This window comes from Amblyomma mixtum, chromosome 3 (genome assembly GCF_055824585.1).
Source record: "Amblyomma mixtum isolate Tamu chromosome 3, ASM5582458v1, whole genome shotgun sequence".
In the NCBI taxonomy this organism is placed as follows: Eukaryota; Metazoa; Arthropoda; class Arachnida; order Ixodida; family Ixodidae; genus Amblyomma; species Amblyomma mixtum.
The window spans coordinates 276,350,964-276,422,295 of NC_143014.1; the positions used below are offsets into that span (position 1 = coordinate 276,350,964).

Below are 71,332 nucleotides of genomic sequence, written 5' to 3' on the forward strand. Positions count from 1 at the left end.
CTTCTTTAGCGACCCTCCTTCATCTTCCAGTGGCAGCTGCCCGCCAGCTGCCGTTTTGCTTTGCTACAGCCTACATGCACAACTGGTTATGCTGCCTACGCCGATGCGGAACACGGGAACGTGTGCCGATGATCTGCGGTCTAAATTGTTGAGGCTCGAGCGGGATTTGAAGCAGCGCACAGACCACCATCGCTTTGTAAGACAAGTCGGCCCTTGCCGATTCTGTTTCCCCTTTATTTTAAACAGCGCAATGTTCACGCTAAAATGGGCAATCTTTGCTCATATTATATTGTATGAGAAGAAATATATTGTAAAAAGACACGTACTCAACAATTCTGGAAAAAAAGCATTTTTGACGGGAAACCTTTAATGAACGCAGATTTTTTATATAATGGAAGAGTTCATTATAACAATGAATATATCTGCAGATTACCCGATTTCCGTCTTATATTTTTTTTTCTATTAACGTTTTTGTTATCACCAAAAGCATTCGCCATTGGTTTGGTAAGGCAGTAGTGAAGTTCGCGGTGCTCTACGTTGTTTGCCGCGTCCGGGTTCGCGATAGAGGAATGCGCACTGCGTTCTTTCTTCTGCCCTCTGCACAACTGCAGAGAAGCGGGGGAGTCGCACTCGCTGGATAGGGGGGCTGGATAGGGCATGATTCCGTGAAAACGGGAAAGGTCAAACACCCTCCGGGAACGTATACATCAGGTCGCATGGTGGTAGTGGTCTATTTAAAGAAAAGAAAAAAAAAGGTGAAGCAAAAGAGTGTTGCCGGTCGCGGCAATTGCTATCTGATATCCTAAGCACCCGAGCTGCTGCCGGCGCAAATGAAAGGGAAAGGGAGAGGATAGCCAGGAGAAGTATGGATGGGAGCGATAGCAAGAAAGGACAGGGGAGAGCCTTGTAGACTATTTATAAAATACAAAAGTAATCAAGTTCGCGCCGCTCGCGTGCAAATGTCCAAGCATTGTCCGAAAATAAGTGCGCGCGAGCGGCCACTGCGCACAATCACTTACAAAAAAAAAATTAAGTAAACTGTATGTACATAGCCGTGTGCACGTAGCGTCCTGCGGCACACTGCACTTGCAGCCGGGGTGGGGCGCCACCCACGGAGCGTTCATGTCACGCGTGCGTCACCTGGCGAAGAGCAAGCGGGAAGTCAAGCCCGCCTGCTCAATGAACGCACAGAGGCCCACCATTGTTCTGTCACGGGTGCGCGCACTGCCGCGCGGCCACAGTAGCGCTTCGAGACTGTCCGGTATGATTCCCAGCGCCCTGTAGGCCGCGAGCATCTCGCGACGCGGCACTGCGGAAGCGGTACAGCGAAGGAGAATGTGCTCCAATGTCTCCACTGCGACACAGTCACCGCACGCGTCGCACGACGAAAGTCCGTGGCGCACCCGTCTTTCCCCGGGCCCCACGCAGCCGACGCGCACTCGGATGATCATCGCGCGCCTGTGGCGCGACAATGAGCGCGCGCCGACGACATAAATGCGCTCTCCTCACGCGATGCGAGGGTCCGGGTGTTGCTGGCGGGGGTGGTCGTTTATTACCGCACGCACGTCTTCCAGGGCGAGCGGTTCGTCGCTGAGAGGAAGCTGATGTGCGGCGGAGGCGAGCTCGTCGGCTTGCTCGTTGCCGCGGATGCCGCAGTGAACCGCAGGATGCCGCAGTGCAGTATCCGCTGTACGCGAATACTGCATCTACGCTCCGCGAGACGCTCAATGCGCTCGCGTAACGCGCACAGCAACGGGGTGCCACGGTCGGGAGTCTGCAGGCGGCTAAGGGCGGCACGGGAATCACAGCAGAGCCCACCTTGGCGGCGGCGGAGTAAGGGTGAGCACCAGATCAAAGCCCAGGCGAAGACCCAGTAGCTCCGCCGTGGTCGAAGAGCCCAGGTAAGCCACTCTTTGCTGGCGGTGCAGCTGCATGGCGAGTATGGTGGCCGCTGCGGCGATCGAGCGAGCAGCTTTCGCTCGATCGCCACGGAGCCGTCAGTGCATACAAGTATATGGTCACGCAGTTGCTCGTAGATGGCGGCTACGGATAGCTGCTGCACCGCACATAGCGGTGTGCTGCGTTTTCCCGCGATGCCGACGATCTCTCGCTGTACCTCCGTCGTGAGGGGCCAGGTGGAGCAGAGGCCGTAGGGGGGCGTGGCACGCGTCAGCTGGTCATATTCGTGCAGTGCCGCGCCCATTCTTGAGTGCGGGTATTGACGAAGGCGCTGCAGGATATGGTTGAAACAGCGCAAGGCCGAAGGCCAAAAAAGAGAGCAGAGGAAAGGAGGAAATGGACAACACAGCGCTGAGTTCCCCAGCGCTGCAGGAGTTCCCCGCCTTCTGGTGCGCGGTGAAGGCGGCCGATGTGGTGCAGAGAGCGCTGCATGGCCTGTAGCTGCAACGGCCACGCTCCCGCCTCGGCCAGTGTCACCTCGCATTGCGAGTTTCCGGGTAGGCCGAAGCAGGTTCGCAGCGCTTTGCGTTGCTGCGCCTCCAGTGCCTTCCATGATGGTTTGCGCACCGTGACGAGGGGCAGCGCCTGCAGTATCGCCCCTAAGGCTGCGGCGTTGTAGAGGCGAAGCACAGCGTGCTGAGAAATCTCCCGGCCAGGGCGGTGAGCTTGTGCACGGCGGCGGTAGTCTCCTTCATTTGCTGGCATCTCCTGGTCGCAGCGGGGCGAAAGGAGAGGCGCTGGTCGATTTCCAGGCCGAGGTACCGCACGGAGCTTTTCCGCGGATGCGGCGTCCCAGCCAACGTCAGCGGTGCCAGGCAAACGCACCAAGTCTGCAGGCCATGGCTGCAGACTTGTCCGCGCAAAGCGTCAGGCCGAGGCCCCTCAACCGGTCGCCGTTAGCGTCAGGCAGTCTCTCACGCGGGAAGCCTCGCCCGGAGGCCCCAAGCACCACAGAGCGATGTCGTCCGCGTATATGGAGATGTACACGCGGTGCCGCTTGCCTGTGGGCAGACATAACGGCGCCGTCGACATAGCCACATTGGACAGGAACGGGGACAACACCGACCCCTGCGGCACGCCTAGATCCACCGGGCGGGGCTGAGAGAGAGCCCCTCCCACGCGTACGCGAAGTGTGCGCGCGTTGAGGAACCCCGGTACATAACGCAACAGACGACCGGCCACGCCCGCCTCTTCCAGCCTCGCGAGAATTAGCGCACGGTGGACGTTGTCAACCGCACTCTACACGTCTAGCAGCAAGTGCTACCAGCCGCGCCGCCACGGAGTGCACGAGTGCGGAGACAACGTCCGCGATGAATCTGCCGCTCAGCGCATCCCGCGAAACCCTCTCTGACGCTCGTCAAACAAGACCGCCTCCGCGGCCCGCGCATGCAGACGTTGGTGCGCCATATACTCCATCAGCTTGCATGCCGTAGATGTTAGCGGCACTGGCCGGTATTCACTGAGCTCCGTGGGCGGGCGGCCTGGCTTCGGTATCGGGCAGACGACCGCTGTGCGCCACTCCTCAGGTAGCTCCCCGCGTTCCCACACCAGGTTGGGTTGCCGCAGGAGGACGACGTTGCTCCTCGACCAGGTTGCGCAGCATCTAGTTGGTAACCCCGTCTGTCCCGGGCGCTGATCGGCGGGTGCAGCGGCTCAGCGCGTCGTTCATTTCCGCCGCTGTGAAGAGTGCGTTGCACGGGCCGTCATCCGGGGCGGGGGAAGAGACCCTGGCGTCGAAACTGGGGCCCGATGTCGTCACTGCACTGCTCGCTGGACGCTGTGGCGCAAACCGGTCAGTGAACTGCTCAGCCAGCTGTTGGTTTGTTTGGCCGCTCGAGATGGCGAGAGCGGCCAGGGGCTGAGGGTTCACCTGAAGTGTAGTGATGCGCCGCAGGGTGGCGAAGAGCCGCCGCGAGCTGCGATCCTGAGAGGTATCAGTAATAATCTGAGAGGTATCAGTATCGAGGTATGTAAGTTATCAGTAATAATCTAAAAGGTGAGGCGTACCAAGGGAAGATCGTGATAATTGCATGCTGCTAATTTTAACAGAAAAAAAAGCACATTGAAACACTGTAGGGCCCGCTCGCAGGCCCACTCAAATTCCCCGCCGCTCACCGCGGGCACCCTCTACCACCCTTCCTCCCGAGTGGGGAGCAGGGGGAACAAGGCGCTTTACTACAGAGGCTAGAAGGTTTTGTGTCGTGAACCATGGAGGAAAAAAAACTAGGAGAGAGTGCGCTCAGCGTCTGCAAGCCATCCTCCTCTGACGCCGCTGCCGATGGCCCTTTTGCGCACTGACTCTTGGGAAATAGGCCCTCCACAGTTACCAGACTGCCAACCAGCGGTGCTTTTCAGTGAACGCCCGTGCTCCGATGTAGCGCGGAAGCGCAGCGCCTGTGTTGCAGCTTTGGCGGAATGCGTACCGAGCTCGAGGTTGTCTGAAGGCTCCGCGTCTCAACACTTCTGTTGATTACACTCTCGAGTTTTTGGGTGCACTGTAGAAAACTGCAGGTAAACTTTTCATCAAAGGGTGCGGCCGCGACCTCGTCACTGTTCAACTGTGGTTCATAAAGAGAATAGAGAGGAATTCCTTTCGTCGTTATAAACACATATGGAGCGTTTATTGCAGCGCATGCTATAAGCGGAGAACTCGACAGTAGGCGAAGAAAACGAGCCTCTAAAAAAGGGCGCAGTGGCTTCCAGAGCGCTCAGGGCGCACGGACGTGTTTAACGAGCGCTCCGGCGCGCTGCGCAAGATTCTATTTCTCGGGCAGGCGGACTTCGGCCCGCCCATGGGCCCGCCGTTCTCCGCTATTCTCGAGGCACAAGTCGCGCCGAATACGCTCGCGCACATACGCGGCTCCGGCGTGAAATGCGGCAGTGAAGTATTTCTCTCTCACGCTGTCGAGAGAGAGTGCCGGCGGCTTTACGTCTGCCCCTGCGCGGGGTCTCCCGGCCACTGCGCACAATCACTTACAAAAAGAAGTAAACTGTATGTACTACGTAGCCGCGCGCACGCAGCGTCCTGTCTCGGACTAATCGCGCGCGCGGCACACTGCACTAGCGGCCGGGGTGGGGCGCCCGGCCGCGTATACCGTCCGAGGTAGCACCCACGGAGCGTTCGCGTCACGCGTGCACTACCTGGCGAAGAGCAAGCGGGAAGTCAAGTCCGCCTGCTCATGAACGCACAGAGGCTCACCATTGTTCTGTCACGGGTGCGCGCATTGCCGCGCGGCCACAGGAGCGCTTCGAGACTGTCCGGGATGATTCCCAGCGCCCTGTAGGCCGCGAGCATCTCGCGACGCGGCACTGCAGAAGCGGCACAGCGAAGGAGCATGTGCTCCAATATCTCCACTGCGCCGCAGTCAGCGCACGCGTCGCAGTTTGCTCTCACCACGCAGCCGTCAGTGAACACAAGCAGATGGTCGCGCAGTTGCTCGTAGAGCGAGAGAACGAAACCGAAATCCGGCTAAGAGCTACCGCTGCCCTGTCACGTGAGGGCCTATTTCCCATGAATCTTTCCATTATATTTTTTATGACTAGGCTTCAAGATTGTGACGTCATGCTCCCTCCTAGTTTTTTTCTTCCTCCATGTCGTGAACGGCCGCCGTTTCAAGGGGCCCCTGTGAAACCGATTTGGATGCACAGCGTAGGTGGCGCTGCAGCTGCCAGGCGTGCGGCTTTTGGCGCGCTATGCAAGCCGCGCCGTTCGCCCAGCCAGTTGGCAAGTGCGCGCGGGCGATTTGGGCGTGATTTGTTTGTGCGACTCTCGATGCCTCGTAGTGTTGAGAAAAAGTGGCGTCTGTGCAGCACGTGTGATAATGCCGACAAAAAAAGGTCGCACGTGTTTCGTGCCGCTCTGCAAAGGTGGCTACAAGTCGTCGAAAGAAAAAGTATCGTTGTTCCGCGCCCCGTCCGACCCTCATCGGTTGCAAGAATGGGCTCGAAATATAAAGCGAGATGACAAGGCTCTCGACAAGTACTTGTTGACTGCAAACCTAAGCCAAGACAGGATGGAGAATGTATTTGGGATTGTGCGCCAGTGCTTGTTGCGATGATCATCCAACTGTGGGGCAGTTTTTGATAATTATCAACAACCTTTCTTTCTACAGCCTCGCAAAGCCTCCAAAAGGAGCAAACGTACCTGCAGAAGTCGTGACTGCCCTCTTGCAACCATCTGATGTTCCCAAAGAAAAAAATGAACGAATGACTGAACTTGTCGATAATTTACTGGATGGCGGAAACTTGGCTTCTGCTGCAGAGCTGCTCGAGGAGCACAGCAGCCTGAGCGATCATCAGGGCTGTGTAGACAAAAAAAGTGACAGCAGACTAATTTTTTATGTAGCTGGGTATGTTGTAAGAAATATCCTTAAAAGATTTCCTTGCCCCGAATGTGCAACTTGTTTCAGCACTTCGCCTTTGCAAGCCGAGTCAAACAACAATGCCTCACTTACTCGAAATTTTGACCATGGAGGCTTAGTTTATCCATCAAGGCCAATTGAACAGCTCATAGCCAAGCTTGAGGACGCATTTACGGTGTTTTTCAGCCGCAATGAGCTACAGGCAGATAGCTGTTGTTGTTGTTGTGACTGAGAGAAGTATGAAAAGGAAATTGCACTGCCCTGCTACTGGCTCGAGCCAAGCCACCACCGCTGCCACGTGCAGATAGAGGAGAGTTAAAAGATCAGAGGAAAGAGAAAAAGGAAAGAAAAGACGCGCGTCGCAGCAACAACTGCGTCCGCCGGAGCGGACGCTGCTCAAAAAACAGATAAGCGGCCGAAGCCGCTCTCGCCGAAGCGAGGACAGATACTATGGTCAGCTTTCTGCATTTTCTTCAGGGACGTGAGCTTCAAGGTGTGGGCTGGGCGGAGCATGGACGTCGAATTACGACAGAAGTGGTCAAGTTTTACGCCTTGACTAGGATGCATTTCCTTGTAAAGTCGGTAAACAAAGAGCGCGGCGCGCAGCGAGAAAAGAAAAAGTTGCTGAAAATGAGGCGCTGTCAGTAGCCTCGCACAGGGTACTTCGCACAAAAAAAGGCATTAGTACATTGTTGTCATGGAACCTTGTGTAATAAAGACGTTCCACCCTGCAATTTGTGCCGCTTCCTTTTCTCATTTCGGTATCATGTACAAAATGCGTTTTTACGCTTCTTTACGGCGCAGTAGGTGAGGCCCGACGTGACGCTTGCATTTGCTCCTGCCGCGGCACACTGTCGGTGTTACAGCTAGTCCGTGTCGAATCTAAATGAGAAGAGAACCTATGCCAGTGTTTGCACCGTCTTTAACACTTTAACGCATTGTCAAAGCAGGGATAGCAACCCACACACGATCAACCGACTGAACCAGCGAGCACTACCCATAGGGGCTTCGTGCGCCCGCCCGCACGCCAGCGGGCGGCAGCGCCATCTGCCTTGAGCATAGCAAGTTATTTCAGCTGCGCCGGCCCGGTCGCGACACTAGGAAAACCTTCTAGCCTCTGTAGCTTTACAGCGCGGGTAGCGCGGGAGCATGGAGGAAGGAAAAAGAGAGGAGAGGCCGTCACGTGACATTTTGTGAAGCCAAAAACCAGCTCGGCGCCATCTTGTCCAGGCTGACGTCATCGCATAAGTCCCGCCCTCCACTACTGCGCGCGCGTTTCAAAGCCAACGAAGGAGCGTGCTACCGCAGGGGCACAGATCCCCGCGCTGGTGGAGCTTGGCTGCTTACCGGCCGGTTTAGGGTAAAGCCCCTCGATAATTAAAGCCCCTCGATAATTTGAAAGTAGCGACACTCTCCTCCACTCCGGCGTTTTCCTCCTCGAATATCCTCGCCCGCCGGCTGCTCGCGCTGCACACGGCACGCTTTTTTGGCCATCGCTCGCTCGCCGTCCGGGCAGTTGGCTGACACATGCGCGCGCTCTTAAGTTAGCGCTTTTTCCACGCTCAGTTATTGAATAAAAATACGAGAAAGACATGCGACACGCGTGATTACCACGAGCCACATAAATTAGCGTCTCGTACGCGCAATGAAAGTGCCAATTACGAGCGCTTGCGGCACGAACAAAACCACTTGCTGCATATATCTCACATTCTTTTTGACTTTTCAATACCGTCTGTCTCAACACGGCATAGTATATGAAGCATAATATATACAATATATTTGAACATTCCTGAATATCTTCAGCATACCAATGTTTAGTTAAATGCAGATTTACTTCGAACTAATTATCGCGGAAGTACAGTTTATGAAGTTGTTCACGATTGGAGTTTCAGAAGTGTGATGGTTGCTGGGAACAAGCTGGAGCATTTGCTTCGATGGCCGTCCTAAAATTTTTCATTAAGGTTCAGTCTGAGTTTGGCACCGCGCAGTGCACATGCAACGGCTTAATCGTTTTTGTAGTTGAGAATTTTCGTGGTTGCTTGAAAATGAATATGAACTTTTTTCTATTAAGCATGAAGCGACTTCAGCTCCCGCTCTCGGCGACCTTGAGGTGATGTCGAGCCGAAGCCGCCAAAGATCCCCGCACCGATTTTCCGTCATCCAAGGAAAGTGTCCGCACCCCAAAATTTGGCCCTCTCAACCACCGAGATTTTACCTTGTCTGAATTTCATCAAAATTGGTGTCAAGCCTAATTTTAATATGACCAATTCAATGGTGAGCTCCAAAATTAGGTGGGCTATCCCCAAAATTTGTCTCTCTGGTACCTATAATTTTGACGTCGTCCATATTTGACCAACATTGGGGTACAACCTCATTTGACTATGGGAAACTCAGTGTTGGCTTCCAAATTTAGGTAGACCACCCACAAAGTTTGGCACACTTGGGCATTTTCCACCCACATTCTATTCCTTTTTAAATCCGCTTAAAGAGATGTTACGTTGGGATAGAAAAAACTGATAGCAACGACCGTGACAAAACCCAAGAGAAAGTTATAGGGTCTTAGCAATTTGGTCAGCCACAGTCAAGGCTATCCAAAAGCCAGTGCCTGACTAATATCAGTCTTGAGTATAGATACAGTCACAATATGACACACAGTCTTTCAGATGCAATGTTTATTACAGATGAGTCGTGTAGTTTTACGCCGAAAATATACATAAAAACCACGAATAAGCCAGCTGTAGACATCTGTCAACCGTTGGGTGCAGTCCAGAAAAGAAAACACAGAAAACAAAAACATACTTAGGGAAATGAAACAGCTCAGATGTAGGCATATAGTTTTTGAGTGGATGATGTATTCAACAAAAGGCTACGCGACCATGCTCAACTAAAGCAAATGATCACACACTGTAGCAATGAATATACAAAAATGGCATGCATTGGATATTTACAATACTTGAGTACATTCAGGCAACAATGGAAAGCACTGAAGTGATTAAAAAATGAATTATTTATGTGAATTCTATATAAGGTCTTTTCCGAGAATGTGGCATTGATAATCTCACCTGGTAGAAGCGTAACGGTTCAGCAAAACAACAAATAAGCTTAGATAGTTAGACAAGTTGCATTCATGAAAAAAATCTAGGTTAAATCTTCCTCGGGACATGCGCCGCATTACTGCGATGTGCACCATTACCCGAGGTTCGAAAAATTTACCGCACCGCGGATACCGCTGCACGCATACCAACACTTTTGCTTCCACACTTGCTAACACATGCACACACATTGTATGCATCAGCCACCGCTATTATAGCACGTTGAGCGGAACCATGAAGTGACAGCAATAACACGCATAACGACGCAACATGATCAGTGAATTAAGTGAGGTTGTTGGCTTTGTGATGCGCATGCATGCAGTTTCAGTATACACAGTCGCTTAGAAGAAATGCACACTTGTTCGCAGAGGTGGGCAGTCTTCGTCGTCGGGGTAAAGTTCTTGCGGCCGATGTTGTGCAGCCGCTTTTTTCTTCTAATGCTGTCTTTCTTGCCGCTCGGAATCGCGAAAAGAACAAAGGTTTTGTCACGCCGGCTTGCGCACTGAAATGCGCTGCAACTCGGCATAGCGCTGCTCTAAAAGAGCGCGAATAACGCGAAGTGCAAGCGCGCAATGCCAGGAAGCTCGGTCGTAGCAGCGGCGGGTGGCCAAAAAATGGCGCCGACGAAAAATGAAAACACAAAAACAGCGAACTTTCCGCGCGCTTTTCCCGGAGACCGCCCGCGGAGCCAATCAGCGTTGAGAAAAGCCCCGATGGGAGAGGTGAGAGAGGAGGATCGGCGAGGGTGCGCGGAGCGGCGTCATAGTTCACAGAAAGACGCTACTTTCAAATTATCGAGGGGCTTTACTGGTGCCCGGCTGCAAGACGCTTTTCCGGCTCTCGTTGTGGATAACGAGCTGCCGGACGCCACAAAAATTTCTTGTGAGTGCGCATAGAACATGTTGGTGCTGGAAAATGTTTGCTTCAACCAGCTGATTTACTCGTCTCCTTCAGACTGCCGGCATCGGCTCGAATGTGTCAACAGACCGCGGTCAGCTACCTGAGCGTTCATATTTATTCAATCAATTCACCACGTAACGATATTTGTAACCGCATAACTTGTTGTCGAAATGCAGATTAAAAGCCCGCCAATGCCTGAAAGCTTGCTTTTTAGAGCTCGATATTTTTGCCGAATGGAGGAATATGCGTTCACAGCTATCAAGAACGTTCGCTGCTCAGCACTGTGCACGCGACTTAAAGCCGAACGTCCGCGTGCGTGTGATCGCCGGCCTTTTATCCAGATATTTACTTTGTCCTCCGTTAACATTCCGGCTTCCAAAAGAGTATGGATGTTTTTCAAGGACCCCTTCAGAAGCTCAGCGACGTTCGACCGTGCTCTCTTGCTAAGTAGAACTGAAAACTGCTCCAAATTCAGCTCCCGCAGATGTAAGCAGTTCGGAATAAGCTGGAATATTCGAAGTCCTGTAATGATAAATTTCACTGCTGTCCCGTGCAACAGCGCACTTCTGTAGAGCTTTGCACTGGGCGACAGAATTGCAGGTCGAAGCGACTCCTTTGAGGACTTTTGCAAACCCTCAGTTGCTACTTCCACCGTACTAGCGTTAAGTACGCATGACAGTTTAGTAAGCACTGTGCCGACGCCAAGGAAGCATTTATTGCAAAGGTCTAAAAAAGCACCGATCACTCGATGTATTGGATCAGTGTTTGTCGAAGGTGAGAAAGGTTACAGGCATATATATGCGCTCGTTCTGCCATTCCCGCAGCTACTGCTAACGTTGAAATAAACTGGCGGGCGGCGAATGTGATATTGTTACGGGGAAATACTATTTACATTTATTTACAAGCAGTAGGTGAATAGTTCCTAGCGGCGAGCATCAGGAAGCACCAACGCCAGCAGGAAGCACCAACAACCTCTTCTTCTTCGTGCGACCTTTTCACGCGGGAGGCCACTTCGACTTCCACTTCCTCTTCGTCGTAGCATGACCCCCGGCGGCATGAGCGCCGTCCCGGCGTTAGGCCGGTGGAGGAGCGTTAGGAGGAGCAGCGTGGTAGGGCTTGAGGCGCATAACGTGAACAATGTCGGTGGGTGGTGTACATGAAGAGGATGCAGGTGTATGAGGAGCAACTTCATACGTGACATCGGTGACCTGACGCACAACACGATAAGGACCATGGTAGGGAGACAAAAGTTTTTCAGAGAGACCGACGCGACGGGAAGGGGATCACAGAAGAACGAGCGACCCCGGTTCGTAGGTGACATGACGATGGCGATTATCGTACAATGACTTCTGCGCTTGTTGGGACGCTTGGAGCCGAGTTCGGGCGATTAGGCGAGCGTCTTCAGCTTGAGCAATGGCGTCCCGGGCGAAGGCGGTGACGGGACGGTCAGCGGATGGCACGAGTGTGTCCAATGGCAGGACGGCGTGTCTGCCGTATAAGAGATAGAACGGAGAGTAACCAGTTGTGTCATGCCTGGAGGCGTTGTAAGCGAACGTCACATACGGCAAGGCGAGATCCCAGTCTTTGTGGTCGGGGGAGACGTAGTACATAGACAACATGTCTGTTAATGTTCGATTCAAACGCTCGGTTAGCCCGTTTGTCTGTGGGTGGTATGCTGTGGCAATCTTATGCTTGGTAGAACACGAACGCAGGATGTCGTCGACAACTCTGGACAGGAAATAGCGTCCGCGGTCTGTGAGCAATTGACGAGGGGCACCATGTTGTAGAATAAGACTGTGCAAAAGAAAGTCAGCGACATCGGTTGCGCAGCTCGTAGGCAGCGCACGGGTGATCGCATACCGAGTGGCATAGTCTGTGGCTACTGCGATCCACCTATTTCCGGAATCCGAGGTCGGGAATGGTCCGAGGAGATCGAGCCCTACACGGTGGAACGGCTCCACAGGCACGTCTATAAAATGCAGAAGACCAGGAGGTGGTGCCGAAGGCTTCTTTCTGCGCTGACAAAGGTCGCAATTGGTGACGTAATGCCGGACTGTACGGTATAATCCAGGCCAAAAGAAACGGCGCCGTATGCGGTCGTAAGTTCGTGCCACACCAAGGTGGCCAGCTGCAGGCAGGTCATGGAGTTCTGCAATTATAGAAGACCGCAGCTGCTGGGGAATGACTAGAAGGAGTGAGGGCCCGTCAGGACGGAAGTTGCGGCGATAGAGAATGTCATTTTTAGTAACGAAGAGCTGCAGGGAGCGCTTCAAGCTTCCAGAGCTGAGGCCCTCAATGATGGTTTGCAAATATGGGTCTTTGCGCTGCTCCTCGGCGATGTTGTGTAGATCAGAAATGCCAAACAGGGAAGGGATATCGTCAGTGTCACTGAGAGCAGGTGGCTCGACAGGGTACCGAGACAGGCAATCAGCGTCTTGATGGAGACGTCCAGACTTGTACACGACAGTGTACGAATATTCCTGAAGGCGTAGCGCCCAGCGGCCAAGACGCCCAGAAGGGTCTTTCAGCGAGGACAGTCAGCATAGGGCGTGGTGGTCCGTGACAACAGAAAAAAACACGCCCGAACAAGTATAGCCGGAATTTAGCTACAGCCCAAACCAGAGTGAGGCACTCACGTTCCGTAATGGAGTAATTTCGCTCGGCAGGTGAAAACAGACGGCTAGCATACGCAACCACGTGGTGTGGGCCCCGGGAGCGTTGAGCCAGCACGGCTCCGATCCCGTAGCCACAGGCGTCCGTGCGGAGTTCAGTAGGGGCCGCGGGATCAAATTGTGCCAGAATCGGGGATGATGTCAGGGAATATGTTCGGGAATATGTTCGGGAATCGGGGAATATGTTCATTTTTTCGTGGAAAAACACATTAACTTTCTGTTCTGCTTGGAAGCAGCATGAACTCGCAAGACAGCTCCTCCAAAAACGACGGTAATAGTTTCGCGGTTTCCTTTATGTAACAAGCGCATCTATTTTTCCGACACTACACCACAGGGATATTAGATCTAGATATTAATTCAACAATACACATGACATCCGTGTCACAGCTGGGTTGTTTAAGAGTCACTTGACGTTCGTACACAAGCTGTGCAACAGCGTTTCACACTGTGCGGCGATGCTGCTAACGCGGGCTCTGAAGGCCAGAAGTGGCGTACCTCCTAGTGGCGCCATCTGTCGTGGGCAGAGCAAACTGCTCTATGTTCGAACGCCGAGTCTCTCTTGAGACCTGCCGCGAGTCTCTCTTGAGACCTGACGATTGACGTTTATGTGGCTATTCTCCTTGCATCTGGTGGACGAGTTTTCCGCCTAGCTCAGCCTAGTGAGGCCATCTAGGACCATTTCTGTCAACAAACCGATGGTCGTCTTAAGCCTAAAAGCGGCTGAATCGCCAATCTAAATAAAAAATAAGGCAAATTTATCACTCATACTTCTCTTAGAGGCAAGATGAGACGAAGGAAAGAGCGATGCCCCATTTATGGCCAGCGAACGCACTGAAAAACGCAGTAACGACGACGAATTCAGACCGAATCGGGGGGCCCAGCTTCGAAGGGCGCCGCCTGAGATTGGAACTGCTGTCTTCCGAGGATAAAAATACAGCGCCTATGTCCAGCGGCACGGCGAAGCTTAAGAGCACTTCTAATTGTGTTCTTATCATGTCTAAAAAGGAAAAAGTTTGGTCAGTGTCACAAAGTCGTGCCTGCCTTGTACGTCTTTTGCTTTCGCAGTAGAGGTAGGCAAGGAGCCTGTTTTTCAGAAGCATATCGCAGTGCGGCGGCGACGATTTTGCCCCCCCCCCCCCCCCCCCCCACGTGGACGGTTGACTCCTCGCGACGCTGTAGAATCAAGGCCACTCCGCCCCTTCATAGTGCTGTCACCGGGTGGAGAGCGCTTGCACCCTGGGGGAACGGGAAGCGGTCGGTTGAGTGCCCCAGCACCCTTCCCGACCATCGGAAGTTAGCCTCTGTTGTGATCGGGGGCCCAGTCAGCGGAGACAGGCGAGCCAGGCTGGCGCCATCGGGCTACGCTGATGAAAGGCGCTGTTTTTCGTAGAAAACGTAAGGAACGCTGGCGTGGGGGTGGTTCTGGAGTCGGCGTCGGCCTGAACAAAGGCGTCTAATCCCCTTCGCCGGTGAGGCCGAGTGCGGCACTTCTACCTGACTGCGTATTCCCGGGGACCGACGAAAGAGACCCCAGTGGGGGCGACGGCGGAGGCGACGGCGGCGCCAACCCATTGCCCGCGGGCGCCCTGAGCAGCCGACAAAGCGGGGTTGGTCACGGCTGATTGTCCTTCCCTCGTGAAGAGTCCACCGGTTCGAGCCAACAGATCGCGTGTTTCCTGCGGCAGGATCGCCGCACAGAAGCCAACGACCTTTGGGCCTGCTCGGCGGCTCGACGGCTCGGCCCGCAGGAAACCACGCCGTCCGCGACTGCCAGGCGCCGGGAATCCTCCTTGCCAGCACGTGTTTCTGTGTTGTGTGCGCGGTCACGTGGGGAGGGCCAGAGATCCGATTCCCTAGCTAGGTTCCTGGTGAATATAAACTACATTTACGCCGCAAACTGTGGTTTGTCGAGAGCTTCTTGCCTGACCTTTGGTCTCTCTGTTTATGTTGTAAATGATGTAAATAAACCCTCAAATTTAATGCGACTCCTGAAGGCTTCCCTCCGCAGTCTTCCCACCTCATCCTCATGCGGTGAAGACCATGGTCCCGATCCACCGTTCACATGACCTCGCTCCTCGTTAGGACCGTAGCTTTCTCTCGGTTTCCTTCTTCAATTTCTTCGTGTTTCTTCTCCCCCCTTTTTTAACATCTGCGAATCGTTAGCGCACTGGGCTTTGAGGATTCATTTGTTTGTTTGTTGGTTGGTTTGCCACGAGAACGCGGCGGCGGGAAAACCGCGAGCCGGGGAGTTGGCTTGGAGATTTCGGTGCGTACGGACATGTGTGAGGTCAGCCAGGGAAGTGGTCGGCAAGCGAGCCTAGGCGGGTGTCTGACGCGTAGAGCGCGGCGACGACAACCCTTAAGACGCGTGGAAGACGCATGGCCCAAGTTCGCCCGCATCCGAAACCCTTCATCATGCGTGCTGCCGCAGCCCGACGCTCCCTGCGACCGGACCTTGCCACCCCTCAGCTAAGCCACCGTTCCCCCCCCCCCTCCTTTGTACTGTTTTTCTTAGTCCTGTCACTTTTTCTCGTCCTAACCTTTTGTACAGCATTGCTTTGACCTTGTAACGTTATTGTATAGTTCTCACCCTTATGTTTTCCTCTTCCTGTTAATAGTTGTTAGCGTCCTCGTTTTGTGTTTGCTATTCGTGTCGCGCTTTGTTGGGCTTTGTGTTGTAACTTGTTGCTGTTATCCTTTGCCCAAGTGAAGGGGTTTCTAAAGAAACTTGAATACGCCTCATGCCTCCGGTCAACGGCTAATCAGGCGTGGCCCCTATCGCCGGTCAGCAGTCGAACCTCATCTTTTGCACGCGGGGTGGGGAAGTTTGTCGCTCCTCGCTCTCCAAACTTACGGAGAGTGCAGTGGTGGGCAGGTTGGCCCGGTTAATTATAATTTCGGCGCCAACCAAACATCAAGCCTCCCACAATATCTTGACAGTCAGTGACCAAGTCAGAAACAAGTGAAAATGATGTTCGGGTTCTATACCAAGATTATCTGGGAAAAAGGGGGCCTTCAGCATCTCGTAATTTTTTCCATGGATATGATGAAGTGTACCTTGATCATAATTCAACGTGCCAGGGAATCAAGGCACAAGGCGTGTCGCTGTATGATACTTTTCTTCTAATTAATAGTCTTTTTCTGCTCTATCCGCTTTTCCGCTAAATGCCTCACGCTGTTATCCGCTTTCCGCATTCTCTTACACTCTCGCTTTTCTTCGCTGTTGCGCTGTGCGTACAGGACAGAATACAGCGAAACCGGGGGGTATGCCATTCATAGCTGTCGTCGTAAAAGAAAAGAGCACAGGCGAGAAGAGTAAAGGAGCGCTGTTGTACAAACGAGAACAGACCGATAGATTAACAATGCCGCTTCAAGCAAGTCTCAGCGAAGAAAACGTCCTGCAGTCGCGAGCAATATGTTGCCGCACTGCATTTCTGCATCGGTGGACACAGCGGAACGAAGATCTGCTGAATGTTATAGGCAGAAGCCTTATATAGCCCATAAGCAACAAACCAGGCAGCGTCGGCGTCTAGGAAAAGTGGTCCACAAAACCCCCAGTGACGTCACCAGGAAAGAAAAAAACATTTATTCCTAAGGAGAATTGAACCAATAACAATTAGATTTTGAGGATACCACGCAACCCATAGGCCTCAAAAGCGCGTTATTTCTCGGCGAACAAAGGCAAATATAGTGCATACATTGCCTTACCACTGTATGCTAACGGTTGGTGTGTCATTAGAAAGGAGGGAAAAATATAAATAAAAAAATAATGGCTTCTACTTCAAAGCAAATAAGTAGTCTCAAGTGTCCTCCATAATTTTCTTCCTTGTCGTTCGTGTTTTCCGCCATTGGACATGTCGGAGAATTATGCAGCGACGACAATGAGGCCATTATCAAGTTTAACTAAGCATAACTGTTCCGCATCAACACCGCGGCCGAAGATATCAATGAGCGGAGGTCTGACGCCATCCCTTCATGTTAAAGGCTAAGGGGCTAGGCGTGCACCGAGCCCGGTAGCCCTGCTCAAACTCCTTTACTTCGGAAGGTTTCGGTTTTAGATTTTACGGAGTTTAAAGTGCTGAAGTCCCTCAGGCTATGGGGACGGTTAGTGGAGGGCTCCGGATAATTCGATCACCTCAGGTTATTTAGCGTGAGCTGACTTTACCGTGCGCACGTGTCTCTAGAATTTTGCCTGCATTGAAATGCGGCCACCGCTGCCGGGATCGAGCCCGAGTCTGTCTGGTCAGCAGCCGAGCACCGTAACTGAGCCACCGCGCCGGCTACTGCTGAAGGCTCATCTGTGTTCATCTACGAGCATGCACAAGATCTAAGTCAACTGGATAACGTCTTTGTGGTGAATATCTCTCTCTTGTCAACCCAACGCGGTAAAGGAATGGTTCGTAGTGAATAGATGGTGTAACAGTGGCTCTTTAATTTGTTGGGCATGCGGGTGCGAATCAGTGTAGCTGATTTTAAAAAAAATTTGCTGACGCGTCACCGGCGTGTATTCTATAAAGAGTAAACAAATAAAAGCAAAAAACTAAACTTTATTACCGATTGATTGGTGAAATGTCAAGGCACAGTTATTTTTAAACATCCACCACATCTTTAACAGGGTAATGTTTCTTTATCATCAGACATATTTTTTTTTACCATTCACTGGTGCTTTCACTGCCCCTTCTATATCTTCCATAGAGTTAATATAACCAACTCTAGAGGGAAAGCTGCCCATTGAGCCCATGCATTCCAGTGGGCAACGCATGAACGCAGCCATCACACAACGGTTCGCGTGTGTTGCCAGCTGTTTTGTCACTTTCTAAATCTGGGCAAAGAACGGAGTTGGAACCTTGCAACGTAGTCCGTGGGAAGATGGCGGTATACAGAGTAGCTCTAGACTGCTCTAAACTACTGTAAACAACGGCAAAATCGCCGCGTTTGAATCGTTTTCAATGGTATGCAGTGTCGCATACCGACTGTAATTTCATATAGGTGGCTTGTGACTTCTGAATTGTTATTTGAAGGCTAGTACCGCGATTGTGACGCGCTGGAGTGTATTTCGTCTGTCGAGCGCACGGGATTTTGCATGTCCTCTGTTGTCGAGTGCAAATACACGTCGGAAATTTGCTTTGGCCCCAAAAGGGCGAACAGAATTCGCAAAGGAAACCAATGCCCAAGGTAAATGGAGCAACTGCTCTGCCGGGTTTGTTTTGAATGGTCAGTTATATTAAATATCGAAGATTTGTTAGAGTACCGCGCGCCTCTCGCGTTTTTTTTTGTCTCCTTCGCCGAGGAAGACGGTGTCGTGTCTTTTCTGGCGCGAGACGAGCTCATAATGGGATTTTTCTTACGCAGCAACGCTCAGAGCTTCATCACGAACAAGTGAAACAAGGTGGAGGCAGAAATGCATGAAACGCCATGTACCGCCCGAGAAACCTTCGTTTCATGTCCAGCATTGTGCGCATTAAATTGTGGGTGCTTGGTTGGTTGTTGTGGTGGGTTTTTGTTATTATTTTTGTGTTGGTTTTTTTAGGTTTATGACTGCTTTTGCTTCTAATGTGTGACACTTTTGCTGAGATATTTTTTATTCCTCTGTTTGGTTTCAAAACCCAGTTATGAGAAGCTAGTGCCGCAAGTACTTTATACGCACGGGATAAGAAGGGTCCTGCTATTACATATATGCAGTCTTGTTTACATGCCGATTTCCTGCCACTGGTTGTGTTCGGAGCAAAATGCGCTGTCAGATGCTTGAGCTTGAGGATCATAAGTGTGCCTCTTTTCCGTAAAATAAACAGTTGGTAGACTGCGCATGTCCTTCTTGTGCCGTTGGCGTTGCGCGGCCGTTCATTTCAACAGTGTTACCTTAATTACCGCATGCATTAGTGATGAAAATCGTAATAAAACCCATTTAAGCAAGAACACCTGCATCCTTTATAAGTATCGCCAATGTGTTCTCTGTCAAGCAGATTGAGGCAATGGCGTTAAGAAAGTCGAATGCTGTGAAAAAGTAAACGGCTCCAAGGTTCATTTGCTTGGTGTCATCCGCCTTTAAAGAGAGTTCCAAGAGCGGGAGATTTTCACTCACACGCTTTACGTTACACAGTTGTCGTGAAATGTGCATATGTATTTCTTCCCACGTTTACTCACAAATGATACAAAGTGCCCGATCCTTTTGGAGCTTTTGCCATGCATCAACGCACGAAGGTGGCGGCATCGCGGTGAACGAGAGCGCGAGTGACTCCTTGTCGTATGCAGCTCCTTGAATAAAGTGCCTTGAAATCAGGTTCAAAAGCAGAAGTTTAAAACCGAAGCTCCGAGAGCGTTTATTCTGTTCACTCGTGAACATGTTCGCAGTCGTCCGATATTAAAAGAAATGACCACAATCAGTATGCTAAAGATTACAAAATGTGTTTAAAACATTGAAAATACGCGTAAGAGTGACATATAATTATTTTCTCTGCCGCAGTTTTCCGAATTCAAACTCAAACTTCACCCATCCTTGACTTTGCGAGAAAAAACTGTGCTGGCCACAATAGTGTGTTGTAAGATGGCGTTCAAGATGGCGACTTACATGCGTGGACCGCTTTGCGAGCTCAGCTTTACCCCCTGATATTTTCTTTGCTCCAGCAAGAGTAACGAAAGACGAGGAAGAGCTCGTGACAGCATTCTCAGAACGGTAGACATCTTGATAGAGTTATTTTTAAACATCCACCACATCTTTAAAGGCCTACTTGACCGAAAGTTTGCTTCAGCTAATTTTGCGCTTGATATAGTCTGCATGTTATGAACAATATTTATATTTAATATTAGGGCTGTGAAGCGTCTAGAATTTTAGTTACAAGCGTTCGAAAACCTCTGTAGCAGACGACGCAGTCCTCTAGCGGTGTGCTGGACAACTAACAAACCTGACCGGAAATGACGCACATTTGAGACACCGGCATCGCCGGCTCGCCAGCGTTCTGAAGTGAGTGAGCGCCCCTTGCTTCTGGCGCGTTTTTGGCTGTTTTCACCGCGAAGCTCGATGGCCCCGAGAAAAATAAACTGCTGGCATCATGTCGACGAAGTGCGTGGCCGCGGAATGGAATACGAAGAATCCGAAAAATCGCATGTATACTTCTCGGCCACTGCCCTTCACCCCCGATCTCGAATACTGGTGTCAATTGCCTGGAGCTCAGGTTTTAACGTGAATTCCCCCTCTCTTCTTCAAAAAAGATAATGATGGGTGGCTGACGCTTCTGCCTCTCGCTAACCCCTTTTGTGGGTTGGGCTTTGTCAATAGACCTCTCCCGGTCCACATTATGCATCAGAGCACGCACGTGTTTCTGACACGATCTGCAAAGCATGCCACGAACCGAGCGGGTTATAATAAGGAGAAAAAAGGCTTCGAGGCGTCTCTAATCCTGAGAATAAAAAGACGGGCATCCGCTCATCACAAGCTAGCTTAGCCGGTTCGGAAGCTAAAGTGCACGGCTTTGCTCATCCAGTAACGCCCTTTTGACGTCACGTTGTTTACACAAGGCAGAAGTCTAAGGAGAAATCTGCTTCTTCTGAAAAGGAATAAACATATGCACGCGTTTATTGCAGGTACAGCTCTGCCCAATGCGCAATAATGCCGTCGTGCGCACAGTGTATCTGTCGCGCCTCGAAGATTATCAGGCCGGGCTGAGAATCCTGGAACGCCACACGAGCGTTATAGAAAACGTCGAATTTCTTACTGCCTCGCGCCGTTCATACTTAAGGTCGATTACAGGAAGCTTCAGCATTACCATCCGAGGCGCGTCTCCAAGACCTCAGAGATCTGAACGCATGCTATTTGAATGATAATGTTTTCAAACGAAGACAACCCGTAATTTTGATTATATGTTCTGCATTATTACTTAGTCGATACAGATACACTGCATGCCTACCGGCAATCTGCGTGGTAGGCGTGTACGGTCGACTGGGGTCCGGCAACCACGCCTTTCTGTCCAGCTGTGTGGTTTAAAAAGCTTAGAAAAACCTTTCCGTCTATGTAGTACACAGGCTTCAAGTGATTCTAGGTAAATACAGTAATGAACGCAGCGTAGAAGTCTTTGTTCATATGAACCGGCATGTATTTTGAAACACGCAGTGGCTTGCCCGACCGAGGCGCGCAAAGATAACTAGCCCACCATCGGCACCACATTGATGCCGCGGTCCTCGAAGAGAAAAATATATATTTATTTTGCAACACAAATTTTGCTTCTGGAATATTCTTTACGCTTAACAAAGCGCTTAATTCTCTTGAGCTCCCTTTTTAGACATCCAGCTGTTTTTATTGATTTACCTCGCGTTCACAGCACCTGTTCCAAATTCCTATGCACAGGAAGGAATACCTTTCGACGGGGAAGAAAAATGAGAAGGAAAAGGAAAACGAGAAGGCAGGTCATTTTTTTTTTGTATCAAGACAACAACCATATTGCACGCACAGCAGAGCGCACATGTGCTGTTGGCACGCGCGTGTCCGCTCAAAAAACCCGACTTTATAATACAAGCACGTCTTCTACTTGGCCTCCATTTGAATATGCTTGCTTTCTCGGCTATGTCCGAGCTTTGCACAAGCTGTAATCGAATATTTCCAGGCAAACAACGCTCACTAGCATTGCGGCGCGATCGTCTTCGCCGAGGTTCAGCGAGGAGTTTTCTAGTCTACTGCAGCAAATAAAACACGTTTAAAACATTTTCTAGGGCGTTTCATCCGTTTCGAGATGTGTGTTTTCTCATATAACCAGTATTTATTGCTCAAAGTGCTGCACGCGATACCGGTACCAGCGCTTGCACGAGCCGCAACGAGCAGGCGCTCCGAACTTGTCCGGACTCAAGTCTCTAACATGCGTCACTTCCGGCAAGTGGCAATGGCGCCCGTTTTTCCAGTTCCGGTACAGTGTACTAGAAATATTCTAGTTCATTATGGTTCCGGTATTGAAAACTGTGATTTTTGCGTGCCGTTGGCACCGTAACTGCTTGAAACTGGAGCGTAATGTTTTGTGGGTAGCATAATACGGGGGTGTACTATGAAAAAAGAGCCTTTTTACGGTTTGAAAAATTTTAACAGGGTAATTTTTTTTATTCCATAAGACAGTTTTTTTACCATTCACTGGTGCTTTCACTGCCGCTTCTATATTTTCTTTGCTCCAGCGAGGGTAATGAAAGACGAGGAAGAGCGCGTGACAGCATTCTCAGAACGGCAGACACCTTGATGTGATGTGCCAGGAACTACTCCCATACACTGACGTCCTACGCTACTACCGGGAAAGGTTTTAAACTGCTTCGCTGGACGCGCAACAGGTAAGCATTGCGTGTCTGAAACATCCCGATGGCAGCGAGAATTAAGGCGCAATTATGTAGCCGGCCGTTGGCATCTGGAGTTGCAGTGGCTTCATATTTCTAGTAACTAATTGCGCCTAGCTCAGCGCCTGAAAGGGTTTGTTGCTTACTTCCACATCGTGACGCAGAAGCTGCCACTCGAATCCCGTAAGACCGCAAGGGCCCGAATGCGCTTTCGGGTAGGCTTGAATTTATAATGAATTTTGCGTTCTAGACACCCACGCAGCTTCTAATGCAGTAATCTGAGGCCCCTAAATAACTTTCGCGATGTGCACTTCATTTGCAGCGCACGAGTGTCTGCGCATTGCGTCTGCATCAAATTTTGAAGCCGTGGCCATAATCGGACTCGCGAGTTTGTGCTCTGGAGCAAAACGTCCCAACCACGCATCCGCTGAGGAGGGTAAAGCCTCAACAGTCTAAACTGTGCACCATTCCTTGAATGTTACTCGAGTGCATTTGAGATTTTTGTAGCGAGCTGGTTAAAGCTCGCATAGCAATTCCTGCAGGATTGTCGCATGGACTGGACACATTACGAACTTCAAGTTCGAAAGCATATCGACACTGTTCACGCATAGGTGAATACCCTGTGATGTCGCTGATTTCGCGAAGATTCACACCGCTAGCCACGCGTTACATTAACGATGCGTCATGGCGAGTACGAATTCTGCGGTCGGCACATAGGTTGTCAATAGCAGATGAGAAACGAGAGCTTAGTGGCGCGAATAAGTTTTTTTGTTGTACGAAATAAGCAACTTGCGCAGAATTATTTCTTGCTAACGTAGGGAATCTGAACAATTAAGGCTTTGTTCTCATCTAGCAAGGCCAGCGTTTATGCTTGACACTTCACATATTTTGAATTTATTGATGAATTTAACCAAGATACCTTTCGTGAATTTTTCAACAGGCGAACTGAATGCGTAAGGCACATCTTGCCAGCGCTGGACGATGCAGTAAATCCATAGCGAATGCTGTATGGTCCAGTGAATGCATAACAAGTGGTTCCAAGTTCCATAAAAAAAGATCGAAGTATCATTTCTTATGACAACGTTCAATGCAGCTGCACTGCATGGCGCTCTCGTCGCTCATTGAGGCCTGCCTGCACGTGAGTGTCTCGACGCCGATGCTTGGCAGAGCCCCGACGCCCGTGCTGGCCCATTTTCGCGGTTTGCACTTCCCGTACGACGGCAACCAGTTGCGAGTTTTGGATGCCGCGACCCTGGGGGCCCGAGCGGACGCGGTGGTCGGGGCCCCCAACTACCGGCTCAACCTGTTCGGCTTCTTCACTGGAAACAGGAGCGACGCACCTGGTGAGCGTCAGCAACCCATAGCTGTATGGTTGAGAACCTTGAGTGCGGATATATGACGCGGTATTTAAATGAGCGCCGTCATTTTATTGTTATTATTTTTGTTTTTTACCAAAGCTGTAGTTTCTTGCATTCGTAAACATCTAAACACGCAAAAAAAAATTCACAGCTGTCAAATGGTGTTCTTTGTCTTCAAATGAATGGAAAAAAGCCTAACTTGATTCGATATACTCGGAAAGGGCGAGTATTCAGAGAAACCTACAATGCGCGCGCATAGAAGAATGCTAGAAACAAAAAAAAAACAAGTACATTAACATAAGAAAAGAAACATATCTCTCTAGATTATTACAGACTTCCCTGGTTCGTCTTCGACGACCAATTTTAAGCACTGGATGCTGAGCAACATCAATTCGAAGCACATCAACTTGAAATCATGGCGCTGAAAGTGAGGTAATGAGAACACGGCCTTGCAGCGACATGGGTGGAAACAAAGCTTGGACAAAGCGCTACTACGGGCCGTCCCGTGCTTATTGAAGAAGCATGTTTTGTCTCAGCGTCTCTATAACACCTACAGTGGTTGGCATTGCTTATCACACTTGCTTTACGATCGTTCGGTGAGTGCCGTGGTGTATTTTGTGGTATGCTTTGAAATTATAAAGGCAGCTTATTTTGTTCAGTGTTTCACCGCATCACGGCGTAAGTAAATTACGGTAGGGGGTGAGCACACTCGGTTGAATTAAGACAGGAGAAGAGAATGGGAATAGGTCAGATAAAACAATAGCAACATTTTTTCTGCTTCCTTGGATCATAACATGGTAGATTACGAATTCTACGCACTGAATACATGAGCCGTTTTCGGAACTTCTATGACGTCCACGCAGGGATAGCAAGCCATTTGTAATGCGCAAAACTTACGCGGAAAACGGTCACAGAAACTCGGGCACCGTTTGATGATACCTCGACATAAATAGCAACTCTGTGTATATTACAATGGTTTCTTCAAGTAGTTGAACAAGCCCAGAAACTTAGCGGTGTATAGATGTAAAAATCCTGCGACTGCGTGAAACGACACCCACCAACTCTCTCTGTGCCAGTGCTTGCTAGGTTAGAGCCATGATAGTTGAAAATAAAATACAGAGCAGCGGGTATACGACCGGTAAGCTGGCTTTCATGTGGTCAAACACAGGAAGAGTATGATTTTTTTTTTCTGCTACTCTAAGTACGTTCTTGTTCAATTCAATGCTATCACGTTTCAATATTTCCCGATTTACCTTCAATTGCTGACGGACCAACAGAAGTGCGGCTACGAGCGTCACAAATCAGATATGGTACCTATATTCCTTTTTACTAAAGGGGAAATAATGTGAGACACTCGCGCCTTCGCGACTCAAGACGATTGTCGTCGTGGAAGAAGATGTCTTGTGCTGAATATGATTAGTTGTTTCCTCGTTGGCACAAAGAAAAAAATAATGCAAGACATTTAGAAAGACCAACGCAAGCGCTCCTTTGAGCCTGGTGTCCTGTGTAAAATCAAGATGATCATAATATAGCCAAAAGAACTTCCCTGTCTGTAGTCTCTCGTATCAAGCAAACTGGTTGCCCTCTACTACCGATGTTGCTCTGCAGCAGAGGGACAGGGCATTCAGTTCGTAGATATGTTTGCCCCGATGCTGTGATGGCGGCAGCTAGCCTTTACTTGACTGCCAAGAAATTGAGGCCAGTCGTGTCCCAGCGGGCGGCCGCGAATGTGTAGTCGCATTTACTGGAGTTCAGTACACGTGCGGGGGCTAGGTGGTTTTGCAATCACATGGTGGGCTGTTTAGCCGAAGACACCAGAGGCTGCAGTTCTTTGAAGATGGCTTTATATGCAATCTATTACTGTCAGAATGCACATCTAAATAGCTAATCGGCGGAGACAAAAAAAATACAAGAGGGGATATTTAAGTTCCGATAGCCTTAATGGATTTATGCCTATTCGTGCGGAATGGGTCATTCTCTACTTCCCATTCATGAATCGCTGGGGAGTCCTCATACCACTCATGGCGCAATGGTGCAGCGATGCGTCACTGCCCACGCAGGTGGCTGCTTCCAACGCAGCTTGCTCTCCCCGATCATCCTCTCTCGACCAATCAATCATTTAACTGCCGCCTGCCACGGTGGGCAGTTTTTTCGCAATCGGGTGGGCTCATCGAGTTTCTTACTATTACCTAGAGGGAAAGCTGGCGACCCCTCTATGGGAGTTTGCATGGAGACCCCTCGAGGCCACTTCAGCCACCATGGGCGCTCAAAGCATCATGGGGCGGTGAGCTACCGACTGCAGAACTACACCTTTTGGCCAAAAAAATATAGAAAAATAAAGCTGTTAGATAAGTACGAATGTCCTAACATTCAATATCTTGTCTAATGATTGCAACAAACGAGCAGAAAAGCATTTAAGTGCAAAGTTTGCCCAAAATAAGAGAGGACTAGCTTTCCTATTGGCCAAGTGATGAACACTAAAAAAACTAATATTGCGTAATTAACAGGCGCACTTTTAAAAGTAAATATGTTTAAAAAAATATGTTGTTGCTCAGATACTTTAAGAGGTTTTTTACTGGCATTTCGGAAGAGTAAGACCTGTTATTGGCGTCGTGTGTCGGCGCGTTTTCGATACCATGGCTTTTGCACACTGCGTTCGCGCGAAAGTCGTCTGCGCACACACGGACAGTGTTTTTGAAATGAAACATCTTAGTAATGACACTCCGTGTTCCTGAAAAACTACGACTGTTCCGCAACAAGTAGCTCACCGCCCCATGATGCTTTGAGCGTCCATGGAGGCTGAAGTGCAGCGCCGCCAGCTTTCCCTCTAGGTAATAGTAAGAAACTCTATGGGTGGGCTGGTTGCCACCTGCCAATTAACGTAGACACGTTGTGACGACGTCATAGGGCCACCTGTGGGGATTTCTCTGAGAATTTTTCGCTCATGGCGCCGCCGCCAACGACGACAACAGGTGTTCCGCTGGCTTTATGGGGCCCTTAACGCTAGCGCGTTAGAACTTACAATAGAAACATTTCAGGCAGTATATAGCGTAGGTTTTTGTTATGGATTCTAAACGGCGGAATTTACGTGCGTCTGTTTAACGAATATGGTTGCCGCTTTCGACAGTTTCTGATATGAGCACGCTTTACAAAGCGTTCGTCAATTAGGGCTCCCAGGGGCAATATTGTTGACACTGTAATGATCGGTCACGCAGTTGAAATATTTTGTGCACGTTATATAACGAGTTGCCCTCCGCCGTATGACAGGGATTCCGTGAGGTTCATGTTCGTGCGGGACGGAATGCAGGTTTGCTGGACCAGCGGCGAGCCCTTGACTGCCTGCGGCTGAGGGTGTCCTCCTTCGGAGGTGATCGACATTCCACAGTGCCCCTACAGTACGGCTTCTGGCGCCGCCTCGCTTGGCCTTCAGGTGGCCAGTCTGAAGCCACACAGGGTGTAGGACTATTCCCGAACGCTGCTGCTTCCGACCGGCTCCACCGCTGCAGCTTTTCAAGCCGGTCGGCGCACTCCTCGTGTAACTCGCTGCAGGCCCTATGTGGCGGTGAGTGAAGAACGCAATCTGTTGTCCGGCTTTCGGTGTCTTATAGACTTAGATTAAGACACGGGTACACAGAGGCGCAGACAACATTGACAAGGGTGACAAGGGTACACCTTCCTTGGGCTCGACGGGGTCTCGTTCGTTCGGGAGGCGTGTATAAAACGGAGGAACCGAGCTACACGTCAAATCAGCCGCGCGCAACTGGTCAGACAACACAGAGTCGTTATATTATAAACGTGGATTCGGCTACTCGCCCTGAGAATTTCCTCTGGTTGTTTGCATAATTCCTGGCCACGGTTATCCTGCAAAGTGCAGAGCGAATGATGCCTTGCTTCCGAACGAAGATATTAGTGACGAAAAGGTGCCTTAGGTACGCTGCCAGCCATCTGCAATGCCCGTTATCCTGAAGGCGCCCAGTATTACTTTATTCACAATTCAGTTTTGGAAGTCTAAGGAGGATGCCACGGACCAAAGTACAGAAGTTAGCATGCTAGCAACAGCACTTCTTGTACTCTCCGAGAAACTCCTGCGACCACTTATAAAAGTGAAGAAAAGTCTAATATTTTTTTTATTCCTTTTGTACATCAAGCTAGTCTAAAAAATGGTGCTTTCTTATGAACTGGCAAAAGTAGTCGGAGATAATCCGAAGCGACTTAAGAGATCGAGTGGTAAAAGCAAGGGACACAAACAACTACAGGAATGGGTCGACTGCCTTATGCTTAAGCCCATTTGAGTGTCATGGCATTCATACTTCTATAGGAAGCTAAAATTAGCAGCCCTCAGTTATTCCTCATTTGATTAACATTTTACTTCTACCTGTTTAGAATGTAACTATACCTTGTTTTCTTTTAACCCTTGATTTTCTTCGGGCTTGTACGGCGCAGGAGTATGCACACCAATGCTTGCCGTGACCAAAACCAGGAAGCAACCTAATACGAGCCAACTTGACTTCCAGCAGCAGGTGAAGACCTCCACGAGTTGCTTGTGCGCCCCCACCCCCGTCCCCCTTCTGCAGCCGTCAGCACCTATCTCCTACGCGTCAGGGCCGTGCCCTTACAAGGTGGTCCCCGCCGTGCGAAGGGGCCCTCTTCTCACTGCCCACAACAGGCTGCGACAACAAGCGGGTAAGGATAAGGTCCTTAAAGGTGCACTGAAGAGGATTCCGAACTTGTCTTTTTGCCGCGGGAACTCGATCTACCCGTTCCCAGCATTCTTAGAAACAGTAACTTATTGCCCTGTGTGGCCGATTTCCCCAAATAAATCGAATTAACGTCCGGCTCCCGCGTTTTTTTTCAATTTCTGCCTCGTACGGTGGGCGGAGTCGAGCAACGCGTGGAGCGCCTTTCAGCCAGTCCCGTGGCGGCTTGCCGCTCTGCCATCGGCGGAGTAATACGTAGTAGTCCGTAGTAGCAAATGGTCCGCGCGTATTTTTATTTCTTCAGGCTTATTTTGCGGCTATATTATCTGTGAATGAAACTATTTATTCATGGAAACCTAAAAAACAAAAGAAAGCGATAGCAAAGCCTCCACGGGACTGGGTGAAAGGCGCTCCACGCGTTGGTCGACTCCGCCCACCGTACGAGGCAGAATTAAAAAAAAAAAGTCGGGAGCCAGACGTTAATTCGATTTAATTGGAGAAATCGGCCACACAGGGCAATAAGTCACTGTTTATAAGAATGCTAGGAACGGGTAGATCGAGTTCCCGCGGCAAAAAGACAAGTTCAGAATCCTCTTCAGTGCACCGCTTCCTTGGGGGCGCCGGCTTAAAATGTAGACCTTACTGAGTGTTTGTCTGCAACGGTAACGCATCGACGTTACTGAATAAAATGAAAATAGCCGTGGCGTAAAAACAGGAAAAATATATGTGAAGCAATCGCGGGAAACTCGAAAGCGGCAGAGCATAGCATGGTGAGAAAGTATTGTATAGAAGTACTTGAAGTCCCTCATCTTGAGCCTGAAAGCAAACTGCGTTTGAGCCACTCAAAACAAAGAATGAGGGAAGAGAGGTATAGAAATTCGTGTCAGGAAAAAGGAAATGAACTGAAGAACGAGCGGGAATGAACAAGTCAGTGCCGTTAACTATTTGTTACCATTTGATGTTTCCATTCCTCGTTTTTTTTTGTCCTCGTTCTCATTAAATTTTTAACTTAGGAATGCTGGATGTTTTGGTGTTCTATTGGCATAAATGTTTTTGCTATGCCTTCTGGCAAGTTTTTCGCTTCGTACCGATGGCGAAGAGTTTAAATAAAAAAACAAACTTCAATACGTGTAGGTGCCTTTCAGTACTTGTTTGGATATCACGTAACGGTAGAAACGTAAGATTATATATGTCTCCTTATTTTGCTCTCGGTTTGTTTTTCTGGCTAGCTTTTTGCAATCGAGTTTCCGTATGGTTGCGGTACATATCCAGATAGGCTCAGCATACAGTCAACAAAAAGACATTTTCAATTTTTTCGTCAAAAATTTGAACGTCACGGATGAAAAGATCAGTTTCATATTTCTTAGTATATTAAGATGCAATAATACCTTCTTCTTCCTCCAGGAGTTGTAGGGAGCGTAACTGTTTGCTTTCAGTTCGTTTTCCATTTTCGTCCTTTCATGGGCACTTCTAATTGCCTTCATTTTGCGTCACTTATAAATTATTATTAACTTGCTGTCTGTTTCAAGCTACATATTCTGCGGTTACATGTCAGTGTCATTGTCTGGACATTTTTATAAGCTGGGGTGCAGTTATAGGTCAACATAATGCCATGAAAGCTGCTAAAATGGTAATTATTCGCGACCACAACTATGGGATGAAACTCTACCAGCTTCCACTGCATTTTAGAGTTGTACAGTCCACGCGCTTACGTGTTTTGAAGAGATATAGGTTGCAGAGGACGTTTCTATGTTTCTATCGTCTCAGGAGACACGAAAGAACGACCAACCAAGTTGTTGAGGACATTGTTCGCGTGAGCCTGAAAATTCGAGACGGTTCGTTATCAATTTTTCCGAAGATTTGACCCTGGTATGAGGCTGTATAGTGTCTCCATCGACTATGAGACGTCAGGCACAATGTGCCGAGCTAAACTACTGGAGCCCACCTAAAAACCCGCACATCTGTCAAAATAATTGGATTTCAAGGATGGTGTAGATCAAGGAACACCTTGTGTGTATAGGTGACGGTTGGAAAAGTGCGACTTCATTAGAAGAATTGAAGTTCTTTTCGTGCGGGAACGATGGGATTCGTTGTATACGTCACCCAAAACGCAATTTATGTGAACCTCGTCATCAGCTTCCCATGCTAGACCACAGAGGAGGGAACTTAACGACACGGGGCTGATTCTCCGCTCCCGTATTTTCTCCTTGACTGAATTCAAGGTACCCAGCCGCCGCGCTGGCTCAGTGGTTATGGTTCTCGTCTGCTGACCCAAAAGACGCGGGTTCGATCCCGGCCCCGGTGGTCGAATTTCGATAGAGGCGAAATTCTAGAGGCCCATGTGCTGTTGCGATGTCAGTGCGCGTTAACGAACCACGGGCGGTCGAAATTTCCGGAGCCCTTCTCTCATAGTCTTAGTCTTTTCGGGACGTTAAACCCCATTGACCAAACCAAACCAAACCGAATTGAAGGTTCCATGAGCGAAGAGTTCATCAGGGCATTCTTGACGGGGTTATGCTTTCACAGGCACGCAAAAATAGAGGATTTGGATATATATTTCAGCAGAATTACCACCCGAAGCAATCATTGGCGCTTGTGCAAAATTAGATGAACAGGAGGACGGTGGATATTATGTAGCGGCCAAGCCAGTCCCCCGACCGAGGTTATTTCAATCGAACAACCTTGGGTAAGCATCGCGTGTTGTTCGAGAGACAGGAAAGGCAGCAGCACCGAACAGGTAGTCGACCTGCGGCTGCAGAAATGGGGAAACATGGACTATACGTTCACTATCATATTACAGGACTCCATGCTTCGCCGGTGTCAAGCAGTGATCGATGGAAAATGCTTGCGTGTGAAACAATGACACATTACGTTATTCTGAAAAAGCATTCTTGAAATTGTTGCCTGGTTTTGTAATGAAAACATATATTATAGCAGCTACCTTCAGGCAGCGGAGAAAGCAGTTCTTGAAGAAATTTGCAGTGGGAATAAATTTTGGATTAATTTGATGATAAATATTGGTTGCTATTGGGTAAAAAAGTATGACTATGTCGTTCCAATAAGGTCGTGCGCGAGGTTTACTAAAGTAAAAAGCTAAATTAGAAAAACTGAAGTATCATTTCTTGACGAAGCTACCGTTGCGCGTGTATCCGCGTCTAATTCTTGCGTTCGATTTCCCAGCAGTTACACTGCACGCATCTCAAATGTATGACACAGCTGAGCTGCAACCTCTGCTGCTATACTGACACATTCCGTCTTCATTTTTGGGGCGAGTGCATAGGAAGTATTGCTGTAGCTCGTGATCGGGTCGCTGGCCTAGGTCAGGTCGTGCACCACCGTATTCGGTCGCAGTGCCACGGTTCACATGAGAAGGTACCCTCTCCCACCCCGCCCCCTTCACTTCAGGCGAGAGGAGATAAGGTCTTTGTGGGTCTCTCTTCCTTCAATGGTTTCTGTGGCTGCAAGTCTGAGCTTGACATCGTGCGGTCACGGTGGGGAAACAACAACAAAAGATCCTAGCACAACAGAGCAACCTCAAGATAAATAAGGCACCGTAGCAACGACTTTGTAGGGGTGCCACTGACTCCGAGTACTCAGCGACGCTCCGAGTATCGCTTTCACAGATTGGCCGTGGTTTTCGTAGAGTAAAGAATGCTTCCAAGCACGACCAGGGCAGCGAGGCCTGCCGTGCTGTCGTTTACACCGGTGCTTCGTTTCGCGGCTAAGCAACTGATGAGTTTATGTTTTGCGTGCTTCATATAGTGCTCAAACCTCTCTTCTTGGTGGGAGGGTCTCATTACGCCGTTGTTCAATACGCTAACTCTCCTTAAAGTAGTAGCGGGAGCGAGGGATTCCCACACTTTTATGGTAGTCTCTAGTTTCGGGTTTATGTTCTGATTTCAAACCCTGTTTTTACCTTACAAAGCGGATGCATAATTGTTCCGACCGCTTTCTTTCCATTCTTAGCTCAAGAATGGCATCCTTGCAGACCCCCCCCCCCCCGATCAAAGGGACATAGTTTGAAACCGTTCTTTTTTAAAGTGAGATTTTGTTGCACATTAAAGGGCACAAGGTTATTTAAATGAATAGGCAGCCATCTGGTATACGGGCTGGCTAATCGTCCACATCGTTTTTTGGCATGTAACAGACAAAGCTGCAACCAGCACAACCAATTCACTGTTGCTCTGGATATGCAGCAAACGTCGTAGCGATGGTTTACAGCGCAGAGAGCCCACTTATTTTACTAATTTAATAGAAATGCTCCTGGTGCCTGTTTCTGCATGGAGTGCGCTAATCCAATCCCCCCCCCCCCCTCATTTGCATAGAGCTAGGTGGCCTGGTAACCGTGCGAAAGGCAAGTGGATATTGCTTCATAAGACACAGTTTGGGGAACCTAACAGTGGCTGTGGGAAGAACGCGCACAAAATCACGTAAGTCTGCTAGTTTGTGTCAGTAAACGTCCGTCCCTTGCCGTGCAGGGCTCTCTTCCCAGGTTGGACGACGGCTCTTGCGTGGCCGCCGTACAGCGACCAGAGAAGACCCACAGCTGAAGCCAGGGGCTATATCAAGCGGCTGCTGGCTGGTGTTTCCCGCGGTGTCTTCTCCCGGAAGCTGCCAGCACGCCATCCCAACAGCCGCTGCCTTATATGAAGCACAGTGTAACGCGCGCTGGGAGAAAAGCTTTCCCGCAGATACTTTCGCTGCTGCGCTGCGTTTCGCCGCGAGTTGGGGGCGAAATTGTTTAGGTTTCGCCTCGGACCCCTTTTGTGGGCTGACGTATGGTGCAGCCATACGCGTTCAGCTTCATAACTAGTAGTAGGTTTTCTACTAATTGTAGTTTGTTTCACTTAAAATTTATTGCGTATTCAAAGCTTGTGTTCTGTGTGACCTTTACCTACATCGGAGTCGCAGACACTAATTAATTACTCGCAGGGGAGTTCGTTTACAGGTGCACTTACAACAGAGAGAAGTTGGCCTGTGTCGAAAGGGTGCCGCGTTCAAATCACAAAGTGGCCACTCTGAACTGGCACGTCCAGAGCAGTGTGTTATACTGCGGATGAGGTTCTGGCAGTACTCTTGGGAATAATAGCTGACAGGTAAGCCGTGCCGGTTACCGACCTATGGATGTCGATTTGCAAAACACTGGTATGTATTCCATGTACGGAAATGGTTCGTTCTAGTAGTCATCACGAATGGTTTGCCCTTGAAAGATGCACGATTCCGTTCACTCACAGGTAGGTCTCCCAGCTTCCGGTTAAGCAGCGCTACCTTCAAATTTCAAATATTTATTCCAACATTACACCATACAGATATAATGTCGAGTACGGCAGGCAAAAATCCTCCTGGAGGCCTGACCGGTCCTGCATCCTGGTGTACACTGGGCAGAGCGGCGGTGGCAGTGAGCTCATCAGAACACAAGAAGTGAATAAAGAAAGCCCAAAACAAAACATAGAAACATTCACAAATATATATGAAGGAGAGACAGAGGTATTAAAGAAATAATAAAGACAAAAATATATTACATTTTATGCAGTATAGGAACGCATGAAGGCTTTAAAGTTTGACGGGTTCATGCTTAGAATGTCGATACCCATTTCAATTAGGGAATTTAACAACCTTTGTAAATTATTCTCAAGCATCTGTTTGCTATAATTAGTTCTGTATCTCGAAACATTCCATATTTCTGTGCGGCGTGTAGTGTAGGCAGGTACATTCTGATGCAGGTTCGCGATTTTCACTAACGTAAAATTATGTTTCCTGCTGCTAATTGGAGGCTAATGGAAGATATCTTATGTGGAATGGCTAAGAAACCAGGTATGAGGCAAGATTTCGCTTGATTGGTTTGTGGAACTTTTTAGCGCTGCGTTTTTGTACCTGTCAGACAGCAGATCGCATTCCTTTGCTCGAGTCTATTTTTTCCTCTTCGTTTCATTTTATACCGAATATTACCAGAGCTTCAATTCATTCAAAAATTATTTACTTGCTACGGCCAATATGCCAACTTCCGCAAGTGAACGTTCTGACATGCCACACTTGATCGAACAACGACGATGGAGCTTTCGCCAGAAGAGCTGTGAAGGCTATCCTGGCGGCATAATTTCGTTCTCTCGAATGCCGACAGCCGAAAACCTCCCACTAAGCCACTCGGAGTACTTCCAGCTTCTTAAATAGCAATTTTGGGTCTGAGAGGTATCAGTAATAATCTCAAAGGTGAGGCGTACCAAAGGAAGATCGTGAATAATTTGTATGTTAATTTTAACACAAAAAAAGCAAAGTTCGGTGAAACACTGAGATTGAAACTGCCGTCTTCCGAGGATAAAAATACAGCTCATATAGACCTTTTCAAAATCCCCCCTCTGCGCGGCGCCATGTTAGCATGTTGGCGCCGCCTAGCGTCAAAAAGAAGAATCAGCGCCATTCTGAGCTGTGACAACAAATATTTTGCTGCTTGCGTGCCTTGCTTCGCTTGTGCAACCAAAGTTCCTGTGACCGCTCAGCATCCGTGATTTTTGCCGTTTGTTTTTGTTGCTGTGTTGTCCACTTTCTCTGCCCTGCGCGGGGCACAAATAGCGACTAGGTGGTCACTAATAACGCGATCGTGATGAGCACCGAGAACGAAGCCCGCGGTGCCTGCGCCTCGTCGACTGCGTCGAGTTCGTCGCGACATGTGCTGATCAGTGGTGAGTGTTTTTACTGTGTACTCATTCCTTTGTGGGCTGCAGTGTTTGTGGGAGGTGGTAGGAACGCGGCTGCGGTCGCTTATCTGTTTTTTCAGCCAGCGTCCGCTTCGGCGGACGCGGTTGTTGTGAGTGACGCGCGTCTTTTCTTTTCTTTCCTTTCCTCTTCCTTCTTATCTTTGAACTCTCCTCTATCTGCGCGTGGCAGCGGTGGTGGCTCGGCCCGAGCCAGTCGGCACACCCGTGCACTTTCCTTTTCATCCTTCTCTCAGTCAGTCGCAACAACAACAACAGCAGTGTTTGTGTACGTGGGTGTGCAGAGGCGCACCCACGTACGGGGGTGCGCCCCTCTGTCAAACCAGTCATAGGCTTTTTGGGTGTACCCCTAACATCCCTGATGTTGAAATAAAGGTATTTGTATCAAGTTGCGAAGCTGCGCGTGTTCCGGAGCACATTTATCCATGGTGCGCATTGAATAACTGCAGGTAGTCGAAACTATTCCTGAGTCGTCTTCTGCTTGATAGGCCAGGTGCAGGTTCATCATGTATTAATAATGCGCATAACGTCGAAACATTGATAGCTATTGTTGTTAGTGTAGCCACTCTCCGGTTTGAGGAAGTGAACGTGCTGACAGACTTAATTCTGCGGGCGCAACTGTTAGCCAAGTAATCAGTGAATAGTTGCGCTTTTGGATGATGTGTCGGAAAAGTAACATAGTATTAGTTACCAAGGGGGAACTTGGTAACGATCTTTGGGAGACGAAGCGTTTAGGATGCGACAGACTACGCCATAGTGGAAGGTTTCGGATAATTTCGATCATCTGGGGCTCTTTAACATGCACTGACATCACACAGTACACGAGAACCTTGCGTTTGGCCCTCACGGAAACGTGGTCGCCGCGGCCGGGATCGAACCCGCGCCCTCGTGATTAGCAGTCAAGTGTCCTAACCAGTGAGCCCCCGCGCAGGGTAACGCCGATTCAAGACACTGAGAAGAATGGCACCCGCTTTCGCATCACCCTGTGAACGCCACGGCGGCAAGGAAGCGCACGCTCTTGCTTGCACTTATTCTTGCTAGTGCTGGCACGCATATTCTTGAGTAAAAAACGCAATCGTCTCTGTCACGCCCGTGCGTTCATGTCAGCGAAATGAGAGCTTGTTTACACGTACTCGCGGTTTTTGCGTACCGTACGGCTGGAGAAGCGAAAGTGGGTGCGTGGTGATATTGCTTTGTGACTGAAAAGCGTTCCTTAAATAATGGCTTTGAATGGAAGTTTCTTCGCCGCAAAGATTGCTAGTAGCTAGTAATGGCTGCAACGAGAATGTTTTGTGTACTGGTACATTGCTTCATTTAACTGCATTGTCAGATAAAGGGTAAGCTACTGCACTGGACATTTAACCACTAATAATGTCTAGAAAGCAATGTAGGCTGGCTGGATGCATTTTTTTTTATTCATGAAGTGTGCCATAAGGCATAGTGAGAAATTTGCAGTGGTTATGTAGAAAAGAATGTCTGCCCACAACATGTGCATAACTAAGAGATGATGGTCTTGTCATGTTTGATATAGATTATGATTACAATGCTTTGTTGAAATTGTCTCTTTGAGACAGCTGATTTGCATTGCTTAGTAAAAAGCAGTTTTCTGAATTCAACATCTAAAAACTATATTATGGAAGAGTAATGCAGCAATAATTATGTGCTCTTTTTGTTTGCAGAAACCATGACGTACACCCACCCAGATGACATCGAAGACTGGTCAGAAGACATGCGCGACTGGCCAGAGATAAGGGGGCCGGACATTGTATATTACCTAGTGCAGACAAAAGCATGTGACCTGCTTGAAGTAAAAGCATATAAATCATTAGAGTCATATAATTACTTGCAGTCAGGGTGGGTGGGGAAAGTGCTTACACACAGAGTAACTGATGACATTGTAATTCTAAAATCCGAAGTCACGCCCTCACAGGCTGTAAGTAGCAGGCCACATCAAGTGTGGCTGTCTGCAAAGAGCACAGGCGAAGTTCTGCGTGCTGGTTGCTCCTGCATGGCTGGACAGGCAAGAGTGTGCAGCCATGTGGGAGCGGTACTGTGGAAAGTGGACTGTGCTGTTTCCCGTGGCTTCACTGGAAGGGCCTGCACTGACGCTGCCGCAAAGTGGAATAGGGGCACAAAACGGAACGTTGAGCCAAGCAGACTTGACCACATCAACTTCAAGTTGAAACAAAGAACTGTCGACCCTGAAGTTCAGGCAAAGGCTGTGCTTTTTAAACCGCCACTCTCGGAAGAGGAATTGAAGAGAATGCATGAGGAGTCAGGATATCCCGAGCTCTTCAATAGTCCAGGTATCATCCATTTTAGTATTGTGCTCAGCTGTTTTCAACTTCTGTCTTTACTTGGCTGCATGCTGAGTAAATTGCAGACGCTGAATATTCCCATGCATGATTTTGTGCAAAGCCAAATGCACGTTTGGTTCCAGATTCCTCTCACGTGCTTTGTAGTACAATTTTACCTGTTACTTGAAAATGGTTCTAGGTCTTGGCAGGCTGAAAAACCTGACTTCCTATCGCTAGCACGTCAGCCTTATTGCATATTTAGAGCCCATAAAAAGTTTAACCTCTTTTTGTAGATAGAGGTTACAGAGGCGTTTTCGTTTCAATGTGGTGTGCTCTTTCATTCCACTTCCAGGCACACAGCTCTATGCAACATTCAATGCGGCACCACGGCAGCCCAGCAGACTTCGGCAAGAGGCTGCACCACATGGCAGCCATGAAGCCGTAACTGATTTGCCAGCCAGCTGCCTTCGATGCTGTGCTTTTTATAACAAGTTTATCAACTTATCGGCAAAGGCTGCAGCAGCTCTGGAGAAGGAAACAAGGAGCCAAAATTCGCCACTTTGGCTAATGGCACGGTGCCTTAGAGTGACAGCATCGAGTGTAAGAAAAGTGCCTAAGAAAAGCAGCACACCAGGCCATAAAGCAGTGAATGCTATAATAAGTCCCACGTTTTCTGGCAATGCAGCTACAAAATATGGCCAGAAATATGAAGCAGTGGCTCGTGCTCAATTTGAAAAAAAAACAGGGCATAGTGTGACACGGTGCGGCACAATATTATGCCCAGATATGCCCTGGCTCTCTGCGTCTCCCGATGGCCTTCTTGAGACAGCTCCCGCTGTGCTAGAGATAAAGTGTCCGCATGTGACGAACTGTCTGGACCTTGTGCGTTCTGGAAGGCACGATGTTAAGGAGGTTGGTGGAAGATACGTGCTGTCTGAAAATGGGCCGAACGGATATTATGCCCAAGTTCAGCTGCAGATGCTGTGCACAGGCCGTGAACTGTGTTATTTTTACATGTGGAGTGTGGAAGCCGAAATTGTTCTTGAAGTGCCTTTTGCACCTATGTTCGTGCAATCAAACTTGCCACGACTCCGACAGTTCTACTTTCGTGACCTGCTGCCAGAATTGGAAAGGCGCCATGTCTCTGGACGGCTCATTATTTCCACGGAGTACACAAGGTTCTGTGCACTGAGTTTCTGAGTTTGAAAAGGGAGTGCTCCTGGAATAAAAATTCTTGGCCCGCGAATTATCTAGTACTTCATTTAAACTGTGAGATACTGTGTATCTGAAGTGTGCTTGCACAATAGGCAACCTTGTAATTCATTAATTTATTGCAGGTCCAAGGCGTGTGTTCAACAAGTTGTGGCCTATTTGTTGCCCTGTGTGATCTATACAGCATCAGATCTGCTCAGTGCAAAACCATTGTTATAATCCATATCTCCATAACCAATGCACTGTTACGTGTAATGATGTCTACAGTTTCCACCTTTTTCATGTGTACATTGCTTAATGGCTACTGTGTTTACCATTTGGGAAATATTTGCAAATAAGTGCATATTGCATTGCTTGCACAAATGGCACATTATTACAAAGTGAAAAAACTCATTTTAATGAGTGCAGCACCATAAGAAGGCCTTTTAATTGCAAATGCATCCATTTAGTTCCACAGTTATTGTGCATTCATAAACTGGAAAACTGTATGCGTGGAACACCTCAAGTGCAAATACCTTGAAGTCCAGTCAGCAGGGAGAAGTGTTGACATTGGCTGCAAGCAGTACCAATCTAGAAAATCTAGAAAATACTGATGCGAAGTAAGGCCGCATGCGTGTGTGCAGTGTCCCCACATTTGCTTTGCCAGTTCTTTGCTTCATGTGCACATTGGGGATTAGAATGACCTCTTCTTTAAGGTATTGGTGATAAATTTTGAGCATGTGTAAGGACCAATTTTTTTAATGACAGCCACGTCATTGCTTTGAAGTGAGGTCCTTGCCAAGTTTCAGCTCTGAAGGCTGCTGCAACATGACTCCAGCCATATAGTACGACTACTTTATTTCTTCTGCTTTTCACAGTAGGGAGGCTGACCAAGCGTACTCTTGTACTTGGCACAAATTTACTCAGATGTGGGCTCTCTTCTGGTAGCGATTAAAGGGCCTTTGAGATTGCAAAGCCCTGAACAAACAAAAATCATTTTGCTTATCGTCTTCTTGGACTTGATGGGCAGGGCCTGCTTAAATATTCGGTAGGTTTTAATCCTGTTTATGGCGCGTTCCACATGAATGCGCACGGAAGCTATCCGTCTTGTCCTGGTGACTTCCTCTTCACTGAGCTGAGATTTCCCTGCAAAATCACATATCCATGAGGCAATCCAGCCATCCATTATCGCATGTTTATGCAATACCCTTACCTTTTGTGAAGGCAGGCACGTTTAGCTTCACTCCTTGGATTATCATGCCTGTTGTCAGGGTGAAGCCTCTGTCAGCCATGACTTCATCTCCTGGGCCGAGATGGTCCTCCAGCTTGCAGTCTTTCGTGATATATTTGTCCGATGCACGTCCTCCATAAGCTGGTGACACATACATTATGTAGCCATCTGGTGCTATGGCAATAAGAAACTTCACAGTGTTGTGCGCCTTGTAGCTACTATAGGTTTGAGCCCTTGGCATCAGTTTCTTTGGTCGCTGCAGGTTTATCTCGGAGCAGTCAACAATACATGTGGTGGTGTCGTATCCATTATCAATGAATGACTTGGGCATACTGTTTCGGATGATTGATCGTGGTAGCCAAGTTACGACTTTTTTCATAATGGTGCACAGCACCAACAGCACATGACTGAAAATGTTGCAGACACTCCCTACAGATATTTGAAATATTCTAGCCAAGTGCCCATAGAGAAGGCCAAGGCGCAGTCGCATGAGACTGAGGAGCAGCTGATCTTCATAGGGGAGCACAGTGAAGACCTTCCTCGACTCTACTTTCACTGCTGTGACTAAGTTTTGAAAGTCTGTTTTAGCCAGCCCCGTATAAAAGACACAGTCGTCTTCTCCTAATGTTGCTGCAGATAGCTGCTGCTTATTTGACCATGTGCCAAGTCCAGGCCGGCAATAACTATGCTCATTGTGCATGTCCTCCCACTGAGTTGAAGTAGTTCTCACTTCAGCAGATTTTTCCTGCATAGAAAGAAAGTTGCAAGAGTTACTAGCGCACCAAATAACAAAACAATGCACCAATACAGTGGTTAGAGTCTCATGATTATCCAAAACTACACCTGCGCATTTGCCAGAAATAGTCCTGAAATACTTTTCATCTCCATATCACAAGGCCAGCTAGGCATAAGTTAAAGCACAAAAGTCATCAACATGCCACATCTGGAGGAGCCCTTTTACTCCTTCCTGACTGGTAATAAACTCGTTGGCCATGAACAGATTTCTTCTTATTGCAAAGAAAAAGCAGCAGTAAGTTGCCAGGTCTGTATGTCGGTGTGGATGGTAAACCTATGCAGAGCTGCATTCCCTGACTGCAGCTTGTGAGCTGCATATAATTTTGAAGTGGTGGCACACCTGTCAACTTTTGAGTGTTTTCTGAGCCCCAAGTAACACCTTAGAGGCTGAATCATAAGAGTACACATTTTAAATGCATTCCAATAATAAAATGGCTTCTTTATTTCAAGAAACTACCGCCTTGAATTTTTCATCTGCGCAGCAGCTATTTGTGGCTGCTTGGAATTCTATCAGCATGAACTTTTGTTTGCTTTCGAGGTGGACCCAACCCAGAGCAACCATAAAAACTCAACAACAGCACACTCCTTAAGTTTCCCTAGACGTGCCAAAGGTTCTCTTCACAAAATTGGTGGCAAAATTGTTCCTGCTGAGGTGTAAACAATTGTTGCACATATTGGGGACTGGCACTTCACGTCATCAGAACATGATAGAGGATTGTGGAAAATGTACTCGCTGAAAAGCCTACGATATGATCTCCAGCAATACTTTTAACCATACGAGTTGCAAAAATCATTGCCTCCATATCACGTCACATTTACCGCACTAAAAGGTCATCTCCGTGAACAAAGGTCATCCTGATTTTATTTATTAAACCAGTTACATTGCTTGGCCCAAATATCACTTGGCCACCACCCTTTCATAGGTTTACATTTTGGATTATTTTGTTCTCTTGCATATGAATTTTAATTATGAAATGAAGCTCTTAATTTCTCAATTTTGTGAGTGCACTACACCTGTCATGGTCAGTTGCCAGTGCCTTACATGAGACTTCACTGCTGTGTGTTGTGTTAGTGCGGATACGCTTCGACATGCTCAACTCTCTAGCACCAGCACAACGTACTGGTGCTGGCAACCTGTATTTTGTCAGTGATACATATTTTTGCATGTTAGAGCTTGTGCATTATAGATGCAACCATTTCCCATTAGCTTTGATGACAACTTTGTACCATGGAGGGCACATATGCATGTTGCCACTTACCATGGCAGGTGCTGCTTCATCTGGGATCCCCTCTTCAGCCATTTCTGGTGCTGCCTGAATAATGGAAAAACATTGTGCATTCAGTATTGCTGGCAGTCTGATACTTGTCTTAGAATGCATGCTTGTCATAATGCGTGCTGCTATCACTTTTATCTTCAAGTCACTGGCTAGTTCTACACAGGCTGAGGCATCAATCATCAGCATCTCAAAGAGGCACTGTTATTGCATTTCGGAGAGAGCGCGTTCTGGGTGCAACCATCTGCCCTTAGCCACAACATTAACACTCAAAAAATAGCACACAGCTGTAGGCAGGCGGGCACTTACCACGGCAGGTGTCACTTCATCTTCCATCATCTCCTCAGCCATTTCAGCAGCTGCCTGCATTATGGAAAAATATTGTGCATTCAGTGTCAGCAGTAGTGTGATGTGCAGTAGCACCCAGTATGCTTTGTGATATGCAAGATGACTTTGGAACTTTTCCCCCAAACATTTGAAGACCGGTATGCGAAGAGAACGTATCTGCCTAACCGCACATCTTAACATTTTAAGCCGCGGCCTTACAAGCGTTGTCTACTAAACACATACAAAAGCACACAGAGAATGTTTACTACATTGAAGTTGGTGCGAAAGCATGCATTTTTTTCTTTGTAGGGGGTTACAAAGAGTGGGCAGTGTCGCGGGACAGAGAGCTCACGCAAGACGAACAGACAATGAACAATTTTGCTCGGGATTTGTACCCATCGGATTAATGCTTACGCACTAAAAGTTTCTGTTACCTCCATACCACAGAGTGCTTCGACATAAACTGGAGCACAAGTGCTTAGTATCTCACGGTACGTGCATTCTGAGTGCAGCCAACAGAACGACAGATTGCAGATGATAGGAGTACACTTGCCATGGTAGGTATTACTTGGTCTGGAATTGCCTTCTCGGCCATGTTGGACACTACCTGCATCTAAGAAAATGCATGACAACTGTTGATTATAGTGCTAAGTACATTCACTTGTTAGAACTTAAGTGTAGAACTTAGTGCTAACATAGGCACCTGGGAAAGCACTTACCACGGCAGGTGCCACTTCATCTGATTTCGGCTCCTCGATCATGTCATCAGCTGCCTGTATCAATTGATAATAAAAGCAAAGTTACCACTGTGTGGTTTTAATTTATTCGCAAAATGAAGAATGTGTTGCAGCACGCATATTTGTCACCGCTAGCTTCCATAATGCAAGTCAAATCCATTTTCTGCTATAGAATTCAACCCTAGGCCAAACGCAAGCCATTTTTTTTAGTGTTTCACTTCACATTGACTACGTTTCATCTAATATGCACTAAGACAGGTTACAGATGGGTGTTTGCAGTTTAATGCATCACAGTGTTGGGGCCCACTGCCTGATTTAGCGCCAGCAGAAAGGAGTTACAGCACTTGAGATTTTTATTACTATTTTATCGGTATGAGCATCGCACAGTGATGACCAGTGGCCTTTTGGTCAGAATTATGCTCATAATGCTGCTATCTAGCACCAGCTCAACCATTTATGCAATTCTGTGGTGAAACTGACTTTTACGCCTAACCTAGATGTCGAGCACAGTCAGTCAGGCAACCCACATTTTACTCTAGATGCGCTGAAAGCTGGAACTTGTCCAGCGAAGGTACTGTTTGGTGGATGAGCAGGGCCGAATAAAATACCAATATATTAAGGTGTGCAAGTTACATGCATACATACAAGGCAGCAAAAATAAAAATTAAAGGGTATGCACCTAATGCTGTGTGTACACTTATCCAGAAACACCTCTGCCTATGAGGCAGTCAGATATTGGTATGTGTGGCGATGATGCAAAAACTCGGCCATCATGCAGTTATGAAGTGAAACTACCCCTTGCACCAAACTACACAATGGTGTTGTACTTGAAAGTTTACATTCTGAGCAGTCTGTATTTATTAGCAATTCAGATATGCCTACATGAATATGAACTTCTCTCACAGCTTGTCGTATCATATAACGAAGATAAAGTATTTAATGACATTAGTGTGACCATGCCCTGCCTTAGTGGATACACTGACGCAAGCTGTACTATTGGGGATAAAAGTTTGTGGGACGTGAGCTCTTGGGATGAATGAATATATTGAATGAAGGTGTTGAAGGCCTAAATTATCTTTCCTGTGGTAACAATATCGGGCGACTGGGTAGCGAGGTGGAGCTGCAATAAACGTGTTTCCAAAAACTAGCATCCCGCAATATTTAGTCCCCGACAATACAGATGGTTCCTACTTGATATGCCTGAGCAACTTTCAACAAAAGAGAAAATGTTTAGAAGAGCTTTCATTCGCATTACTTTAGACCTAACAATGATCCGAAATGTCTCACAAGGGCATGATTTAATGACCTAGGAGGGCGCAGCTCCGAGCAATCGATGCCATGACATGCACCCAAATATGCTCCAGAATGTGAAAGTTGTGGACATTAAGTGGTATGCAAGATTTTCACTTACCAAGCAAGCCACATGCTCATCAAGTGGTGTTTCAGTATCCTTGTCATCAGGCATGGACTGCACAAAAATAACAATTTGACCATTTAATGCTCTCCTTGTGACAATATTTACTGTATACGTCAAATCAGCCAAATTCACCATAAATGCAGGGGCATCATTAATTTCACCCTAGATGAATAACTATGTGTCACTGCAGCTGAAGGAAGGAACTTGTCTGAAAGAAGCGCCCTTTGGTAAGTTAACTACGCTTAAACATAATACCAGCACTCTCTAGTATGCAAATTATGCACCCATGTACAGGAGAGGAAGAGAAAACTTTTCAGGGCATTCACTTAATGCTGCATGTGCACTTATCAAGAAACTCTTATGCCCACGAGGTAGAGGCCTTTCAGTGGTACTTGTTTGGGATGTAACAGTGCAAAAAAAAAAACGGCAGATTAATTACCTTAGCGACTGGGAATAGAGGCTTGTCTGCATTGTAATTTTTCTTATTAGCAAAACAACTATATAAAATTGCCAAACACGTTTCGGTGAGCGCCAAAATATTTTATATGACTCGACAGACACTTAAGTGGACCGGGGATTGAATCCGATCTCGTTTCTCTTCACCTCAAAAATACATGCAGACACTAGCGGATGTCTAAATGCGTACCAGAGCACGCGATTGAAGCGCTTTGGAAAAAGTATGAAGACTACTATGATCTACCTGCTTAGCGCGCGCTCTGTGCTGTATCACAAATGCTTGCAAAAAAAAGGGAGGGGGGGGTTGAACACGAGAGAATTGTTTTCCGAAGCACATGAAAAAGTAAGTAAAGTAACGTGCATCGGTTTCGGCGATTCGCGATTTTGCTTAACCGCGCAAGCTTCAAAACCTAAACGAGCATGCCATCGTCTCTTGATTATTTCATTGTGCCTGCGGACTTTGTCTGCGAATTGCACCGTAAGAATCAGAAGATAATAAACTTACTAGATCTGCGCACGCTTGCGCGCCAACGTCAGTTATCTGTCCAGCATCGCTGCACAACCCCGTCTTGGCGCCAGCGGATCTTCGCATCTGCAAAGAGGCACGAGCTGTCACACTTTCGAAATGTACGTGAAATACGGACGCGAAACATCACAGCGTACCTTCTTCGGTTGCGGTGTGTACGTCTGTCTGACTAGGCGGCGGCGCCCAACAACCACCTGAAAAAATATGCTGTTAAATCGTCGTAGCAAGAAGCGTGTGCGCTCATCTCGGTCGTGAGTGAAAGACGACGGAAACTTACTTTCCTCTCGTAGCCCATATCCAGCATGGGGACAGCATTTTCGTCCGTCTTCTTTCCTCCGACGAAGTGTCGCGAGCACACACGGGAGGCTTCTGTCGCGTTAAAGTTCTTCCTGTTGACGGCAGCGATCCACTGCTGCCGCAGTTCAGGCGACGCGGGGAAACGATGCAAAGTAAACATATCGCATCGACACTCCTCTCGCGGAACGCTGTGCTCTGGGCACACGATGATGCCTAGAATGTTTCTTTTGCGCTGATTGTTAGTGCAGCCGTAGACAGCACAGTTCCGGCCAGATGATTTTCGATTACAGTACGACATAGTAGAAGCACGCCGCTTCGAAAACCACAGAGCCGTGGAACTGCTGGGCTAGTCGACGATGTCACAGCTCGGAGAGGGGTGGCAACTATGGTAGGATACTCTCAACACCAGGGACGCCAGCGCAGGGGCGCTGGTTCAAGGATAGGCCGTGAAAAGGTCTATATCCAGTGGCGCGGTGAAGCTTAGGAGCACTTCTAATTGTGTTCATATCGTTTCTAAAAAGGGAAAAGTTTGGTCAGTTACCAAGTCAGAAACAGAGGGAAATTATGTTCGGGGTCTATACGAAGATTACCTTGGGAAAGGGGCCTTCAGCATCTCGTGGATATGATATGATAATTTTTTCCATGGATATGATAACGTGTACCTTGATTATTATTTAACGTGCCAGGGAATCAAGGCACGCGGAGTGTTGCTGTATGATACTTTCCTTGCAATTAATTGTCCATTTCTGCTTTATCCGCTTTTCCGCTAAAAGGCTTGCGCTCTTATCCGCTTTCCGCATTCTCCTACACTCTCGCGCTTCATGGCTGTGGAGCTGGGGGCAGGATGCAGCGAAACCGGAGGGGGCGGGGGGTGCCATTCATAGTTGTCGTAAAAGAAAAGAGCACAGCCGAGAGGAGTAAAGGAGCGCCGTTGTAGAAACGAGAAGAGGCCGAGATAGATAAACAATGCCACCTCAAGCAAGTCTCAGCGAAGGAAACATCCTGGAATCGCTAGCAATATGTTGCCACACTGCATTTCTGCATCGGTGGACGCAGCGGAATGTTTTAGGCAGGAGCCTTATATGGCCCATAAGCAACGAAACCAGGCGGCGTGGGCGTCTAGGAAGAGTGGTCCAAAAAATCCCCAGTTACCACGCAACCCAGAGGCCACAAAACCGCGCTATTTGTCGGCGGACAAAGGCGAATACAGTGCATGCGTTGCCTTACCACTGTATGTTAATGAGTAGGTGTGTCATTAGAAAGCAGGGAAAAATATAAATGAAAAAATTGGTGGTTTCCACTTCGAAGCAAATAAGGTGTCTCAAGTGCCCTCCATAATTTTCTTCCTCGCCGTTCGTGTTTTCCGCTATTGGACATGTCGGAGAATTATGCAGCTACGACAATGAGGCCTCTATCGAGTTTAACTAAGGGTAACTGTTCCGCATCAACACTGCGGCCAAATATATCAATGAGCGGAGGTCTGACGCCCTTTCAAGTTAAAGGCTGTGGAGGCTAGGCGCGCACCGAGCCCGGCAGCAATGCTCAAACTCCTTTACTTCGGATGGTTTTGATTTTATGTTTTACGGAGTTTAAAGGGCTGAAGTGACTCAGGCTATGGGGACGACATAGTGGAGGGCTCCGGATTATTTTACTGCTTGGGGTTCTTTAGCGTGCACTGACATCGCACAGCGCACGTAGCTGCAGCATTTTTTCTGCATTGAAATGCGGCCCCCGCGGCCGGGATCGAGCTCGAGTCTGTCTGGTGAGCAGCCGAGCACCGTAACAACTGAGCCACCACGCCGGCTACTGCCGAAGGCTCGCCTGTGTTCATCTACGAGCATGCACAAGGTCTAAGTCAACTGGACGACGTCTTTGTGGTGAGTATCTCTCTCGTGTCAACCCAACGCGGTGAATGAATGGTTCGTTCTAAATAGATAGTGTAACAGTGGCTCCATTAATCTGTTCGCCTTGCGGGTGCGGAGTGTAGCTCATTTTTTTTATTTTCTGACGCGTCAACGGCGTGCTTTCTTTAAAGAGTAAAGAAATTAAAGCAACAAAAAATTTATTACCGATTGGTCGGTGAAGTGTCAAGTGAGAGTTATTTTTAATCATTCACTACGTCTTTAACAGGATAATTTTTTTTTTATTCCATAAGAGATAGTTTTTTTTTAGCATTCACTGCTGCTTTCACTGCCGCTTCTATATTTTCTTTGCTCCAGCAAGGATGATGAAAGACGAGGAAGAGCGCGTGACAGCATTCTCGGAACGGCAGACACCTTGATGTGATGTGCCAGGAACTACTCCCATACACTGACGGCCGACGCTACTTCCAGGAAAGGTTTTAAATTGCTTCGCTGGACGCGCAACAGGTAAGCATTGCGTGTCTGAAGCAACCCGATGGCAGTAAGAATTAAGGGGCAGTTTATGTAGCCGGCCGGCGGCATCTGCAGTTGCAGTGGCTTCACATTTCTAGTCACTGACTACGCCTAGCTCAGCGCCTGAACGGGTTTGTTGCTTACTGCCTTGTCGTGACGCAGAAGCTGCCACTTGAATCCCGTAAGACCGCAAGGGCCCGAATACACTTTCGGGTAGGCATCAATTTTTAATGAATTTTGCGTTCTAGACACCCACGCCGCTTCTAATGCAGTAATCTGAAACTCCCAAATAACTTTCGCGATGTGCACTTCATTTGAAGCGCGCGAGTGTTTGCGCATTGCGTCTGCATCAAATTTTGAAGCCGTGGCCAGAATCGGACTCGCGAGTTTGTGCTCTGGAGCAAAACGTCATGACCACTCATCCGCTGAGGAGGGGTGAAGCCTCTGCAGTCTAAACTGTGCACCATTCCTTGAATGTTACTTCAGTGCATTTGAGATTTTCGTTGCGAGCTGGTTAAAGCTCACTTAACAATTCCTGCAAGATTGCCGCGTGGACTTTACATATTTTGAATTTCAAGTTCGAAAGCGTATCGACACTGTTCACGCATAGGTGAATGCCCTGTGATGTCGCTGATTTAGCTAAGATTCACACCGCTAGCCACGCGTTACATTAACGATGCGTCATGGCGAGTACAAATTCAGCGGTCGGCACATAGGTTGTCAAGAGCAGATGAGGAACGAGAGCTTAGTGGCCCGAATAAGGTTTTTCGTTGTACGAATTAAGCAACTTGCGCAGAATTGTTTCTTGCTAACGTACTGGAATCTGGACAATTACGGCTTTGGTCTCATCTAGCAAGACCAACTTTTATGCTTAACACTTCACATATTTTGAATTTATTGATGAATTTCACCAAGAGTCGTTTTGGGAAGTTTTCAACAGCCGGCTTGAATGCGTGAGGCACATCTTGCGAGTGCTGCATGGTGCAGTAAATCCATAGCGAATGCTGTATGATTCAGTGAATGCATAACAAGTGGATCCAAGTTCCATAAAACTGATCGAAGTATCATTTCTTATCGCAACGTTCAATGCAGCTGTACAGCATGGCGATCTCGTCGCTCATTGAGGCCTGCCTGCACGTGAGTGTCTCGACGCCGATGCTTGGCAGAGCCCCGACGCCAGTGCTTGCCCATTTTCGCGGCTTGCACTTCCCGTACGGCGGCAACCAGTCGCGGGTCTTGGATGCCACGACCCTGGAAGCGCCAGCGAACGGGGTGGTCGGGCACCCCAACTATCGGCTCAACCTGTTCGGCTTCTTCACTGGAAACAGGAGCGACGCACCAGGTGAGCGTCAGCAACCCTTAGCTGTCTGGTTGATAACCTTGAGTGCGAATATAGGACGCGGTATTTAAACGAGCGCCGTCATTTTATTGTCATTATTTTGGCTTGTTACCAAATCCGTAGTTTTTTGCGTTCGTAAACATCTAAAGACGGCAAAAAAATAATCAAAGCTGCCAAATTGTGTTCCTTGTCTTCAACTGAATGGAAAATAGCGTAACCTAATTCGGTACTCGGAAAGGGGGAGTATTCAGAGACACCTACAATGCGCGCGCATAGAAGAATGTTAGAAACATGAACAAAACAAGTACATTGACATAAGAAGAGCAACATACTTCTTTAGGTTATCAGAGACTTCCCTCGCTCGTCTTCGACAACAAATTTTAAGCACTGGATGATGAGCAACATAAATTTGAAGCACGTAAACTTGAAATCATACCGCCGAAATTGAGGTAGGGAGAACGCAGCCTTGCAGCGTCATGGGTGGAAACAAATCTTGGACAAAGCGCTCCAACGGGCTGACCCGTGCTTATTAAGAAACATGCTTTGTCTCAGAGTCTCTATGATACCTAAAGCGGTTGGCATTGCTTATCACACTTGCTTCACAATCGTGCGTTGAGTGCTGTGGTGTATTTCGTGGTGTGTTTTGAAATTATAAAAGTAGCTTATTTTGTTCGGTGTTTCGCCGCATCACGGCGTAAGTAAATTACGGTAGGAGGTGAGCACGCACGGGAGAATTAGGACAGGAGAAGAGAATGGGAATTGGTCAGATAAAACAATAGCAACATTTTTCTGCTTCCTTGTATCATAACATGGCAGATTACAAATCGTACGCATTGAATACATGAGCCGTTTTCGGAAATTTTAGGACGTCCACGCAGGGATAGCAAGCCATTCGTAATGCGCAAAACTTACGCGGAAAGAGGTCACAGAAAATCGGGCACCGTTTGATGATACCACGACATAAATAGCAACTCTGTGTATATTCCAATGCTTTCCTCAAGTAGTTGAACAAGCCCAGAAACTTAGTGGTATATAGGTATAAAAATCCTGCGACTGCGTGTAACGACACTCACCAACTCTCTCTCTGCCAGTGCTTGTTAGGTTAGAGCCATGATAGTTGAAAATAAAATACAGAGCAGCGGGTATACGACCGGCAAGCTGTCTTTTATGTGGTCAAATACACGAAGAGTATGATTTTTTTTTGCTACTCCAAGTACGTTCTTGTTCAATTCGATGCTATCACATTTAAACATTTCCCGATTCACCTTCAATTGCTGACGGACCAACAGAAGTGCGGCTACAAGCGTCACAACTAAGATATGGTACCTATAGTCCTCTTTAATAAAGAGTAAATAATGTGAGACACTCGCGCCTTCGCGACTGAAGACGATTGTCGTCGTGGAAGGAGATGTCTTGTACTGCATATGATTAGTCGTTTCCTCGTTGGCACAAAGAAAAAAAAGAATACAAGACATTTAGAAAGACCAACGCAAGCGCTTGTTTCAGCATGGTGACCTGTGTAAAATCGAGATGATCATAATATAGCCAAAAGAACTTCCCTGTCTGTAGTCTCTCGTAACAAGAAAACTGGTTGCCCTCTACGACCGACGTTGAACTCCAGCAGAGGGACAGGCCATTCAGGTCGTAGATATTATTGCCCCGGTGCTGTGATGGCGGCAGCTAGCCTTTACTTGACTGCCAAGAAATTGAGGCCATTCGTGTCCCAGCGGGCGGCCGCGAATGGGTAGTCGTATTTACTGGAGTTCAGTACACGTGCGGGGGCTAGGTGGTTTTGCAATCACATGGTGGGCTGTTCAGCCGAAGACACCAGAGCTGCAGTTTTTTGAACATGGATTTATATGCAATCTATTACTGTCAGAATGCACATATAAGTAGCTAGTCAGCGGAGACAAAAAGAAACAAAAACCAGAGGGGACATTTAAGTTCCGATAGCCTTAATGGATTTATGCCTATTCGTGCGGAATGTGTCATTCTCTACTTCCCATTCATAGATTGCTGAGGAGTCCTCATTCCACTCATGGCGCAATGGTGCGATGCGTTACTGACCCCGCAGGTGGCTGTTTCCAACGAAGCATGCTCTCCCCGATTCAAGGAAATTATAACGCATTATAGCGACATCCACCGCCTTTTCCCGGCCCCTGCAAAGGGGCTGAGTAAGACGGAGGAGCGAACTTTAAGGCGCCTGCAGACAGGTACTCTACTCTGTCCTGCAATCTTAAAGCATTACGATCCTAACACGGATGGGCGATGCCCACACTGTGGGGAGACCTGTGATATCTTCCACATGGTGTGGGCATGTACTCAAAATCCCCACCTCCCCCCTTCCCCTACCCCTTCCAGAGAGGCATGGGAGACTGCCCTTCTCAACTGCTCCTCGCTTGAGTCCCAAAGGGCTCTGGTGAAACGGGCTAGAGACGGGGCATTGTCATGCGGTGTCCCGGACTAGGGACGCCGACCATGTAGCGTGGCCACTCTGTGGCTCCCAAACTCTATTTCAGAAATTAAAAGTTTTCACCACCACCACCTCCCCGATCAACGTCTCTCGACCAATGAATCATTTAACTGCCGCCTGCCACGGTGGGCAGTTTTTTCGCAATCGGGTGGGCTGGTTGCCACCTGCCAATTAACGTAGACACGTTGTGATGACGTCATAGGGTCACCGGTGGGGATTTCTCTGAGAATTTCTCGCTCATGCCGCCGCCGCAAACGAAGACGACAACAGGTGTTCCGCTGGCTGTAGGGGGCCGTTAACGCTACCGCGTTAGAACGTACAATACAAACATTTCAGGCAGTATATAGCGTAGGTTTTTGCTATGGATTCGAAATGGCGGAATTTACTTGCGTCTGTTTAACTAATATGGTTGCGGCTTTCGACAGTTTCCGATATGAGCACGTTTTACAAAGCGTTCGTCAATTAGGGATCCCAGGGGCAATATTGTTGACACTGTAATGATCGGTCACGCAGTTGAAATATTTTGTGCACGTTATATAACGAGTTGGCCTCCGCTGTATGACAGGGATTCCGTGAGGTTCATTTTCATGCGGCACGGAATGTAGGTTTGCTGGACAAGTGGCCAGCCCTTAACTGGCTTCGGGTGAGGGTGTCCTCCTTCGGGGGTGATCGACATTCCACCGGGCACCTACAGTACGGCTTCTGGCGCCGCCTCGCTTGGCCTTCAGGTGGCGAGTCTGAAGACACTCAGAGTGTAGCACTATTCCCGAACGCTGCTGCTTCCGACCGGCTCCACCGCGGTAGCTTTTTAAGGCGGACGGCGCATTCCTCGTGGAACTCGCTGCAGGCCCTAGGTGGCGGTGAGTGGAGAACGCATTCTGTTGCCCGGCTTTCGGTGTCTTATAGACGTAGATTAAGACACAGGTACACAGACGCATAGAAAACATTGACAAGGGTGACAAGGGTACACCTTCCTTCGGCTCGACGATGTCTCGATCGTGCGGGAGGCGTGTATAAAACGGAGGAACCGAGCTACACGTAAAATCAGCAGCGCGCAACGGGTCAAACAACAGTGTCATAATATCATAAACGTGCATTCGACTAGTCGCCCTGAAAATTTCCTGGCCACGGTTGTTCCGCACAGTGCACAGCGAATGATGTCTTGTTTCTGAACGAAGATATTAGTGACGAAAAGGTGCATTAGCTACGCTGCCAGCCATCTGCAATGCCCGTTATCCTGAAGGCGCCCAGTATTACATTATTTACAATTCAGTTTTGGAAGTCTAAGGATTATGCCACGGACCAAAACACAGAAATCAGCATGCTAGCAACAGCACTTCTTGTAATGTCCGAGAAACTCCTGCGAAGAAAAGTCTAATAGTTTTTTTTATTCCTTTTTTACATCATGCTAGTCTAAAAAAATGGTGCTTTCTTGTGAAACGAACCGTGGCAAAAGTCGCCGGGCAAAATCAGAAGCGACTTAAGAGAACGAGTGGTAAAAGCAAGGGACACAAACAACTACAGGAATGGGTCGACAGCCTTATGCTTAAGCCCATTTGAGTGTCATGACATTCATACTTCTATTGGAAGCTAAAATTAGCAGCCCTCAGTTATTCCTCATTTGAGTAACATTTTACTTCTACCTGTTTAGAATGTAACTATACCTTCTTTTCTTTTAACCCTTGATTAACTTCGGGCTTGTACGGCGCAGGAGTATGCACACCATTGCTTGCCGTGACCAAAGCCAAGAAGCTACCTAATACGAGCCAACTTGACTTCCTGCAGGAGGTGAAGACCTCCACGTGTTGCCTGTGCGCCCCCACCCCCCTCCCCCTTCTGCAGCCGTCAGCGCCCACCTGCTACGCGTCCGGGCCGTGCCCTTACAAGGTGCTCCCCGCCATGCGAAGGGGCCCTCTTCTAAATGCCCACAACTGGCTGCGACAAGACGCGGGTAAGGAGAAGGTCCTTGAAGCTTCCTTGTAGTCACCGGCTGGAATGTAGTCATTACTGAGTGTTTGTCTGCACCGGTAACGCAACGACGTTACTGAAAAAAATGTAAATAGCCGCGGCGTAAAAATAGGAAAGAATCTATGTGAAGCAATCGCGGAACCTCGAAAGCGTTAGAGCACAGCATATTGAGGGATGTATTGAATAGAAGTACTTGAAGTTCCCCATCTTGAGCAAGAAACCAAACTGCGTTTGAGCCACTCAAAACACAGAATGTGGGAGGAGAGATATAAAAATTCGTGTCAGGAAAAAGGAAATGAACTGAAGAACGAGGAGGAATGAACAAGTCAGTACCGTTAACAATTTGTTACTTTTTGGTGTTTTCATTCCTGTTTTTTTTTGTCATCCTTCTCACTAAATTTTGTACTTACGAATGCTGGATGTTTTGATGTTCTGTTAGCAGCAATGTCCTTGATGGGCCTTCTGGCAAGTTTTCCATTTCGTACCGATGGCGAAGCGTTTAAATAGAAAAATAAACTTCAATACGTGTAAGGTGCCTTCACTACTTGTTTGAGTGATAACGTAACGATATAAACGTAAGATTATATGTGTCTCCTTATTTTGTTCCCCGTTTGTTTTTCTAGCTAGCTTTTTGCAACCGAGTTTCCGTATGGTTGCGATACATATCGAGATATGCTCAGCATAGAGTAGTCAACAAAAGGGTATTTTAAATTCTTTCGTAAAAAGTTTGAATATCATGGACTAAAAGATAAATTTGATATTTGTGAGTATATTAAGACGAAAGAATACCATGTTCTTCCTCCAGGAGTTGTAGGTAGCGTTACTGTTTGCCTTCAATTCAGTTTTCATTTTCGTTCTTTAATAGACACTTCCATTTGCCTTCGTTTTGCGTCACTTATAAATTATTATTAACTTGCTCTCCGTTTCAAGCTACGTAATCGGCGGTTATATGTATTACTGCACATCTTTATAAGCAGGGGGTGCAGTGTTAGGTCAACATAATGCCATGAAGGCTTCTCAAGTGGTAATTATTCGCGACCACAACTACGGGATGAAACTCTTCCAGCTTTCAGCGCATTTCAGAGTAGAAAAGCCCACGTGTTCACGTGTTTTAAAGAGGTATAGGTCGCAGTAGAGGTTTCTGTTTTTCGATCGTCTCAGGAGACACGAAAGAACGACCAACCAAGTTGTCCAGGACGACAATGTTCGCGCGAGCTTGAAATCTCTAGAAAGTCCGTTATCATTTTTTTCGAAGATTTGACCCTCGTATGAGGCAGTATAGTGTTTCCATCGACTTTGAGACGTCAGGTGCAATGTGCTGAGCCAACCTTAGGAGCCCAGCTCAAAACTCTCACATCTGTAGAAAGAATTGGATTTCCAGGAGGATGTAGATCGAGGAACACCTTGTGTGTATAAGTGACAGATGGAAAAGTGCGATTTCTTAGAAAAATTGAAGTTCTTTTTGTGCGGGAACGATGGGATTCGTTGTATGCGTAACCCGAAACACAATTAATATGGACCTCATCATCAACTTCCCATGCTAAACCACAGAGGTGGGAACCTAACGACACGTGGCTGATTCTCCGCTCGTGTAGTTTCTCCTTGACTGAATTCGAGGTACTCAGCAGCCGCGATGGCTCAGTGGTTATGGTTTTCGGCTGCTGACCGAAAAGACGTGGGTCCGATCCCGGCCGCAGTGGTCGAAACTCGATGGAGGCAAAATTTTAGACGCCCGTGTGCTGTGCGATGTCAGTGCACGTTAACGAACCTCAGGTGGACGAAATGGTGGCGTCTCTCATAGCCTGAGTCGCTTTGGGACGTTAAACCCCATTGACCAAACCAAACCGAATTCAAGGTACCATGAGCGAAGAGTTTATCAGGGCAATCTTTACGGGGTTATGCCTTCACAGGCACGCAAAAATCTAGGATTTGGATATATATTTCAGCAGAATTACGACCCGAAGCAAACATCTGCGCTTGTGCAAAATTAGATGAAGAGGATGACGGTGGATATTATGCAGTGGGCAAGCCAGTCCCCCGAGATTATTTCAATCGAACAACCTTGGGTAAGCATCGCGCGTTGTTCGAGAGACAGGAAAGCCAGCAGCACCGAGCAGTTAGTCGACCTGCGGGTGCAGAAGTGGGGAAACATGGACTATACGTTCACTAACATCTTACAGGATTCCATGCTTCGACGGTGTCAAGCAGTGATCGACGGAAAAGGCTTGCGTGTGAAGTAATGACACATTACGTTATTCTGAAAAAGCATTCTTGAAATTGTTGCCTGGTTTTGTAATGAAAACATATATTATAGCAGCTACCTTCAGGCAGCGGAGAAAGCAGTTCTTGAAGAAATTTGCAGTGGGAATAAATTTTGGATTAATTTGATGATAAATATTGGTTGCTATTGGGTAAAAAAGTATGACTATGTCGTTCCAATAAGGTCGTGCGCGAGGTTTACTAAAGTAAAAAGCTAAATTAGAAAAACTGAAGTATCATTTCTTGACGAAGCTACCGTTGCGCGTGTATCCGCGTGTAATTCTTGCGTGCGATTTGCCAGCAGTTACACTGGACGCATTTCAAATGTGTGACACAGCTGAGCTGCAACCTCCGTTGCTATTCTTACACATTCCGTCTTCGTTTTTGTGGCGAGTGGATAGGAGGTATTGCTGTAGCTGGTGATCGGGTCGCTGGCCTAGGTCAGGTCGTGCACCAGCGTATTCGGTCGCAGTGCCACGGTTGACATGAGAAGGTACCCTCTCCCACCCCGTCCCCTTCACTTCAGGCGAGAGGAGATAAGGTCTTTGTGGGTCTCTCTTCCTTCAGTGGTTTCTGTGGCTACAAACTGAGCTTGACATCTTGCGCTCACGCTGGGGAAACAACAAAAAAAGATCCTAGCACAGCAGGGCAACATCGAGATAAGTAAGGCACCGTAGCAACGACTTTGTAGGGGTGCCACTGACTCCGAGAACCCAGCGACGCTCCTAGTATCGCCTCCACAGATTGGCACTGGTTTTCGTAGAGAAAAGAAAGCTTCCAAGCACGACCAGGGCAGCGAGGCCAGTCGTGTTCTTGTTTACACCGGTGCTTGGTTTCGCGGCTAAGAAACTGATGAGTTTATGTTTTGCGTGCTTCATACAGTGCTCAAACCTCTCTTCTTGGTGGGAGTGTGTCATTACGCCGTAGTTCAATACGCTAACTCTCCTTAAAGTAGTAGCGGGAGCGACGGATTCCCACACTTTTATGGTAGTCTCTAGTGTCGGGTTTATGTTCTGATTGCAAACCCTGTTTTTACCTTACAAAGCGGATGCATAATTGTTCCGACCGCTTTCTTTCCATTCGTAGCTCAAGAATGGCATCCTTGCAGACACCCCCCCCCCCCCCCCCCCCCCCGATCAAAGGGACGTAGTTTGAAACCGTTCTTTTTTAAAGAGAGATTTTGTTGCACATTAAAGGGCACAAGGTTATTTAAATGAATAGGCAGCCATCCGGCATACGGGCTGGCTAATCGTCCACATCGTTTTTTTGGCGTGTAACAGCCAAAGCTGCAACCAGCACAACCAATTCACTGTTGCTCTGGATATGCAGGAAACGTCGCAGCGATGGTTTACAGCGCAGAGAGCCCACTTATTTTACTAATTTAATAGAAATGCTCCCGGTGAATGTGTCTGCATGGAGTGCGCTAATACAATCCCCCCCCCCCCCCCCCCCCCTCTCATTTGCTTTGAGCTAGATGGCCTGGTAAGCGTGCGAAAGGCAAGTGGATATTGCTTCATAAGACACAGTTTGGGGAACCTAACAGTGGCTGTGGGAAGATCGCGCACAAAATCACGTAAGTCTGCTAGTTTGTGTCAGTAGGCGTCCGTCCCTTTCCGTGCAGGGCTCTCTTCCCAGGTTGGACGAGGGCTCTTGCGTGGCCGCCGTACAGCGACCAGTGAAGAGCCACAGCTGAAGCCAGGGGCTAGATCCAGCGGCTGCTGGCCGGAGTTGCCAGTGGCGTCTACTCCCGGAACCTGCCAGCATGCCATCCCAACAGCCGCTGCCTTATGTGAAGCACAGTGAAACGAGCGCTGGGAAAAAAACTTTCCCGCAGATACTTTCGCTGCTGCGCGGCGTTTCGCCGCGAGTTGGGGGCGAAATTGCTTAGGTTTCGCCTCGGACCCCTTCTGTGCGCTGACGTATGGTGCAGCCATACGCGTTCAGCTTTGTAACTAGGAGTAGGTTTTCTACTAATTGTAGTTTGTTTCCCTTAAAATTTATTGCGTATTCAAAGCTTGTGTTCTGTGTGACTTTTACCTACATCGGTGTCGCAGACACTAATTCCTCGCAGGGGAGTTCGTTTAAAGGTGCACTTAAAACAAAGAGAAGTTGGCCTGTGTCGAAAGGGTACCGCGTTCAAATCACTGGCACGGCCAGAGCAGTGTGTTATACTCCGGATGAGGTTCTGGCAGTACTCTTGGGAATAATAGCTGACAGGTAAGCCGTGCCGGTTACCGACCTATGGATGTCGATTTGCAAAACACTGGTATGTATTCCATGTACGGAAATGGTTCGTTCTAGTAGTCATCACGAATGGTTTGCCCTTTAAAGATGCACGATTCCTTTCACTCAGAGGTAGCTCTCCCGGCTTCCTGTTATGCAACGCTACCTGGAGGCTAATGGAAGATATCTTATGTGGAATGATTAAGAAAACAGGTAAGAGGGAAGATTTCGCTGCATTGGTTTGTGCAACTTTTTAGCGCTGCGTTTTTGTTCGTGTCAGACAACAGATCGCATTCCTTTGCTCGAGTCTATTTTTTCCTGTTCGTTTGATTTTGTACCGCATATTACCAGAGCTTCAATTCATTCAAAAATTATTTACTTGCTATGGCCAATATGCCACCTTCCGCAAGTTAACATTCTGACACGTCATACTTTATCGAACAACGACGATGGAGCTTTCGCCAGAAGAGCTGTGAAGGCTATCTTGGCGGCATAATTTCGTTCTCTCGAGGGCCGACAGCCGAAAACATCCCACTAAGCCACTCTGATCACTTCACAGCGTCTTAAATAGCAATTTTGGGTCTGAGATGTATCAGTAATATTCTCAAAGGTAAAGCGTACCAAAGGAAGATCGTGCATAATTTGTATGTTAATTTTAAGAAAAAGTTCAGTGAGACACTGAAATGGGAACTGCCGTCTTCCGAGGATAAAAATACAGCGCCTATATCCAGTGGCACGGCGAAGCTTAGGAGCACTTGTAATTGTGTTCATATCGTTTCTAAAGAGGAGAAAGTTTGGTCAGTGACCAAGTCAGAAACAAAGGGAAATTATGTTCGGGTTCTATACCAAGATTATCTTGGAAAAGGGGCCTTCAGCATCTGTCGTAATTTTTTCCATGGATATGATAAAGTGTACCTTGATTATTATTTAACGTGCCAGGGAATCAAGGCACGCGGCGTGTTGCTGTATGATACTTTCCTTTTGAATTAATTGTCCATTTCTGCTTTATCCGCTTTTTCGCTAAAAGCCTTGCGCTCTTATCCTCTTTCTGCATTCTCCTACACTCTCGCGCTTGTTGGCTGTTGAGCTGAGGACAAGATGCAGCGAAACCGGGGGGGGGGGGGGGGGGGGGGGGTATGCCATTCATAGCTGTCGTCGTAAAAGGAAAGAGCACAGGCGAGAGGAGTAAAGGAGCGCCGTTGTAGAAACGAGAACAGGCCGATAGATAAACAATGCCGCCTCAAGCAACTCTCAGTGCAGGAAACATCCTGGAATCGCGAGCAATATGATGCCGCACTGCATTTCTGCATCGTTGGACACAGCGGAACGAAGACCTGCTGAATGTTTTAGGCAGGAGCCTTATATGGCCCATAAACAACGAAACCAGGCGGTGTCGGCGTCTAGGAAGAGTGCTCCAAAAAATCCCCAGTTACGCCACCAGGAAAGAAAAAAACATTTATTCCCAAGGTGCGGGGAATTGAACCAATGACTTTTAGGTTTTGAGGCGACCACGCAACCCATAGGCCACAAAACCGCGCTATTTGTCGGCGGACAAAGGCGAATACAGTGCATGCGTTGCCTTACCACTGTATGCTAATGAGTAGGTGTGTCATTAGAAAGGAGGGAAAAATATAAATGAAAAAATTAATGGTTTCGTCTTCAAAGCACATAAGGAGTCTCAAGTGCCCTCCATAATTTTCTTCCTCGCCGTTCGTGTTTTCCGCTATTGGACATATCGGAGAATGATGCAGCTACGACAGTGAGGCCTCTATCGAGTTTAACTAAGGGTACATCTTCCGCATCAACAACGCGGCCAAAGATATCAATGAGTGGAGGTCTGACGCCTTCCCTTCATGTTAAAGTCTAAGGAGGCTAGGCGCGCACCGACCCCGGCAGCCCTGCTCAAACTCCTTTACATCGGAAGATTTTGATTTTATATTTTACGGAGTTTAAAGGGCTGAATTGACCCAGGCTATGAGTGGACGGCTCCGGATTATTTGACTACTTCGGGTTCTTTAGCGTGCACTGACAACACACAGCGCACGTGGCTGTAGCATTTCTCCTGCATTTAAATGCGGCCACCGCGGCTGGCATCGAGCCCGAGTCTGTCTGGTCAGCAGCCGAGCACTGTAACAACTGAGCCACCGCGCCGGCTACTGCCGAAGGCTCGCCTGTGTTCATCTACGAGCATGCACAAGGTCTATGTCAACTGGACGACGTCTTTGAGGTGAATATCTCTCTCGTGTCAACCCTACGCGGTAAATGAATGGTTCGTTCTAAATAGATGGTGTAACAGTGGCTCCATTAATCTGTTCGCAATTGCGGGTGCGAAGAGTGTAGCTCATTTTTTTGTTTTCTTGCGCGTCAACGGCGTGTTTTCTTTAAAGAGTAAAGAAATGAAAGCAACAAAAAATTTATTACCCATTGGTTGGTGAAGTGTCAAGTCCGAGTTATTTTTAATCATTCACTACATCTTTAACAGGGTAATTTTTTTTTATTCCATAAGACATAGTTTTTTTTTACCATTCACTGGTGCTTTCACTGCCGCTTCTATATTTTCTTTGCTCCAGCAAGGGTAATGAAAGACGAGGAAGAGCGCGTGGCAGCATTCTCAGAACGGCAGACACCTTGATGTGATGTGCCAGGAACTGCACCCATACACTGACGTCCTACGCTACTTCCAGGAAAGGTTTTAAATTGCTTCGCTGGACGCGCAACAGGTAAGCATTGCGTGTCTGAAACATCCCGATGGCAGCGAGAATTAAGGCGCAATTTATGTAGCCGGCCGTTGGCATCTGGAGTTGCAGTGGCTTCACATTTCTAGTCACTAATTGCGCCTAGCTCAGCGCCTGAAAGGGTTTGTTGTTTACTGCCACATCGTGACGCAGAAGCTGCCACTCGAATCCCGTAAGACCGCAAGGGCCCGAATGCGCTTTCGGTTAGGCAAGAATTTTTAATGAATTTTACGTTCTACACACCCACGCCGATTCTATTGCAGTGATCTGAGGCCCCAAATAACTTTCGCGATGTGCACTTCATTTGAAGCGCGCGAGTGTTTGCGCATTGCGTCTGCATCAAAATTTGAAGCCGTGGCCATAATCGGACTCGCGAGTTTGTGCGCTGGACAAAACTTCATAACCACTCATCCGCTGAGGAGGGGTGAAGCCTCTGCAGTCTAAACTGTGCACCATTCCTTGGATGTTACTTGAGTGCATTTGAGATTTTTGTTGCGGGCTGGTTAAAGGTCATACAGCAATTCCTGCGAGATTGACGCGTGGACTGGACACATTATGAACTTCAAGTTCGAAAGCATATCGACACTGTTCACGCATAGGTGAATAGCCTGTGATGTCGCTCATTTCGCGAAGATTCACACCGCTAGCCACACGCTACATTAACGACGCGTCATGGCGAGTACAAATTCAGCGGTCGGCACATTGGTTGCCAAGAGCAGATGAGAAACGAGAACGTAGTGGCAAGAATAAGTTTTTTCGTGGCCCGAATTAAGCAACTTGAGCAGAATTATTTCTTGCTAACGTAGGGAATCTGGATAATTAATGCTTTGGTCTCATCTAGCAAGACCAACGTTTATGCTTAACACTTCACATATTTTTAATTTACTGATGAATTTCCCCAAGAGACGTTTTGTGAATTTTTCAACAGGCGAACTGAATGCGTAAGGCACATCTTGCCAGCGCTGCATGAAGCAGTAAACCCATAGCGAATGCTTTATGATCCAGTGAATGCATAGCAAGTGGATGCAAGTTCCGTAAAACTGATCGAAGTATCATTTCTTATGGCAACGTTCAGTGCAGCTGCACTGCATGGCGCTCTCGTCGCTCATTGAGGCCTGCCTGCACGTGAGTGTCTCGACGCCGATGCTTGGCAGAGCCCCGACGCCCGTGCTGGCCCATTTTCGCGGCTTGCACTTCCCGTACGGCGGCAACCAGTCGCGGGTTTTGGATGCCGCGACCCTGGTGGCCCGAGCGGACGCGGTGGTCGGGGCCCCCAACTACCGGCTCAACCTGTTCGACTTCTTCACTGGAAACAGGAGCGACGCTCCTGGTGAGTGTCAGCAGCCCTTAGCTGTCTGGTTGATAATCTTGAGTGCGAATATATGACGCGGTATTTAAACGTGCGTCGTCATTTTATTGTTATTATTTTTGTCTTGTTACCAAAACCGTAGTTTTTTGCATTCGTAAACATCTAAACACGCAAAAAAAAAATTCACAGCTGTCAAATTGTGTTCTTTGACTTCAAATGAATGGAAAAAAGCCTAACTTGATTCGTTACAGGGAAAGGGCGAGTATACAGAGAAACCTACAATGCGCGCGCATAGAAGAATGTTAGGAACATAAAAAAAAAAACAAGTACATTAACATAAGAAAAGAAACATATCTCTCTAGATTATTACAGACTTCCCTGGTTCGTCTTTGACGACCAATTTTAAGCACTGGATGCTGAGCAACATCAATTCGAAGCACATCAACTTGAAATCATGGCGCTGAAAGTGAGTTAATGAGAACACGGCCTTGCAGCGACATGGGTGGAAACAAAGCTTGGACAAAGCGCTACTACGGGCCGTCCCGTGCTTATTGAAGAAGCATATTTTGTCTAAGTGTCTCTATAACACCTACAGTGGTTGGCAGTGCTTATCACACTTGCTTTACGATCGTTCGGTGAGTGCCGTGGTGTATTTTGTGGTATGCTTTGAAATTATAAAGGCAGCTTATTTTGTTCAGTGTTTCACCGCATCACGGCGTAAGTAAATTACGGTAGGGGGTGAGCACACTCGGTTGAATTAAGACAGGAGAAGAGAATGGGAATAGGTCAGATAAAACAATAGCTACATTTTTTCTGCTTCCTTGGATCATAACATGGCAGATTACGAATTCTACGCACTGAATACATGAGCCGTTTTCCGAACTTCTAGGACGTCCACGCAGGGATAGCAAGCCATTCGTAATGCGCAAAACTTACGCGGAAAACGGTCACAGAAACTCGGGCACCGTTTGATAATACCTCGACATAAATAGCAACTCTGTGTATATTACAATGGTTTCTTCAAGTAGTTGAACAAGCCCAGAAACTTAGTGGTATATAGATGTAAAAATCCTGCGACTGCGTGTAACGACACTCACAAACTCTCTCTGTGCCAGTGCATGTTAGGTTAGAGCCATGATAGTTGAAAATAAAATACAGAGCAGCGGGTATACGACCGGCAAGCTGTCTTTCATGTGGTCAAATACACGAAGAGTATGTTTTTTTTTGCTACTCCAAGTAAGTTCTTGTTCAATACGATGCTATCACATTTCGACATTTCCCGATTCACCTTCAATTTGCTGACGGACCAAAAGAAGTGCGGCTACAAGCGTCACAAATAAAATAAGGTACCTATATTCCTCTTTACTAAAGGGGAATAATGTGAGACACTCGCGCCTTCGCGACTCAAGACGATTGTCGTCGTGGAAGGAGATATCTCGTGCTGAATATGATTATTCGTTTCCTCGTTGGCACAAAGAAAAAAAAGAATACAAGACATTTAGAAAGACCAACGCAAGCGCTTGTTTCAGCATGGTGACCTGTGTAAAAGCGAGATGATCATAATATAACCAAAAGAACTTCCCTGTCTGTAGTCTCTCGTAACAAGAAAACTGGTTGCCCTCTACGACCGACGTTGCTCTGCAGCAGAGGGACAGGGCATTCAGTTCGTAGATATGATTGCCCCGATGCTGTGATGGCGGCAGCTAGCCTTTACTTGACTGCCAAGAAATTGAGGCCAATCGTCTCCCAGCGGGCGGCCGCGAATGAGTAGTCGCATTTACTGGAGTTCAGTACACGTGCGGGGGCTAGGTGGTTTTGCAATCACATGGTGGGCTGTCTAGCCGAAGACACCAGAGGCTGCAGTTTTTTGAAGATGGCTTTATATGCAATCTATTACTGTCAGAATGCACATATAAATAGCTAGTCTGCGGAGAAAAAGAGAAACAAAAACAAGAGGGGATATTTAAGTTCCGATAGCCTTAATGGATTTATACCTATTCGTGCGGAATGTCATTCTCTACTTCCCATTCATAGATTGCTGGGGAGTCCTCATACCACTCATGGAGAAATGGTGCAGCGATGCGTCACTGCCCCCGCAGGTGGCTGTTTCCAACGAAGCTTGCTCTCCCCGATCAACCTCTCTCGACCAATCGATCATTTGACTGCCGCCTGCCACGGTGGGCAGTTTTTTCGCAATCGGGTGGGCTGGTTGCCCCCTGGAAATTAACGTAGACACGTTGTGATGACGTCATAAGGCCACCTGTAGGTATTTCTCTGAGAATTTCTCGCTCATGCCGCCGCCGCCAACGAAGACGACAACAGGTGTTCGGCTGGCTCATTTCTGGCAGTATATAGCGTAGGTTTTTGCTATGGATTCTAAATGGCGGAATTTACGTGCGTCTGTTTAACGAATATGGTTGCCGCTTTCGACAGTTTCCGATATGAGCACGCTTTACAAAGCGTTCGTCAATTAGGGCTCCCAGGGGCAGTATTGTTGACACTGTAATGATCGGTCACGCATTTGAAATATTTTGTGCACGTTATATAACGAGTTGGCCTCCGCCGTATGACAGGGATTCCGTGAGGTTCATGTTCATGCGGGACGGAATGTAGGTTTGCTGGGCCAGCGGCGAGCCCGTGACTGGCTGCGGCTGAGGGTGTCCTCCTTCGGGGGTGATCGACATTCCACCGTGCTCCTACAGTACGGCTTCTGGCGCCGCCTCGCTTCACCTTCAGGTGGCCAGTGTGAAGCGACACAGGGTATAGCACTATTCCCGAACGCTGCTGCTTCCGACGGGCTCCACCGCTGTAGCTTTTCAAGCCGGACGGCGCACTCCTCGTGGAACTCGCTGCTGGCCCTATGCGGCGGTGAGTGAAGAACGCATTCGGTTGTCCGGCTTTCGGTGTCTTATAGACTTAGATTAAGACACAGGCACACAGACGCATAGAAAACATTGACAAGGGTGACAAGGGTACACCTTCCTTCGGCTCGACGGGGTCTCGTTCGTGCGGGAGGCGTGTATAAAACGGAGGAACGGAGCTACACGTAAAATCAGCAGCGCGCAACTGGTCAGACAACAGTGTCATAATATCATAAACGTGGATTCGACTAGTCTCCCTAAGAATTTCCTGGCCACGGTTCCTGGCCACGGTTATCCTGCAATGTGCAGAGCGAATGATGCCTTGTTTCTGAACGAAGCTATTAGTGACGAAAAAGTGCATTAGGTACGCTGCCAGCCATCTGCAATGCCCGTTATCCTGAAGGCGCCCAGTACTACTTTATTTACAACTCAGTTTTGGAAGTCTAAGGAGGATGACACGGACCAAAGCACAGAAGTTAGTATGCTAGCAACAGCACTTCTTGTACTCTCCGAGAAACTCCTGGGAAGAAAAGTCTAATAGTTTTTTTTATTCCTTTTGTACATCATGCTAGTCTAAAAAAATGATGCTTTCTTGTGAAAGGAACCGTGGCAAAAGTAGCCGGGCATAATCAGAAGCGACTTTAAAGAGCGAGTGGTAAAAGCAGGGGACACAAACAACTACAGGAATGGGTCGAGAGCCTTATTCTTAAGCCCATTTGAGTGTCATGGCATTCATACTTTTATTGGAAGCTAAAATTAGCAGCACTCAGTTATTCCTCATTTGATTAACATTTTACTTCCACCTGTTTAGAATGTAACTATACCTTCTTTTATTTAACTCTGAATTAATTTTGGGCTTGTACGGCGCAGGAGTATGCACACCATTGCTTGCCGTGACCGAAACCAAGAAGCAACCTAATACGAGCCAACTTGACTTCCCGCAGGCGGTGAAGACAACCACGAGTTGCCTGTGCGCCCCCACCCCCTCCCCCTTCTGCAGCCGTCAGCGCCCACCTGCTACGCGTCCGGGCCGTGCCCTTACGAGGTGGTCCCCGCCATGCGAAGGGGCCCTCTTCTCAATGCCCACAACTGGCTGCGACAACAAGCGGGTAAGGAGAAGGTCCTTAATGCTTCCTTGAGGTCGCCGGCTGGAATTTAGTCGTTACTGAGTGTTTGTCTGCACCGGTAACGCAACGATGTTACTGAATAAAATGAAAATAGCCATGGCGTAAAAATAGGAAGGAATCTGTGTGAAGCAATCGCGGTTAAGTCGAAAGCGGCAGAGCAAAGCATATTTAGGGAAGTATTGAATGGAAGTACTTGAAGCCCCCCATCTTGAGCAAGAAACCAAACTGCGTTAGAACCACTCAAAACAAAGAATGCGGGAGGAGGGGTATAGAAATTCGTGTCAGGAAAAAGGAAATGAACTGAAGAACGAGCAGGAATGAACAAGTCAGTGCCATTAACTATTTGTTACTTTTTGATGTAGTAGTAGCAAAAAACCTTTATTCAATCATAATTTATAGGCTGAGCATGTCGACCGCCTGGGCGACCAGAAGCCGCTGTTCTTCTACCCCTTCAGCGCCAAGCCATTCGAGCCAGGTGGTGATGGATAGAGAGGGTGGGGGGAAGGAACCCGACTGCTGAGCAGCCGGGCAATAGAAGAGGCAATGGGCCAGGTCCGCATAGATACAGGGGCAGTTGGGACAGGGAAGGTCCGACCGATAGCGATTGAGAAAGAGGCGAGACGGGGTGATAACCCTTGAGGGAATGGCTCTGACTCGCCTCTCTAATTTTCTTGAGGCACCGGAGTTCTTCCCCCATTCTCTCATTGGCTTCCGACGCCGCGTCTGTGCACAGGACATGTTTCTGATTCTCTAGCAAACGGTCCTGTCCCCTGTACCCACTCAAATTCACGCACTTGTGACAGTGGATGCTCCCAAGGCCTTTGACGGTGTTTGCCATGATCACATCCTTTCTCGACTCGCCTTTTTGGATTGTGGCTCCCGCATGTACTTTTATATCCGCTCATTCCTCTCTAAACGTGTGGCTCGCTTTCCAGTAGACACCCACTTGTCTAACCCACACCACCTCACCCGTGGCACTCCTCAAGGTGCTATTCTCTCTCCTACCCTATTCAATCTCGCTATGGCCCCTCTCGCCTCCCAGCTAGCTGAAATTCCCGAACCGCATCATATACTTTACGCCGATGACATCACTCTCTGGTGTTCATCTGGCTCTCCCGGTCACGTACAGAACACCCTGCAACGTGGCCTAGATCTCATCGACTCCTTTCTCACCATCGCTGGCCACTCTCTTGCTCCTGAGAAATCCGAGCTTCTCCTTCTCAACCATTCCCCATACCAGCGCTCACACAACCACTTCGTCGCTCTCCAGCTTTTTGATATTTTCATTCCTCGTTTTTTTTGTCGTCCTCCTTCTCGCTAAATTTTTCACTTACGAATGCTGGATGTTTTGATGTTATATTGGCAGCAATGTCCATGCTGGGCCTTCTAGCAAGTTTTGCGTTTCGTACCAATGGCGAAGAGTTTAAAGACAAAAATAAACATCGATTCGTGTAAGGTGCCTTTCAGTACTTGTTTGAGTGATAACGAAACGATATAAACTTAAGATTATATATGTCTCCTTATTTTGTTCTCGGTTCGTTTCTCTAGCTAGCTTTTTGCAATCGAGTTTCCGCATGGTTGCGATACATATCCAGATAGGCTCAGCATACAGTAGTCAACAAAAAGATATTTTAAAATTTTTCATAAAAGATTTCAATATTACGGATTAAAAAATCAGTTTGCTATTTCTGAGTATATTAAGATGCAATAATACCATCTTATTCCTCCAGGAGTTGTAGGGAGCGTTACTGTTTGCCTTCAGTTCGTTTTTCACTTTCGTCCTTTCATGGGCACATCCAATTGCGTTCATTTTGCGTCACTTATAAATTATTATTAATTTCCTGTCCGTATCAAGCTACATATTTGGCGGTTACATCTATTACTGCAAATTTTTATAAGCAGGGGATGCAGTGTTAGGTCAACATAATGCCATGAAGGCTGCTCAAATGGTAATTATTCACGACCACAACTACGAGATGAAACTCTGCCAGCTTTCAGTGCATTTCAGAGTAGCACAGCCAACGCGTTCGCGGATTTTGAAGAGACATAGGTCGCAGTAGAGGTTTCTGTTCTTCGATCGTCTCAGGAAACACGGCCGAACGACCAACCAAGTTGTCCACGATGACATTGTTCGCGCGAGCCTGAAGTCTAGACTGTCCGTTACCAATTTTTTCGAAGATTTGACCCTCGTATGAGGCTGTATAATGTCTCCATCGACTTGGAGACGTCAGGTGCAATGTGCTGAGCTAACGTAAGGAGCCCAGCTCAAAACTCGCACATCTCTAGAAAGAATTGGATTTCCAGGATGATGTATATCAAGGAACACCTTGTGTGTATAAGTGACGGATCGAAAAGTGCGATGTCTTTAGAAAAATTGAAGTTCTTTTCGTGCAGGAACGATGGGATTCGTTGTATGCGTCACGCAAAACGCAATTAGAATGGACCTCATCATCAGCTTCCCATGCTAGACCACAGAGGTGGGAACCTAACGACACGGGGCTGATTCTCCGCTCGTGTAGTTTCTCCTTGACTGAATTCAAGGTACCCAGCCGCCGCGGTGGCTCAGTGGTTATGGTTCTCGGCTGCTGACCGAAAAGATGCGGGTTCGATCCCTGTCGCAGTGGTCGAATTTCGATGGAGGCAAAATTCTAGAGGCCCATGTGCTGTGCGATGTCAGTGCACGTTAACGAACCCCAAGTGGTTCAAATTTCCGGAGCCTTTCACTGCGGCCTCTCTCATATCGTGAGTCGCTTTGGGACGTTAAACCTCATTGACCAAACCAAACCATACCGAATTCAAGGTACCATGAGCGAAGAGTTTATCAGGGCATTCTTGACGGGGTTATGCTTTCACATGCACGCAGAAATCTAGGATTTGGATATATAGTTCAGCAGAATTACCACCCGAAGCAATCATCCGCGCTTGTGCAAAATTAGATGAAGAGGAGGACGGTGGATAATATGTAGTGGCCAAGCCAGTACCTCGAGATTTTTTCAGTTGAACAACCTTGGGTAAGCATCGCGCGTTGTTCGAGAGACAGGAAAGCCAGCAGCACCGAACAGTTAGTCGACCTGCGGGTGCAGAAGTGAGGAAGCATGGACTATATGTTCACTAAAATCTTACAGGACTCCATGCTTCGACGGTGTCAAGCAGTGATCGACGGAGAAGGCTAGCGAGTGAAGCAATAACACATTCGTACGTTATTCTGAAAAAAAAATTCTTGAAATTGTTGCCTGATTTCGTAATGAAAACATATATTATAGCCGCTACCTTCAGGCAGCGCAGAAAGCAGTTCTTGAAGAAATTTGCCGTGGGAATAAATTTTGGCTTAATTTTATGATCAGTATTGATTGCATTGGGTAAAAAAGTATGACCTTGTCGTTCCAATAACCTCGTGCGCAAGCCTTGAGGTTTATTAAAGTAAAATGCTAAACTCGAAGAACTAAAATATCATGTCCTGACGAAGTTACCGCTGCGCGTGTATCCGCGTCTAATTCTTGCGTGAGATTTCCCAGCAGCTACTTTGGATGCATCTCAAATGTATGACACAGCTGAGCTTCAACCTCCATTGCTATTTTGATACATTCCGTCTTCGTTTTTGTGGCGAGTGGTTAGGAGGTATTGCTGTAGCTAATGATCGGGTCGCTGGCCTAGGTCAGGTCGTGCACCCGCGTACTCGGTCGCAGTACCACGGTTCACATGAGAAGGTACCCTCTCCCACTCCACCCCCTTCACTTCAGGCGAGAGGAGAGAAGGTCTTTGTGGGTCTCTCTCTCCCTTCTATGGCTGCGGTGGCTACAAATCTGAGCTTGACGTCGTGCGCTCACGCTGGAGAAAAAAAAAAAGATCCTAGCACAACAGGGCAACATCAAGATAAATAAGGCACCGTAGCAACGACTTTGTAGGGGTCCCACTGACTCCATGTACCCAGCGACGCTGCTAGTATCTCCTCCACAGATTGGCCGTGGTTTTTGTAGAGAAAAGAATGCTTCCAAGCACGACCAGGGCAGCGAGGCATGTCGTGCTGTCGTTTACACTGGTGCTTTGTTTCGCGGCTAAGCAAATGATGAGTATGTTTTGCGTGCTTCATGCAGTGCTCAAACCGTTCTTCTTGGTGGGAGGGTTTCATTACGCCTCCGTTCAATACGCTAACTCTCCTTAAAGTGGTAGCGAGAGCGACGGATTCCCACACTTTTATGGTAGTCTCTAGTTTCGGGTTTATGTTCTGATTGCAAACCCTGTTTTGACCTTATAAAGCGGATGCATGCTTGTACCGACCGCTTTCTTTTTATTTTTACCTTAAGAATGACATCCTTGCAGACCCCACCGATGAAAGAGACGCAGTTTGAAACGGTTCTTTTTTAAGGTGAGATTTTGTTGCACATTAAAGGAAAAAGGGTTTTTAATCAATGGGGAACCATCCGGTATACGGGCTGGCTAATCGTCCAGATCGTTTCTTTGGCATGTAACAGCCAAGCTGCAACCAGCACAACCAATTAACTGTTGCTCTGGATATGCAGGAAACGTCGCAGCGATGGTTTACAGCGCAGAGAGCCCACTTATTTTACTAATTTAATAGAAATGCTCCCGGTGCCTGTTTCTGCATGGAGTGCGCTAATCCAATCCCCCCCCCCCCTCCCACACACACACACTTCATTTGCTTTGAGCTAGATGGCCTGGTAAGCGTGCGAAAGGCAAGTGGATATTGCTTCATAAGACAAAGTTTGGGGAACCTAACAGTGGCTGTGGGAAGAACGCGCCCAAAATCACGTAAGTCTGCTAGTTTGTGTCAGTAAGCGTCCGTCGCTTGCCGTGCAGAGCTCTCTTCCCAGGTTGGACGAGGGCTCTTGCGTGGCCGCCGTACAGCGACCAGAGAAGAGCCACAGCTGAAGCCAGGGGCTTGATCCAGCGGCTGCTGGCTGGAGTTGCCCGTGGTGTCTTCTCCCCGAACCTGCCAGCACGCCATCCCAACAGCCGCTGCCTTATGTGAAGCACAGTGTAACGCACGCTGGGGAAGAAGCTTTCCCGCAGATACTTTCGCTGCTGCGCTGCGTTTC

The 71,332-nt window shown here is 47.9% G+C and overlaps 2 protein-coding genes across 2 annotated transcripts; one reads left to right on the forward strand and one right to left on the reverse strand.

The window, feature by feature from the left end:
- The first annotated feature begins 23,392 nt into the window (after positions 1-23,392).
- On the forward strand, positions 23,393-38,555 carry LOC149354969 (uncharacterized). Its single transcript, XM_089576047.1, has 5 exons — positions 23,393-23,633; positions 26,956-27,210; positions 28,092-28,331; positions 36,738-37,364; positions 37,708-38,555. Exons 1-5 carry the CDS (start codon positions 23,393-23,395, stop codon positions 38,553-38,555), a joined length of 2,211 nt encoding a protein of 736 aa, XP_089432173.1.
- A 607-nt stretch (positions 38,556-39,162) lies between these two features.
- LOC149354970 (uncharacterized) lies at positions 39,163-45,956 on the reverse strand. The gene is made up of 10 exons (XM_089577565.1): positions 45,587-45,956; positions 45,447-45,503; positions 45,289-45,375; positions 44,322-44,378; positions 42,893-42,946; positions 42,723-42,786; positions 42,156-42,205; positions 41,832-41,885; positions 39,760-40,522; positions 39,163-39,692 (listed from the first exon to the last, which is right to left on the reverse strand). The coding sequence occupies exons 1-10, from the start codon at positions 45,902-45,904 to the stop codon at positions 39,466-39,468; spliced, it is 1,731 nt and encodes a 576-aa protein (XP_089433691.1). The 5' UTR covers positions 45,905-45,956; the 3' UTR covers positions 39,163-39,465.
- Between the last annotated feature and the right edge of the window lie 25,376 nt (positions 45,957-71,332).

What these genes read in the sequence shown, in the direction of transcription:
- LOC149354969 (XM_089576047.1), top strand. Translation starts at nt 23,393, where the DNA reads ATGGCGCTCTCGTCGCTCATTGAGGCCTGCCTGCACGTGAGTGTCTCG. An exon ending in GCTGCAGGCCCTATGTGGCG is followed by an intron (nt 27,211 to 28,091) that starts GTGAGTGAAGAA and finishes TGTACGGCGCAG; the next exon opens with GAGTATGCACACCAATGCTT. An exon ending in CAGGCTGCGACAACAAGCGG is followed by an intron (nt 28,332 to 36,737) that starts GTAAGGATAAGG and finishes TTTTGTTTGCAG; the next exon opens with AAACCATGACGTACACCCAC.
- LOC149354970 (XM_089577565.1), bottom strand. Translation starts at nt 45,904, where the DNA reads ATGTCGTACTGTAATCGAAAATCATCTGGCCGGAACTGTGCTGTCTAC. An exon ending in ACACACCGCAACCGAAGAAG is followed by an intron (nt 45,376 to 45,446) that starts GTACGCTGTGAT and finishes GCCTCTTTGCAG; the next exon opens with ATGCGAAGATCCGCTGGCGC. An exon ending in ATGAGCATGTGGCTTGCTTG is followed by an intron (nt 42,947 to 44,321) that starts GTAAGTGAAAAT and finishes CAATTGATACAG; the next exon opens with GCAGCTGATGACATGATCGA.